This window comes from Setaria italica, chromosome VI (assembly GCF_000263155.2).
Source record: "Setaria italica strain Yugu1 chromosome VI, Setaria_italica_v2.0, whole genome shotgun sequence".
Taxonomy (NCBI): domain Eukaryota; kingdom Viridiplantae; phylum Streptophyta; class Magnoliopsida; order Poales; family Poaceae; genus Setaria; species Setaria italica.
The window spans coordinates 18050542-18122426 of record NC_028455.1 but is presented as its reverse complement, the minus strand read 5'-3'; the positions used below and the strand labels follow the sequence as shown (position 1 = coordinate 18122426).

At 46.1% G+C, this 71885-nt stretch overlaps 2 protein-coding genes across 4 annotated transcripts; both read left to right on the top strand.

The window, feature by feature from the left end:
- Positions 1–23509: 23509 nt before the first annotated feature.
- On the top strand, positions 23510–29680 carry LOC101772338. Of its 2 annotated transcripts, XR_002678193.1 has the most exons (4): positions 23510–23659; positions 24132–24682; positions 26740–27659; positions 29310–29680. XR_002678193.1 is itself a non-coding variant. In XM_022827636.1 (3 exons), the coding sequence occupies exons 2-3, from the start codon at positions 24219–24221 to the stop codon at positions 27539–27541; spliced, it is 1266 nt and encodes a 421-aa protein (XP_022683371.1). In that variant the 5' UTR covers positions 23510–23659; positions 24132–24218; the 3' UTR covers positions 27542–29680. The 2 variants fall into 2 exon arrangements, 1 of the variants encoding a protein (XP_022683371.1); XM_022827636.1 differs by having other exon boundaries at positions 26740–29680.
- A 2104-nt stretch (positions 29681–31784) lies between these two features.
- On the top strand, positions 31785–58399 carry LOC101771929 (ribonuclease E/G-like protein, chloroplastic). Of its 2 annotated transcripts, XM_004973154.4 has the most exons (14): positions 31785–32112; positions 32404–32507; positions 33505–33686; positions 39819–40128; positions 40223–41415; positions 41875–42192; positions 42282–42323; positions 48664–48788; positions 53222–53369; positions 54102–54174; positions 55000–55112; positions 56870–56989; positions 57472–57627; positions 57731–58399. In XM_004973154.4, exons 1-14 carry the CDS (start codon positions 31949–31951, stop codon positions 57899–57901), a joined length of 3219 nt encoding a protein of 1072 aa, XP_004973211.1. In that variant the 5' UTR covers positions 31785–31948; the 3' UTR covers positions 57902–58399. The 2 variants fall into 2 exon arrangements, with proteins under 2 accessions (XP_004973211.1, XP_022683447.1); XM_022827712.1 differs by lacking the exon at positions 32404–32507 and having other exon boundaries at positions 31786–32112.
- The last annotated feature ends 13486 nt before the right edge of the window (positions 58400–71885 follow it).

Sequence of the window (71885 nt, the reverse complement as noted above, 5' to 3'; positions counted from 1 at the left end):
TGGGGCCAAAACACGCACTACACGGCCGGTACAACAACACAACTGGGGTACAAGTCTAGACTTGGGACAGCTTCTGGAGTACAACTCTGGGTAGGGCACTCTACACGCAAGACGAATCTTCACCCTACACGAAGTGGCCTTCTGGCGGAATAAGGAAGGCCAGCACCTCGTCCCTTAGGATCCCACCGGCGGGAGGGAGTTCCGTGGCCTCTCCGTTGGCCACCTCCGAGTCCCTTTCCGAAGGCGGTGGTGCTGGTGGGGCATCAGGGCTCTTCCGCTTCCTGGACCCCTGGGCAACAGGGACTCCATCCAAGACTGGGGCCTCGTCGTCCTCCACGACCCGCATCTTCATTCTCGCGTGGTTCGAGTGGTGGACCTCCTTCAATGCCCGCGTGTGCCGATCCTCGGCCTCTTTGAGGGCCTCAATGGAGAGGGCCTCATTGCTTTGGGCGGCCACGGCTCGTGCCTCAGCTGCTGCCAATCTCACCTGGAGTCTCCTCACCATGACTTTTGCGTCCTCGACTCTGCGGATCTGCTGCTTCAGATGGGCGGTCTGCTCATCGTAGAGTTCATCTAGGGTGAGGAGCTAGCCAGCCATGTGGAGCATGGTGGGGTCATCCTCGCGCTGTCCACGTCCTTCCAAAGTCCTCACATGAGCCAACCAAAACGGGCGGTTCTTCTTGACGGGCGGGTAGAACCTCATTGGTGTGCGGTTGATGTGCCTCTCATAAATCTGGCACAGGTAGCGCAGGACTTTCTGAGCTACCACCTGGTAAGTGTCTTTCTGCCGGAAACCAGTGACAGACACATTCCAAGGCTAAATATCGGGGAAGCGGCTGCTCCTGCCCACGTAGATGGTCATCTCACACCAGAGAGTCCCACGGTCTTCATACTCCCGGCTAGAGTACTCCAGGCGCTCGTAAATCCCGAGGCGGTCCATGCAGGAGAACAACAACCTGGGAAAACCGGGCTCCTCTAGGCAATGGCTGTTGACCCAACCTTCTTCGGCCATCTGGAAAGAATCGGGGTGTAAATCAGTTTTTGCAATTGAGCAGAGGAAGCAAGAAATTTTGTAAATCATTTATTTTGGTCAAAAAGGCTTTTCCGGTCCTAATGGTTACGTCCTACGACCAACGACGGCTCTGATACCACTTGAAGCATCCCCACATAAATAGAGACTAAATGTGATCCAATTATCAGTCCTAGGAGGCTGATAACACATTTATTCAACAGATAGTTCCGAAACTGTACAGTTCCCGAAGGAGCGGGCGGGTGCATATGCAACCTCCTACTCAAAGTCCTCGGCGATGTAGTCCGAGTCCTCTTCTGAAGCAACAAAACAGGGGTGAGTACAAAGGTACTCAACAAGTCCAACCCCATCCACAGAGGGGGATACAACAAGAATATGCATAGGGTACAACAAGGATAAGGTTACGGTTCATTTGCAATAAAGCTAGATTTTCAACTCATGCAAGGGTTCTTTTTCAAAGAGTTTTCACAAAGTATTTTATTTAATAACCGAAACATTAAGTGGGGTTGATCCTACACAAAGGATCCAAGTTTTATCGCTACCGGACTCCCCGTCCGCCGTAGCGCACGGCACAACTGCCAGACACTTCCAATATCCAACACACACCAAAGAAACCAACCATCCCCAAAAGCTAATTATGTGACCAAGCCGTAACTCGTCCAATACCGTGGACACGGCTACCTGGATAGGTTTTAACTCTGCAGAGGTTGTACACTTTTCTCACAAGTAGGGTACCGCAACATGATCACCTTAGTGACGGTGCGGAGCCTAACAAAGCCATTACCCACCTTAGCCAAAACTGACTAGTCAACACGGAAGCACCCAAGGGGTTATCGACCCATCCACTAGGTCAAAACCGGGACCTAAGTCACCAAGAGCTTAATCCTTTTCCATGAGCTCCCGTTGCTCACCAGCACACCTGAAGCCTAGCAGCTTAGCTAGTGGGGTTTATGCTAAGCCGTTGCCCAGACAACGGTCGAGTGGTTGCACAATGGTTGAATTAGGCAAGATGACACATCAACTCGGTCCTTAACCATGACAAGATGGATATCTCCCAACCTTACTCAACCACTAAGGTACGAGCTCAACAATCCAGCATTTCACACAAGAAATGCCCATCCATCTCATCCATGCACCATTTCTCTTTACACCCGAAAACCCATCCCCTTAGTTGAACACACTCACACATTTATTTTCTGAATAAACAAATGTAGTCATGATTGAATATGAATAATGAGTTCCTAAGCATTCTAGAAGTATTTATCATCTAAACAGAGCAACTCATATTTAGAGACAAATATAGGATAACAAGGAATAATCACAACAATCAAGGGGTGGCTATCCAACCATGTCTTGCGATAAATCCATATTCATTTTATAGAATAGGCCATAGGTTGTATTTGAAAAACTAGGTAGTGAATATGCATCAAAGGATAAGGTTGGACTTGCCGTTCTCAAAGCCCTCCGGGAGCTCCTGCTCGCGGTACTGGTCCTCGGGCTCGGGCTCACGGTCGAACTCCTCCTCATGCTTCTCCTCGGGTACTCCGCGATCTACGGCACACACAAATGAGCACACAATAACTAAAATGGAAAATAGGATTTTACCCGTTGAGCTCTAAACAGGAAATAAGAACGGAAAATAGGTAGGAGGGTTATTTTCATGAAATTTGGATATGCCCCGGCGGACTTATATGAGAGGAGGCCGTGGTCGAATTTGGGGTCGATTGGAGGAAGTTTGGCGCATGAAATGACGGGTTAAAGGGGTGTTAGGGGCTTAAAACAAGGTTTAGGACTAAACCGCGAGAACTAGGGACCTATTTGTAATTATTTCTGAAATGGTGGAAGGGCTTGTTTGCGAATAAGGGAAACTAGAGGGTTAGATCGAGAGGGGAGGGATTTTATCCCTTTCTTCTTCCTTGGGTCACAATAGGAAATGGGGAGGGGGATGGCTGGCGGCGGGCTGGCCGGCCTAGCTCGCCGGCGGCGAGGCCGAGTGGTGGGGGAGGGAGAAGAGAGTGTGAGGGGCACATTTTGGCCCTCACCTTGGCCGGCTGATGGTGGGGAAGGGGGCACCGGCGTTGGACCAGGAGATGGCGGCGGCGGGTTACCGGCGGCGGCGTGCGGGCGGTGGGGAAGAGGGAGCGACCAGGGAGGTGGTGCCGAGGGTGTGGGAAGGCGGCAGGGGCTCGGCCCCCTTTTATAGGCGGCGCAAGGGCGGGCGGAGGCCAGAAGTAATGATGGTGGCCGGACCTCCGGCCGATGGCGTGCCGGAGTAGCGTTCCTCGTGAAAGGTGTGGTGGCTCAGTCGACGAGGAGGCACAGGGGGCGACGACCTCGTGGGGAGGCGCACTGGGAGGGGACGGGCGGAGACCGGACGACGGGTGGTCCGGCGCGGTCAGCGGCGCCAGCGCGACACGCGCGGCCTGGGCGTGCACGGGCGGGCGCGACGCGGGGCCGGGCGGACGCGACGCAGGGTGCGCGGCCAGGTGACGGAGCCGCGCGGGCACAAGCGCGCGTGCGGCGAGCGGCGGCCAGGCGTGGGTGGCCGGGCTCGCGCGGGCGCGTGCGGGCGGCCGGGCGCGGCGCGCGTGCGGCGAGCGGCGGCCTGGCGCGGGTCACCGCGCTCACGCGGGCTCGTGCAGGCAACTGGGCGCGGCGCTGGTCAGCGCGGCTCGCGCGTCGGTGGGGCCGGGGACGGCCGGCGCGGCTAGGGGTCGGGCGCCAGGGAAAAGAAAGGGCGGCAGGGGAAAAAGGAAGGAGAGAGAGAAAGGAGGAAGGAGGAAGAAGGAGGAAGAAGAAGGGAAAAGAGGAAAAAGAAAAGGGAAAAAGAAAAGGAAAAAGGAGGAGGAAAAGGGAGGGGCAGTTCGGCGAAAGTTGCGGGATTTGACGGCACGCGTGATGGATTTGACGGGCACACCATGAAAAATATGGGGAACGGAAAAAGAGGGTTGACAATGTCGGGGCCAGAACAGCGAGTCCGACGGGAAGGAAAAGATTTGTCGGGAGCTCAACGGTCGGAACAATTTTGGAATGCATTTTTAACGAGTGATTTAAATTGGTAATTTTTACAGGCGTTACAACCTTGAAACAATTGCTGACTTCTGCCCCAATCTTAGCTCAACCCGACTCTTCTAGGCCGTTTGACATATACTGTGACGCCCTGGCACTGGACTTGGGTGTGTTCTTATGCAAGACAACTGAGTCATTGCCTATGCCTCAAGGGCGTTACGACCTCATGAGCCGAACTACCCAACCCATGACCTTGAGTTGGCAGCAGTGATTCATGCCTTGAAGATGTGGAGATACTATCTAATGGGCACTCACTGCAACATCTACACTGACCACAAGAGCCTCAAGTACATCTTCACTCAAGCCGACCTCAACATGCGCTAAAGAAGATGGTTGGGGTTGATCAAGGATTATGATTTGGAAGTGCATTATCACCCCGGCAAAGCCAACCTTGTAGCAGATGCTCTTAGCCGCAAGACCCATTGCAATTGCTTGTCGGCAACCAACTTCACAGAAACTCTGTGTCATGAGATGGGAAAACTTAGTTTGGAAATCATTCCCCATGGAACCCTCGGTCATGTTTCTCTTGAATCTGCTTTGGAAGACCAAATTGGGTCGGCACAGTTAGAAGATGAGGAATTGAGGCTAATTAAGAGAAAGATTGCATAGAAGGATGAAGGGTACAAGCATTTTCGACAGGATGAAAATGGGAGAGTGTACTATGAGAGTCGACTTGTTGTTCCATCTGACCCAAATCTCAAGAAGCAAATCCTAGATGAGGCCCATCTCTCCAAATTCTCAATCCATCCTGGCAGCAATAAGATGTATCATGATCTCCGTCAAACTTTTTGGTGGAGTGGAATGAAACCAGAAATTGCACGCTATGTCTCGGAGTGTGACACCTGTCAACGTGTCAAGGCAAGCCATTTGTTGTAAGACGCAACCTAGCACGACTAGGACGGAAGTTTTTGGAGGGGCCAGGTTTCAGCTGAGGAACTCGAGTGCTTATCTTGAGTATGATCTCTACCCGATTCCCATGGCAATTGGAAGAAAAGGTGGTTTTATATTGGCAATCATGATCCTGTCTTGCCGGTAGTCACCGGCCATGCTCCAAAGCATGCAGATAACTAGGTGACTAAACCCAAGGATACCCCTGAGATCACTAACTTGTTGACGCAGATTGATGAGTTAAGATCTTTGGGTTTAACTGGGATCAATGTGGCCGCCAATTTCCTCAAGCGGAGAGTTCAGCCCTTGCAGCAACGTGCTCATTCGGGCTTCGAGTATTCGGTTTTTGATGACCTATCACGTATGTCCCCTGAAGACATATCCGATGTCGATGTGGAGGTGTTGTTGGGTAAGTTATTCAGGAACTATCAAGGTGTGCCAATACTCTCGAGAGTCCTTCGTTAGTTTGATGGTAGGTATGGACCAACAGAGGTATTTTCTTCTTTCCTTTGCTTACTTTGGGTAGTGTAGTAGTACTTTCCGAGTAACAATTGTTGTCTTGTGGTTTGTACTCCCGAGTGCTTTTTGGTTTCTTGCCCACGTCGTCTGAGGGTAAGGAGATAGCTGTGGTTGATACTAAAGATGCTCCTTCTCCTCCCGCCAAGAAATGCTGAGTAGTGCGGAAGAAAGCCGCTACTCAGCATGCTATGACTTCTTCGAGTTTGACCCCCGAGGGATCGCAGGGTTCCAAGGTGCGTAGTTGCGCGTTGCCTTTGAGCACTTTTTTGAGTTTCTTGTTGACTTAATCATATTATTGGCAGAATACTAACGATATTAGTCTATGTGTTGAAAAGGCTGCCGACTTGACCTTTGGCGATGATGAGGCTACTTCTAATGAAGTAGTCATGATTGCTAGAGACGCAGCTGCTAGAGTCGCGGCTGTTGAAGAGTCGCCTGTGGAGGTGCCGCCTTTGAACTCGAGATCAACAACCGCTTTGCAGGTAGCTTCTGCACCGGAAGCCCTCGAGTTGGTAGCCCCCGAGCGGGCTACTGAATCATTTGGTGAGGCCACAGCTTTTGAGCTGGCAGATGCTGTGAAGACACTGGGGGTGGCTGCTGACACCTTGTTGTCTGAGGATATTGCCAATGGTGAGTATGTGATCTATTCTGGTAGTCATGCGTTCGTAGTCTCAACCTTGGTTCTGTCAGGACTTGGTGAAGGAGTGGAGGACCTTCCTCCAGTGGCCCCTGTGGTGCTGAGTATCCAGCCGGTGGTAGCCGAGAAGAAGTGTGTTCGTTTGCCGCCGCGATCATCCCGGTAAGGGTTTGTGTAATATTTCCTTTTGATGATTTTGTACTCTGTAGTCAGATCATGATCTTGCGACTTGGTTGATCCAGGGATGTTGAAGACATTATTCCCGTGGAGGCGGGGGCGGAGGCTGATCTGTCGACTATACTCTCTGGGCCCATAGTCGACTTGACTATGGATGATGCATCTGAGATTGACGACGCGAGTCGTCTAAGTGCAACTATATCCATGCTTCAGGAGGTCATCCATTCGGTAGAGGGCCCATCAGTCCCCAAGAGTTCTTCGGGTGTGCCACCCTCAATGGCTGGAGTTGTGTCAACTGTGAGTACGACTGGTGCTGGTGCCTTGGCACTGGTTGTTGCAACTGGAAAGGGTGAAGTCGGCGCAGCAAGTGTGTTACTTTGAGTGTAGATGTTTTTTAGGAACGGTACTGTAACGACTTAGGTTTAATCAGCCGAGCTTAATCCTAAGATAAGTTCCCAAATCTGCAGTTCCAATCAGCCCCGACCCCTGAAACCCAACAACCCGCTGTTTTTCTCTAAGTCCCGAAACCAGTGTTCCTCCAAACTTTGGAGCTTTGGATCCCCAAATCCACTGCATTTTTGGACTCGATCCAATTACAAGAGTTGGACCTTGGCTTGAGTTCTACAACTTTTGTTAAGGCAGCAGAAGTGGTGCAGTTTGGAGTTTGAGAGAGCTAGAGACTGGAAGTGGACCCAGAAACAGATCCCACGGATCTATCGAGCCAAGCGCACCAGAGAGCGCGTGCGCCGTGTCTCAGAGCCCCGCCGCCGCGTGGTAGGACCTCACTGACGAGCCCCGCCTCGCCCAATCGCCGGCTGCGACAAGATGGATCAGCGCGCCTCCCTCCCAATCGCGCGTAGAAGCGCCCTGCAGCCCTTTTCCGCCTCGTCTCGTCTCGCCCGCAACCTCGCCGACCGTGCCAGGCGCCCTATCGCCGCTGCTACCAAGGATTCGCCGCTTTCGCGCCAGTCCGCCTCACCTCCCGCGCATATCTCCTCACCAGGATCCCCAGCCACGCGCCCCAACGCCTTCCGGCTTTCCCGTCGCTCCTCAGTCGCACTGCCCATGCGCGCGCCCCGCGACGATACCGCCTCTGCCAACCACTGCGCCGGCAGTGACAACTCCTTTCCCCGCCTCGCCAGTAGCGTGCCACGGCAAAGCCGCTGGTTCTGCGCTCGCTAGCGTCGTTGCTCACCCTGTCACCTCACCTGCAGCGCCCTCACCTATCGTGCCCTTCCTTCCTGCCTGCCACACGCTAGCCGAGCCGCCACACCCAATCCGACGCTTGATGCGACCAGACACGCACTCGCCCTCGCCAATCCTTCCCTCCGGCAAAACCGCGCCTGCATAAGCTCTGTCTTCAGTGCCCAATGACCGAAGAATCCTGTCCCCGAAGCTCCGCTTCGCCGGCCAATGGAGGCATCGACCAATCGCCGCATCGACAAGAGGTCGGGACTGTGGAGCATTGCATGCCAAGGGAAGTTTGGACCTAACACGTGCCTAGGAATTGATGGGGACGGCCGACACTGGAAGTGACCCTCTGTGATGCGCGTATGTTGTGAGATTAGGTTCGCCATGCATGGTTAAGAAACTCAAATCGATTCGTCTGCCACTCACAGTTTGAGACTACTTGATTGCTATGCTACAGTGAGTAAAGATAGAACATGATGATGATAGGAACCTTGATGATTGTCCTATACATTGCTTGGAAACTGTGTTTGTTTAGCATAAGTTGCCAATGTAGACTGTTTAATGAACTTAGAATTGGAGCTAAAACATTGAAAGTAAGGACCTACTATAGTCGCTTTTGGCAAAACAAACCCCTCAGCCAAAGAGCCTTGCATGTCTAGAAGTTTGTGGAGTAGTTTTCCCACGGGTCGGTTAAGTCTTGTTGAGCTTAGCAGCTCAGCCTTGCTTGTGGCACATCTTTCAGGTAAAGTTGAAGCTCCTGAGTTTGCTGCTGTTGGCACTTGGCCTCCCCAACTTCCTCCTGGGTGGACGGTCGAGTGGGATCCCTCCTCGAACGGTGAGGAGAGGGATCATTGATGTCCTGATCGGCCTCATCAGGGACATCCAACCCGGCGCTAGCTTCCGCTGTTCTGTTTTATCTTTCCGCTACTTGTGAACTCTGTACAACTTTGATTCCGAACCAGTGTTGAAAGAACTTATTGTACTTGTTTAAGTGGATGATCTGTTGTATTCTCTGGAACTACTCACCTTCGTGTGAGTTATGCTAACTCGGTCCTATATTGTGGTTTATCGGATGAAATCCGACGGATTGCCGAGTTAACTTGATTAAAGCATATGATCGCGTGTTAGGCGACTTATTTGTGCTTTAGTTAAGTTAATCCGAGCGGTTCCACCACAGGTACTCTCTTGTATCTACTAGTTGATCATGGTTTTTCTTCAGGGTCTATTGTGGGTAGAGAGCCGGAGCCTAAAGTTGCCAAGAGTACTGGTGGTCCGGTACTTGAATTGCCACCAGAGTCAGAGATTAGGAGAGCTATCCAAAGCTTTCAGGTGCATCATAACTCATTTTCTATCTTATTGTGTTTAGACAAGTCTTGATCACTTGTTTTGTGTCGTTGAAGGATCTGTATGACAAAGCTCAGAGAAACACTCGGGCTCTTCAAGAGCGCAGCGAAGCCGCACAGCGGGTAGCGCAACTAGAGAAAGAGTGTCGTCACCTTGTAGATTCCCTGAGAGTTCATGAGGAGGCTGCCAAGTATTTTGCAATTGAAAGGAATGATCATGAAGTCCTCTAGGAGCAATTGGAAAGTCACTATAAATATTTGAACCAGAGATATCAGGGTGAGTATTCATAGTTTTTGAGTATGTTTGATTGTAGTCGTAAATTCTGATCTCTGGTGTTTTCGGTGCAGAGCTTAAAAGCAAAGAGACCGCTGTAAGTAGTCAATTGCTTGATTGGAGAAATGCTCATGACTGGGTAGCTGACGAGGCTGCATATCTTAGGACAGCATTGGCTGAAACTCAAGTGGCCTATGAGCATGAGAAAGATAGGAGGAATCAGAATGGAGTGATGCTGGCGTTAGCTATGGTGTCCTGCAGAAGCCATGATAGAACTATTGAGCGGCTGGAAGGTGATCTTTAGGAATTGAGTACTGCTGCTCAGGATGTAGTCAACATTGTTGCTCCACTCGAAGATGATGCTGAGCCTCGCTCGCTAGTTGAGAGACTAAGAGCTGCCCCGGGTAGAGTTGCTGGGCTGTGTAAGACTGTCTGCAAGCAAGTCCTTGCAGTGGTCAAGTCGTATTACATGAGGGTAGACTTGTCGGGGACTGGTGATGGAGTTGCCCGGAACTGCATAGAAGATGCCTATGTGCAGTATCTTTAGGAGGCTGAGCCGATTGCATCAAAGATGTCTGAGTTTGTATCTTTGGAGGAACCCTGATCTTTTGAACTCGAGTGGTATTTATTGTCGAGTACTCATTGGTGTACTCAAACAATTTTCCTTGTAAATCTTGTTTTATTGAGAAGTCTGAGTTCTGATTGTGATCGATGATCTTCGTTTGATTGACTTTGTAGTCGAGAAAACAAATCCGAGTGATCGAGTAGTCGTAGTATCCGGTATACTCTTCAATTATTGGAGTTGTTGTTTAGGGCACCGTTACTTCTATTGCCTTGTACTTGGGGGGATGCACGGGTAAACTGTTCATTTTTGTCCTCTGTGCTCAGTGCGGTCACGATCGTGTAGTTAAAACGTCTTCCTAGCCTTTGTCAGTGTCTCAGGCTGATCGTCACGAGCAAGCGGTAACTCTGAGTAGGTGTTGGCGTTCACGGTCAAGTGTTTGAAAGTACTAATCTCATACCTAGTATGGTATAGGGAAGCCTAGTACCTGATTGAACCAGGGCGTGAGTAGATCGCCCCACTGTCTCTGGAACGGAGTTTCCCCTGCTGCAGCATGTGGGTACAAGTGCAATCACGGTACGGCGGCGTCCGGGACCGTGGGGCATTGTACGCCAAGGGAAGTGGACCTGAGACGTGCTTGGGGATTGATGGGGACAGCTGACAAGTGAAGCGAACCCGTCATGGTACGTGGATGTCATAGGGTTAGGTTCACCTTGCAAGGTTTAAAAACTCGATTCGAATCATCTGCCTCTCACGTTTGAGACTGCTTGATCACTATGCTGCACTGAGTAATAAGTGGAACAAAGGATGATGATTAATACTGATGCTTGAATTAAATTGTTTGTTCAACACGCTTGCTTAGAATAGGTGCTTACCTAGACTTGATAATCAACTAGAACCTGATGCTAAATCTTGAAAGTAAGGACCTACTTTAGCTATTTTTGGCAAAACAAACCCCTCAGCCAAAAAGCCTTACATGTCTAGGAGTCGGTGGAGTAGTTACTACCTGACGGGTAAGCCTTGTTGAGTATTAGTGTACTCAGCCTTACTTGTGGCTATCTTTTTCAGGTGTTGCTTTGACTTGGTTTCTAGTGTGACTCGGCTGTCCCAACTCACTCTGGATCTGACTGTCGAGTGGGACCTGTCCTCGGTCAGCGAGGATCGTGGTGGTTGATGTCATGGCAGGCTTCACCATGGTATTTGTATTGACGTTAGTTTCATGATTTTAAACTCCTGAGTTGTAACAACTGAAATTGGGACCTGTAATAATTTATCTAGATTGTTGTAATCTCTAGACTCATTTTCGTGTGATTATGCTTTGCCTAGATCCAAGATAAGTGGTTTTATCGGGTGAAACCCGACGGACTGCCATTTTAATTCGATTAAAGTGACCATTCGCATTTGATGTGAGGTTGAGTACACTTTAGCCAGGTTAATCTAGGCGATTCCGCCACATAGAGATCATCACGTCAAGCTCGGGTAGTTTTTCTCCAGAGAGGGAACTACTCGCCATCGTCGCTGCTCAAGACGGCGACTCTATAGTAGTCATCAACCAAGTCAATGACGAGTGGGATCATCACAAAGACAACATGGATGCATACTGCCTTGAAGTACGCAAGCTAGAGGACAAGTTCTCTGGTTTGGAGTTTCATCACGTGGCTCGTGATAACAACATAGCTGCAGACATCTTGTCCAAGCTCGGATCTCCTCGTGCCCAAGATCCAGCTGGGGTCTTCGTCCATGAGCTACACAAGCCATCCATAGTGGAGACAGCACCATCAAAAACCACCAATCAAGGCAACGATGCGCCAGATCGGGAGGTTATGATGATGATGTAGATTGGAGAACACCCTTCATCGACTACGTCAAGGAGCATAAGTTCCCACCGAACAAGACAAAAGCTGAGCAAGTCTCACGGTACAGCAAGAACTATGTTCCAGTAGGGGATAAGCTCTACAGACAAGGCACAACTTCAAGAGTACTCATGAAGTGCGTCTCACGACAAGACGGCAAGGACATACTGGAGGAGATCCACAAGGGCATCTGTGGTAACCACGCATCATCAAGAACGATCGTGGGCAAAGCTTTCAGAGTGGGGTTCTATTGGCCTACAGCTCTCGTTGACGTCAAAGAATTAGTCCACCGGTGCCAAGGTTGTCAATTCTTTTCCAAGCAACAGCACGTCCCTACCTACAAATTAATCACCATACCACCCTCCTGGCCCTCCGCATACTGGGGGCTAGACATGATTGGCCCTCTGCCTACTGCGCCCGGGGGCTTCAACCGAGTACTCGTGATGATCGACAAGTTCACAAAATGGATCCAGGTGAAGCTAGTGACGTGCCTCAAGGCAGACAGAGTACTCGACTTCCTTAACGAGGTTGTCCATCGCTACGGTTTCCCCAATCGCATCATCACTGACCTGGGCTCGAATTTCAACAATCACGAGTCCTGGGAGTATTGTGAGAATAGCAGGATCGACGCCCGATACGTCTCAATTGCTCATCCGCGAGCCAACGACTAGGTTGAGCGCGATAATGGGATGTTACTGGAAGCGTTGAAGAAACGACTACACGACATTGGAAACACTAAATGAGGCAAGTGGCTCAAGGAGCTACCCAATGCCCTTTGGGGGCTTCGCACACAGCTGTGCAAGCCTACAGGGTACTCACTCTACTTTCTAGTCTACAGATCAAAAGCCGTCCTCCCCGTCGATGTCATATGGAAATCTCTAGTAGTCGAGCAGTACTAGGAAGGTGCGGTTGAAGAAACAAGGTGCCTAGACTTGGATAGGCTCGAAGAAGCTCGCTGTGCAGGAGCATGGTTGATCATGTTAGCTTTCGTAGATTTGTTGGTGCACTTGAGCCACTATTCAAGATTGGGACAAGGAACACAATAAGGTATAAAAGCTATGACTTGTAATATTATTTTTTGTTCATCTCCTAATAATAAATGAATTTCCTAACCTTTTCCTTTTGTTTCAAATCTGATATTATGGCACAATATGAGTTGCAGAAGAAGAAAGCTATTGAATACATGGCTGCAATTCAATGAAGGGTGGCAATCACCACCGACTTGTGGACATCTGACAACCAAAAGAAGGGTTATATGGCCATCACAGCCCATTTTATTGATGAATCTTGGGCTCTTAGAAATATCATCATGAGGTTTTTAAGATGTGATTGTATACTTCAATTTACTTCTGATCTAATTGCATAGTTTAATTTATTTCAGATCTGATTATTGCTATTATCAGTTCACTTGTGTGATTTATACCTATTCTAATAATGTAGGTTCATTTATGTTTCTACTCCTCACACGGCTAATGTCATTGGTGATCACTTATATAAGCCCTTCGTTGAGTGGAATCTTGATGAGAAGTTATCTGCAATTACTCTTGACAATTGTACTACAAATGATGCGGTAATCCCTTATCTTCTTAGGAATATTGGAAGGCATAAGCTGCTGAATGATGGGAAATTGATGGACATGTGTTGTTCTGCACATATCCTTAATATGATAGTGAAGGATGGTTTGGATGAGTTGAATGATGCAATAGAGAACATTCGCGATAGTGAAGCTTATTGGATAGCCACACCAAAAAGGATTGAAAAGTTTGAGGAGATAGCTAGGTTTGTTAAAATTGATAAGGAAGCTACCAAGAGAAAGATAGGACTTGACTGTAGGATCAGGTGGAATTCAACTTTCAACATGCTTAACATTGCATTGACCTACAAGTCTGCTTACATAAGAGCAAGTCGTGTAGATAGACGATATACTTTTCTACCTACTGAAGAGGAGTAGAAATTTGCTGAGGATATTGTGGAGAGGCTTAGGTTGTTCAATGATATCACCGTGTTATTTTTTGGAAAAGATTATGTGACAACCAACATTTACTTTACTCAAATTGCTAAGGTTAGAAAGAAAATTAGGTAGTGGTCAACTTGTGGCGATCCGTTAGTGGAAGCAATGTTAGCTAATATGGTAGCCAAATTTGATAAATATTGGACTGATATTCAAGGGCTTATGGGTATTGCAACACTTCTTGATTCTCGATTCAAAACAGTAGTGTTGCTGGTTTGCTTTGAGGATTTACTTGGGACCATAGGCTAAGAATGTGAGGATAGGGTTCTTGATGTCAAAAACTTGTTGGCTGACTTGATGCATGAGTACATGAGGAAGAGAATGTGGGGAAAAATGAATTAGCAGCACCTTCGATTGGCAATTGTCAGGACTTCTTGTCTTCCTTGAGTGCAGGTGTGGCAGGTCGAAAGCCAGCAAGCATGGGTTTCAAATCTGAGCTTCACCGCTACTTGGATGAAGAGCCTTTGGACATGCATACACCCAACTTTGAAGTTTTAGATTGGTGGAAAGTGGCTGGAACTTGATTACAAGGGACATCTTTGCCATCCCTGTTACAACTGTTGCTTCAGAATCTGCTTTCAACACTAGTGGAAGGGTTCTTAGTGAGCATCGCAGCAGGCTTACTTCAAAAATGTTGGAGGCTCTAACTGCTCTCAAGATTGGCTTCAAAACAAATACAAAGGTATATATTGTTGACTTGTTTAAGTCGCAGTTCCTTTTTTTTCTGAAAACTAACTCCTTTACTTCTGTGTTGTAGTTGATGAGAAGAACAAGAAAGTTGCTACCTTCTGGTCCTACCTCCTACCTCCAGGAAATACAAGAGGGGCTGCAGGTTATTCTTTGACTTGTTCATGTCTTATTAAATCTACACTAATTCTCATGGACGCATACTACTGTTCATGTAGGAGCTTGCCCTTTGATCAGCATGCAGCAGTGCACCTACTCCGAGTACAAATGCAATGAAGAATGAACTATCTTTTGGTTGAGTCAAGAACATGTAATATGTGTTGAACTCAAGAACTTGGTACTGTCTACTGTGATGTGGTATTGGTCAGCTGTAGATGTAGTCAGCTGATTTGTGGTGGACTGGTGGCCGACTTTTTTGTATTTTGGCCCTTTTTGCGAAAAAATTTCACAAATAGGCCCCTGGCGAAACCAATTCCGGAAATGGACCCTCGGCTTGGCGCCAGGCTGGCTGGCGCCAAGGTATAACGTCTTGGCGCCAGCCGTCCTGGCGCCAAGGTCCCACGCCCTGCCTCGGGCGCCCGCTGACGTGGCGCGGAGCCTTGGCGCCAAGATCCATGGCGCCAAGCCTCGGCGCCAAGATCCGTGGCGCCAAGCCCCCTACCATATATACCGCCCCTTCCTCCTGCCTGAGAGTTCATCCTCATTATTCTCCACTCTCTCGGGTAAAAACTCTCCCTACTTCGCCCTAGACTACGAATTGACATTGTAGCTTAGGAAAGTTTCATTTCATCCGTGGATCCTGAAGAGCAAGGTATCCTCTCTCCGTCGTACCTTTTGTTCACATCGATTCGTTATATATTTCTTGCATTTTTGAACTTAGGGTTTTCATGCAAATGTAGGATGCCGAGGCGTGGAAAAGCTAAGAAACTAAGGTAATCTCAACGCCCGTAGTTATGTTATATACTCATTGTTGTGGATCAAATGAAAAAACCTTAATTGTAGGTTTATTCTTAAGTGCGTTTGATTCATAGAACCAAATAAACAAAATTGTAGTTATGGCGCAAAGAAGACCGAAAATGCGTTCGATCCATTGCCTCTGCCTAGTGGTGTTCCAGTGCCGATGTGCTTTTGCGGCGATCCTTGCAAGGTAGCCAAGTCCGAAGAACATGCCACGTATAGGCAGAGGTATTGGATGTGTTCCAACTTTGCGTTTGAACCTACACTTCGTCAGCGCCGCATTAACATGTTGGTAAGGAAATGTTGTTGTCTTATAATTATTGTCCATAATTTTTTTGTTTTATAACAATTGCATTTGTTGTAGACCCCTCCACCGCTATGTGATTTTGAGCAGTGGATCGACACTGAGATCGATCCTGAAGACAAGGAGTTTTTGGAGTATATGATGCGCTGGGATGCAGAGAGGAAGGAGGTGTACGAGAAGAGGCTCGTAGAGGAGGCTGCGGAAAAGGAGCACAAGGAAGAGGAGGAAAGGAGGCGGGTTGCTGCAAACAGGGAGGAGAGAGAGAAGAAGCTTGAGCGGGCACGCCGAGCGAAAGCAGCGGTTGAGGAGAATCCCGATGCCTTAAGGAAGGGAAAGTGGCCTCGTTGCACTCAGTAGCCATATTTAGGTTCTAGTTCTATGGTTTATTTATGAACAATATTTTCTACTGTGAGACTTTTATTATGTTGTCATGTAATAATGCACTTTAAGTAAGGACACGCAATTTGTAGATGACATATGTTCATTTTGCGATGTAATGCATTTCGAAGTCGTAGTCTACTGAAATATCCGTAGAAAATAAAAATGGTAATTGTTAGCGAAATTTCGGCAGAATTTCCCCTACTTGTTGATGCAATCCATACAAAATTACGAGATGAATAGTGAATATAAATACAAGCATAGAAACGTAGAAGCATATGACACAAGCATATGACACATTCAGAATAGAATCCACAATAGTTAAGGGAGAAAGTCCTTATACAAAGTTCAGAATGACACAATAGAATCCACAAATAGTTCAGAATGACACAATAGTCCATATGATACAAAGTTCGCAATCAGAGTCGTCACTGCCTCCTAGTCTTACCCTTACCCTTGTGACCAAGGGCGTCGGTGCCTGGAGTGTAAGGAGAACGTGGACGACGTAGTCTAGTACCCCCTACAACCTGTGTAGGCTGAGTCAAGGGAGCCTCCTGGAGCTGAGACGGGCCAATCTCCTCGGCCCTCTGCTCATCGTCGTCGTCATCGTCGTCGTCGTCGACTTCCTCGGATGCAATTGATTTCGAACCTGAGGGGCCTTGGCTGGACGTACCGATGCCTGGCACGCGAAGGGCTGGAACGTGGACATCTCGCGTCGTGGCAGTCCTGCAACCACAACGAGCAGCGGCACGACGAAGCCGATTTGACAATCGCTGCAGTAGTAAAATCAAGTTACACAAATGAAGAATGTAACGTATTAATAAAGGATTAGAAAGAATAATTTGAGACTTACCTCTAGGACGCTCCGTACCTCGGGGTCCCTAACTCGTGGACGGATATGCTCTATATCTCTAACCGAGGTTTGTAGGGTACGGCCCTGCAACAAATGACTAAGTCACTAATGCAACAAATGACTAAGTCACTGAAGCAACAAATGTCTAAGTCACTAAATGACTAAATGATTAAGTTAGATGATCACTAAGTCCTTCTCTAACTATCTAAATCTCTACGTAACGTAACATAGAACATAAAAAAGTGAAGCAATTGTCTTACCATCCTATCCAGGATTGGTCCTGCCTCCACCTGCCTTCCAGCACGAGTACTCTGATCGTACACCGTGTCTTCATCATCGGATGACTGGATTTCGGCGTAGTCATCTTGCGTCCACGCTTCCCTCAGCCTGTGCCGCGTCGCACCTTGGTACTAGCTCTGGTATTGTCTGTACGCACTGTTTGTGTGCGGCTCGTTGTTCTCGTCCACGTTCTCCTCGAACAGCTCCCATTCCTGAATGTATGCGTGGTGGAACGAGGCCCACTCGGAGACCTTCCTTTTCTTCTTTCGATCCACGCTGCACGTCACGTTACACGTTAGTGTTAGCCAAAATTTAGTTAATAGTATTGAAATATATGAAATAGGAAAAGACTTACTTGTGTAACTCTATACTAGTCGAGGTCGCCTGTGGTGGCCAAATCTGCCTCATCCCAAATTGACGTGCGACTCGATGTGGCAGGTGGTACTCGACAGCATAGAAGCAAATAAGAGGGCACACCATCCTATAAATATCATCGTCCGTCGCACACATGAAGCTAAGGGGAAAAGGAAGTGGATCGTCTCCGTCGTAAGGCTGCCAATTTACCTGCAAAATTTGAATCAAAAACGTTAGTTGTTATACTAAAAGATTACAAAGCATGTCTAAAAAAAATCACTTACACTGTGAGCAGTGAGCGCGTCTATCTCGTTGATGTAATCAAGGTACGCGCGGTCCAACCTCGTATGGCTAACCTTAACCTGATCCCAAATATATGCCCATGTCGGCTGTCGTCTCGGCGGCTCACCTGGGAACCACGGTCGACGCGGCATAATCTCGGGCCGACCAACAGGAATACGGGACCACATCCATAATTGCAACAGGTAGACACACCCACCAACTGACGGAGAGCCCGAAGTCCGACGGCACGCCTCGCACAGCTGCCGGTATAGAAAGCACAACACAGCTGATCCCCAACTGTAAAAACCAGCCTGGTGCCAGTCAGTGAGGCAGTGCATCCACATCCAAGACGCTGTGTCACCTGTAGCGTCTGGGAAAAGAACGCAGGCAAAGAGGTGTAGTATCCATGCCCTGCAGTAGTGCCCAACTGTCTCAGCATCCGCGTCCTGGGGGCAGTGGCCGAAGTGTTCCCGCAGCCATGAGATTAGCACTCCAGATGTGCGAGTCCCCTGCTCCTCAACCTCTCGCCCCAGGAAGGCTGCGACTCGTGCTCTCCAACCATCTGAGACGCACGGCCCAGTGACTGGCTGGCCCCGAATCGACAGACCCAGCATCTTCTGACAGTCCTGTAGGGTCACTGTCATCTCTCCGAACGGGAGGTGAAAGCTGTGAGTCTCGGGTCGCCACCTACATTTCGCCGGATTATTATTTGATAACATGTAAAGACATAACAAAATGAATATGACTAGTGGTAACAGTACCTGTCAACCAACGCAGTTATAGCCGCTGAATTGAACTTGGGCATCCCACGACGAACCTGATACGAGATGACATCTAGGCCAGCCATCTGTAGCAAAGGAGTGTAGCGATCGTCGTACTGCAGCGCCAAAAACCCATCATGGGCTCTAGAACGAAGGAGCGGAAGGACCTGCATGCAAATAAACCAAGTCAGAGATTAAATAGGACACAATACGTGGACGCTCGCAAACCTTTAATCATGAATTGTAAATTATTACCTGCCCTCCCGCTATGAGACGACCTCGGTGGGTCTGGTCGTACGCCTGGTCTAGAAGGTGGAAGTGCGCCATCCTACAAAAAAGCAAAAAGAAATAAGATTAGTAAACAATAAATCATGAAGTTAGAGATGTAGAAACACAACCTGTATGAATAAAACACATATCAAGTAATGAAAAGAGCTACTAGTCGCACCTCACTAATTTGCCAACGGCAAGTGCGTGAATTATGACCCAATCTGCCGCACTTGCCGCACTCGTTCTGTTCTGGATCAGCAAGAAATGGTGTTGCTCTACCACGCCTCGTTCTTCCGGATACCTAATCCATAGTCATGTTATGCCTCGTCCGCTTCCTTGTTCCACGTTTGTTCCAACGGTATGCAGGATCCGCAACATATTTTGGCCCATCATACGGAGGCCACTCTCTAGGATCTCGGAAAGGCACGAAGCGGGGGCTCCATGTCCGCACAAGGGTGTCTACGCTGAACTCATGTGGTATCATGCTCTCGATATCAAAATTGCGATGCCTAGCTGCTGCCACCAGATGAGAACATACGAAGTGGTACTGCCTTGGCCTACCACAAGTGCACTTGAAATCTCGGAGAACTACCACATGTATCCTCGACTCTCGGATCTCACCATCGGACGTTGTACCGCCCCTATGCTCCACCTGATAAGTCCCTGAGCCGAGATCAAAACATTGCACCTCATGTGTGGAAGCCCTTTCATTTGCAATGATGAGATGTCTCTTTGGTTTTTCAGCCCATCTCTCCCCAGCAACCTGCAACGCTTCTGCTTTTGCGTGTCTTTCATTGAACCACGCAACAAGCCCGTAGAAGGTGAATTCAACGATTGCGTTCACAGGCATACCACGTATCCCCAATAACAACTTATTGAATGACTCGGCCATGTTACTGCACTGAAACTCGTACCTCCAACCACCGGCGTCGTGAGCTCTAGTCCACTTATCTACATCTCTCATCAAACCAGCAAGCCAATGTCGACCTTCTGCATTTGTTGCGGTCCTTACCTGCTCCAATTTGCGCTGAAAGTACTAGTCCTCAAGCTGCCGTGCTGCAACTTGAAACAGATCAAAATTATCCTTCACACCATCCTTCCGAAGAAGGTTCTCCGCAAGGTGCCGAGTGCACCAACGATGATGCAAAGGTGCATAACCCTCTATCTGTTCTTGCACAGCATGAAGTATGCCCTGATGCCTATCGGATATGACGCCAACCTCCCTACCAGGACCAACCACATGTATCCGGACTAGTCTTAAGAACCACCCCCAACTATCATTGTTCTCCCTCTCAACCAATGCAAATGCCAAAGGAACCAACATATTGTTCGCGTCACAAGATATGGCTATAAGAAGTGTGCCTCTATATTTGCCAATCAAAAACGTACCATCAATAGAGAAAACAGGACGACAGTGCCTAAAAGCTTCCACAGACTGAGGGAAGCACCAGAACGCACGCCCGAATATCTGCCTCCCGTCCTCCTTCCAAGCATTTGGCTTTGGGATGTACTCATAATGCATGCCTGGATTCACCACTTTAATTGCATTAAAAAGAACTGGCAGCTGCTCGTACCCAGACTCCCAATCCCCATAAATCATCCTCCACGCTCGCTGCTTAGCCCTCCAAGCTTTACCATAAGTTATCACATATCCTCCATAAATCTCCTCAACAGTTCTTATAATTGTTCTCACTTTCATGTTGGGTTGTTCCTTCAATATTCCCATCAATCGCTTCGCAATGAGGGTAGATGTTAGTTGCGGATGTCTCACTGTAAGCTCATGGTCAGCACAATTGTGTGGACCGACAACTTTTGTGATCTTCCACTTCCCGGTGATATTTTGCTTTCTTGCACAAACCCTCCATGGACACCGTTCCTTGTCACACACAACTGTGTAACGGCGCTCCGCATATGAATGCAACACTTTATACGGTCTCTTCCGTATCACCGCAAAGGCTTGCAACCATCTCTTCAATGCGGGAAGGTCCTTAAATACCCTACCCTCCTCAATAACCATACTAGGACCAGCTTCAGGAGCTTCTAGGAGGTCATCATCACGTCCTTCTGCAAACGCCTGATCGGAAAGAGTCAGGTCGCTAAACTCGTGAACTATCGGATCACGACGTCCGGGGAATATACGCCTGAACATCTCAATATCACTCTCTGTCATCTCTCCAACAGGACGATCATCATCAGAATCAAGATCCACTCCCATCTCGTATGCATCTTCATCATTCAAAACTTCAACACTATTAGAGCCACGCAATCCATCTCCACATTGCACTTGCGCATCAACTAGAGGCACATCCACATTTTCTGGAATATCTCCTGCGCCATCAAGTACAAATATGAGTAAAGAATAAGTGGATGGAACGAATGGATTATCTCGTATCAATAGAAACCGGTGAGACACTTACTCGGATCATTCTGAGTAAAAAGGAACTCATTAGGAGAGTCCGCCACATCATCATCAATCCGACAACCATGTCCAACTACTTCATTAGGGGCAGATTCAGCATCGGGAATAGTAGGTGCAACATCCACGTTCATAACAGGTTCTGGGACGGGAGGATCGAAATGTGCCCGTTGACCCATTGGTCGGGAAAACCGACGAAGATTTCGATCAACTCCCACCGGATGAACAACCACTTCAACACTTGGGGAATGACCATTCATAACCGTCCTCACATATTTCTCCCACTGACCTGCACACCGAATTGGGACTATCTTCCTTTGAATGTTGAGAGGGGAACCTAGGTGAAGTATGCCCTCGACTGTGATTTCATCATTTTCATGACAATGTAACTCCTCCCGAGCCCTTGCAACCAACTCACTAAATGATGGTTTCTCATCGAATATGACAACCTCGCACTGCATGCCAACAAACTTAACACATCCATATTCATCCCTTTCCACAGTGCCTCCGTAATATATGCTCACTACGTTCTCCATCTAGTATATCAATATAACGACGCACAATTCATTTAGTCCATAATAAATTAAACATTCTAAGTCTACTAAATACAACTAACTAAATATGTCACATATACTAACTAACTATGTCACCTAATATGTACCTACATACTTACCTATACAACTACTTAACTAAATATCGTAATAACTAGTTTACTATGCTATTAGTTATCATATCTAACAATTCTAATTTAACCTAAAAATTCTACCTATTTTATCGTAATAATTAGTAATAACTAGTAATATCTATCTAAAAATATCGTAATAATTAGTAATAACTAGTAATATCTACCTATTTTATCTAAAAATTCTACCAATCTATCTAAATTTAACCTAACTATTCTAATTTATCAATATTACAATTTTATCTAAACCTATCCATCTACATTACATTACAACAGTTACCTTCGATCGGTCGGGAGCGGGCACAGGACGGGAAGCGGCCGGCCTCAGGCCACGGCGGGCGTTCCGGCCGGCCGGGCGGCGGCGGGGCGGCGCGTGGGGGCGGGCCGCCGGCCAGGCGGCGGCCGGGCGAGCCGGGCGGGGCCGGGGGCAGGCGGCGACGGCGCGTACGGCGGCGGCGGACTGGACTGGAGATAGGATAGGATGGTTTCGAGATGCAAAAACAAACTGCCAGAAGGAAGGTTACCGTTATGGTAGGGGGCTTGGCGCCACAGATCTTGGCGCCGAGGCTTGGCGCCACGGATCTTGGCGCCAAGCCTCGGGACACGTCAGCGGGCACGGCGCCACGTCGGAGTCACGGCGGAGGGGTCTTGGCGCCAGCAGGGCTGGCGCCAAGACGTTATACCTTGGCGCCAGGCTGGCTGGCGCCAAGCCAAGGGTTCATTTTCGGAATTGGTTTCGCCAGGGGCCTATTTGTGAAATTTTTTCGGAAAAAGGGCAAAAAAACAAAAAAGTCGGGACTGGTGGTCCTGGTGAGACTAATATGTGTACTCGGTTTGTGCATCTGTTATGTGAGTCAAACATGTAATATGTGAGAACTCGGTACTTTGTTGTTGGTGACTTAGTATTAGTACGGAAGTAATATGATATACTGATCTATTAGACTATATTTATTGGTGTAAATTGTACTTGTGGATGCATATTTACAAATACCCGTGCGGGTGCGGGTGTGGTTAAGTTTCTGTACCCACGAGTGGGTACGGGTGATGTAGCGGGTGGAATTTTATTTAGCGAGTGAGGGTGTGGTGGGGCAATACCTAGCGGGTGTGCACCCGTTACCATCTCTACACCGGAGCATCAACAAGGTTGGGTAGAAAACTACTACCCATCTTCTTATCTGGGTGCGTACTATATCTTTATGACTTCATCCAACACCATGTCACTCTTGCTAACCCGTCGTTCTCCGTTTATGTCGCTTGCGGTGCTCGCCCTTGTTAGGGTGTAGCCGCCGCCACCACCACCTGCAGCAGTCACCTGCTGTCACGTATGAAGCGATGGTAGGTGGAGTGATCAAACGAACAGTAAACATATGAGCAGTAATGTTATACTGTAGCAGTGAAACTGGTCCGGGAAATTATTGTTAGGATGGATGGGTCAAATCTTAGGGGTTGTTTGGGAACACCGTGCTAAACTTTAGCATCTATCACATCAGATATTTGGATACTAATTAGGAGTATTAAACATAGTCTAATTACAAAACTAACTGCACAGATGGAGTCTAATTCGCGAGACGAATCTAGTCTAAGTCCATGATTTGACAATGTGGTGCTACAGTAACCATTTGCGAATTAGACTCCATCTGTGCAATTAGTTTTGTAATTGGCTCATATTTAATCTTTGTAATTAGCATCGAATACGCGATTCTCCTAAATTGAACTGCTCACGAAATTGGATGTCAATTTTCGTCCGATACGCATGACGCAATGAGCCGTTCATCCGTACTCTTTCCGTCCAGCCACAACCGCGCCTTCTCTCCGTCCGAGCTTCTCCTCCGATTCGTGCTCGTCCAGCTTTGGTGGGCAGTAGTAGACGGCCGGCGACGAGGTAGGTCTTCGTCCTCCTTCTCGTGCTCCTCCCTCTCTCGAATTGAGGCATGGTAGTGGCTGGTTAGGGTTAGGGTTTCGGGTTCGGTGGTGTCGGGGGAGGGCTCCATGGCCAGCGGGCCTAGAGGAGCGTCTGGAGGCTGCGGTGGCGGATCGAGGGTGGCGAGGCGAGGCGAGGCGGTGGACGACAGCCAGCGGGAAGGACCGACGGCGGGGGCGATCGGCTTCCTCAGTTAGCGAATGGCGGCGGTGGAGGACGCAGGGGCAGTCCGGGTTCATTGAATCTGGACTGTGCATGCCATCGCCCCAAATATTGCATGTGCAGGCGTTAGTAAAGTCCATGGCCCTCGTCAAGCCCAACTGAAACTCCATGGCCCTCGCCAGTCCATCACTTATATTCACCATCCAGTTTGGTTGCAAATTATTTTCATCATCATTGCTATTTCTGATTAAATTAATTTGACCAATTGTAGGAGATTTGTTGACAAGTGCATCTGCCGCTTGATTTGAAGTGGTAGAGACTGGAACAGGAAGAAGTGGTAGCTGTGAAGTGAGCGGAGATGTATCGAGGTGGTCTTGACCGCTTCAAGAAGGCGCAGACCTTGGAGCCCTTCTCAGTACAGTCTGGGTTGGGTGCCAAGAGCACGCCTGCAGCTGCAAGAACAGCAAAAGCGCCTCCGGCTCTTTTGACAGTGCCGCAGAATTCTAATTTCTTTGCAGGTCAAAATCACCATAGTCCGCAAGGTAGCTCGAGGGTGGCTGGGCAAGATGGTGTTGCTCCCGGGCATGTTGGGACACACGTTGGTGGAGGACAGTCGACCTGGCAGCCTCCAGACTGGGCAATTGAGCCGTGCCCTGGGGTTTACTATCTTGATGTGTTGAAAGATGGGGAGGTCATTGATAGGATCAATCTGGACAAGAGGAGGCATATATTTGGGAGGCAGGTGCCTGCTTGTGATTTCGTGTTGGACCATCAGTCTGTTTCACGCCAGCATGCTGCTGTCATTCCACACAGGAATGGAAGGTTAGAATCCTCATGTTTGATCACTTCTGATTCATTTTATGTTTTTATGTATCTGGTTGTTAGTGAGGCACATTTCTTTAGAATGTGTTTATTCCCTGAATGCTAGATGTTCCAGCATCTCATGAATTATAACATCTTTTATGAAATGCTATGACAACAGATGTGCTTGCCCTTTTGTGTTCATGCATCTTACCAAGTATGAAGGTCAGCCATGTTATCATAGGCAAAATCATTTACCACTGATGCACATATGGAAAACGCTGAAATGCATCTTTACAGTCAGTATCTATGTTCTCTTCTTTCAGCTGTTTCATAGACCCAGGCATGCTTTCTTTAGAACCTTCTGCCAAAGAAATGCATGCCATACTGAAAGATGGTTTCTATTGTTTTAAAATTTACCATTGTGCATTAGGTATAAGGATAGGGTCAGGAACGGGTTGACCCAAAGTATGGGTGTATGGCCCATGCTACCCACTAAGCCTTCTTTGGGTTTTAGGTTGGACCGAGTGAGTCGAACAAAAACACCAACAGGCTGTTGCTTGTCCTGTCCGTCACTGCCGTCACGTTGGCCATCTGCTTCCCTGCTAGCCTCTCAGCAACTGATTGCCTCGTGGGCATCCTGCTGCCACCCTCTCCAACTTAGCCATATTTTGGAAGTTGGAAGCACGCACGATGATGCAACTCCGGTCTCCAGCATTTAACTACTGGGGCGAAATAGATGCCATTGAAGAGATAAGCGAGAGCTGCATACTATCAGCTACTACTGTGCTATCCAAGATGAATTTGCAATGCTCAGGGATCAAGAAGCGGCAGCAGCAGCCAATCAAGGACAAGAATGATGCAAATTGAAGGAAATCTAATTTGGAGAAGAAAGTTATAGTCATATATGGAATCAAGAACGCGTGAACACTGAATACAATAGGAGGCAAGAGCCGATGTGAGGTACGCGGCAGGGGTGTGCAGCGATGAATGAATCGCAGTCAAAATCACAGCTGTGGAGCCGTCAGGTGATGAGGACGGGGCGGACCCAGGATAAAATCCAAGGAGGGGCACAGTAACAAAGCCAAGTACCATGGATACACTAATAAAGATATCAGTGCATAGGAATTTGATACAATTGAATACATCTTATCAAATTGACCTTTGACTACATTTGTTAAAATAGTGCTACTGCCTGCTTGTACACTGTAGAGGGCAAAATGAAATGTCCATTCGCGTCATTTTCACAAAATAGAATAGCCTGGAAAAGTGCAGAACCAATGAAGTAGGCAAAGCGTAGGAGGGGTAGCATGGACTCGATGAAGAGCGGGGCCTAGGGGCATGACAATGAGGAGGCAGGAAGGATGGAGCGTGATAAGGATTCCGGCAGAGCAACAAGCAGAGGTCTGCGCCGTGCTTGTCGGGAGGATGCAAAACCTAGTGGGTAACCCAAATACCCATATTGTCATACCCAATATGGCACCACAATCAGTGGGTTGGCCCTATGGGGTTTTTACACTGAAATTTGTAATTTGTGATGGTTGCTGGGTCGATCCAATCCAATTTGCATCCCTACTTAGGTGTACAATTATCAGCTACTCTATGCTTCCATTTTTGTAAAACATTGTTTCCAGTTATTATTGGTTTGGATATCACTTTATCAGCTTTCTTTAACCAATACCCATTCCCATAAATCTAACTAACAAAAAGAATATGATGTTCTGGACTCTTGTCTTATCTGGTGATTTGTAATGAGCTATGGTGTTTCAATATGCTCATGATCTTTGCTGTTCTGTATCCAATGAAGTTTAAAGGCCATTTTTTATCAAGTAAAAATCATTTTCTTGGATGCACATATAGGCTGAAATTTGAAAGGAACTCTCAATAGGTAGTTTCTGTCCTCCATTTCAATGACTTCTTCCTTGATTTTGTGCATTTGTTGTCCCATAGGGAACATCTTTCTGATTTTTTGTCAGAGAAACAACCCCTTCAAATTGGAAAGTACCTTTTGGTTTGTTGTACCATTATGCTAGCCTGTTAGGTTTATAAACTACTCATATGTGGCTTTTCTATTTCAGCATCTATGTTATCGACTTAGGATCAGTTCATGGCACATTTGTTGCAAATGAGAGATTAACGAAAGACAATCCTGTTGAACTTGAAGTTGGACAGTCACTTCGCTTTGCTGCATCAACCAGAACCTATATACTTCGAAAGAACACAGCTGCTCTATTCCCAACTCCTAGCCTTCCATCAGATGTCAGTTTGCCATCTCCTCCAGACCCCAATGATGAAGATGCTGTTGTGGCATACAATACAATACTTAACCGCTATGGTATTAGTAAGTCTGACCTATCGTCCAGTTCCAAAGGTTCTTCAGGAGGTTCCTCTGGTGCAAACGACAATAACCATACAGTTGAAAGACCCTTGAAGAGAAGTAAAAAGTTGAGAGTATCATTTAGAGATCAGGTTGGAGGAGAACTTATCCAAGTGGTTGGGATTTCAGATGGTGCAGATGTTGAAACTGAACCGGGCCCTATAGGTGTAAAGGAAGGTAGCCTTGTTGGGAAGTACGAATCTCTTGTGCAGGTTACTGTCATACCAAAAGGAAAGGAGCAAATTTCACCAAAAGAAAGTGCCTCCCCAAGTGGGGTAACAGATAAGCTACAAGAGGTGCTTAAAAAAGTTAAGAGCACAACAAGAAGTGGAATTTACGATGACCTTTATGGGGATTCTATTCCAGCAAAAGTGGGCTCTTCTTGGGCCTACAAATCAGATGATCAGTCAGATAAAGACAAAGCCATTGAGGAGAAGACACATAGCTTGAATTTGAGCATGAGTTCAACTGATGACAGTGATGACTTGTTTGGTGACTCATAATTCAGCATTTTCAAGGAATACAACCAAATGGATTCTTCAGAAATTCATGTGGGAGTTGTTTTGTTTGTCAGGGGCATTTTGCTCAGTTCTACATGGTTGTATCCTGCTGCAAGTCAAGGTATGTTCTTTTGCCTAATGTTAGGAGCTTAGGACATGCTTTCTTGTGATGATGCTCATGGTGAGTTTAACCTTGTTTCTCTTTTTATTTTCTTAATCACTTTGCTGACCTTTGACCTCCCTTGTTTCTTTTACCAAACCCACTGTTATAAGACTTTTCTTGTTTATGATATTTTACTTGTTAAAATCTGATGCGCTCCCTTGTGCTGATCTCCTTGGGTTTTCACGAATTTAAAGTTGGAAATGAAAAGATGGGAATTTGTGTTTGCATCCTGGACATTTTCTGTGTTGTTTGTTTCTTCTTAATATATGACATGCAGCTCTCCTCCATTGCAAACCTTTGAGGGGAAAAAAATTCTGTATTGTTAGACCATAATTGCGTTGATCCTATCAGTTAGATACCAAATTTCATTGCAACCCAACCGGTTCTTCTATTTCATGGTGTTTTATTGCTTTGGGTGATGGCTTGTGGTCAGAAAACATGTAGATAAGTAGTATCATGTCCATGTGCAAAGTAATTCCCTTGCTGCATGTGGTTGCTTCATTATGTAAGACTAATTTTATTTTATGATCAGATCCAGGTAGTGAAAATACATAATAAGATCAAATCTTGCTTTTCCAGTTCGCTTGGACCCAAATTTTGAAGCAGGTTATCCAGGTAGTTCAGGAGGAAATTATCATAGTGATTGTTAGTGAGCCTGTGACGTCAAATGTAAAATCGAACAAATAAGAACGTAAAACTATGTTCTGCCTTACAACAGCTCACTGAAGAACTAAGGGATTATTCTGAGATTAATATGAATGTGGATATTTGATAAGTGCATTTGAACAACCAAGAATCAAGAATGCACCACTGGTGGACTAGGAAGCATTGATCTAACAACATGTGGATTAACAGTCAAATATGCCCTGGGCCCTGGATACTAAGAGGTTGCTGATTAGTGAATATAGATTGTAATCAAAGTATTGCGGTCTAACAGTCAAGGGCAGAGCATCACAATATGGCCATAGGTGGCCATGCCCCCCCACCCCCCAAACTTCCCTTAATAAAACAGTAGATTCGGCCTGAAAGTGCACTAACAAAGCATCAATTTGAATGTGTATTTGGTTTGATTTCATAGCTTGGCCCCCCCTGCTATCTTTGCCAAGCTTCATCACTGCTAACAGTAGCAGTTTTCATAATGTGATTATTAAATTTACTTTGACAGCATGCCTTTTTTCTGTATGTGGAGGCAAGTTTAACTAACCATTGTCTGTTTGTGTTTTTGGGTTATTATAGAATATAAATATCATTAGTTATCTAGATGAAACTATTAATTATAGGGGAGCATGGAAGAGCATTTCAAACTACAAATGTGTCTGGAAGTAGATTTGCAGTTTATTAAACAGCATGGATTCCCTAGGTGCACATATGCATTGACACCGTTGAGGATGAATGAAGTCATGATTCTATTTAAATATCAAGTCATAGTCAACATTATGGATATGCTCAATGGGCCATTTAGCTCTCTGAAGAACATAAATATGTAATTTAGTAATTTTTTAGTTTTAAGTATATGCCATTTCCTTTGGTGTTACTCTACCTGGGCATTTCTTAACACTTTGATGCGACCCAAACATCCATGCTAAACTACGTTCTTATCCTTTACAGGTATGTGAAATCCTCCCCCCCTGCAGTCAGAGTCTGTTTTTTTCTTGCAAGAATGCCTGCTGATCTTGTAACAAGATTGAAAACAGGACACAAAGTTCTTATGGTTGTTGAATTATGTAAAACTCCTGAAATGTGCAACTGTATTTGCAATGTGATAGTTTTAAATTTTTTTGGGTAGACTTGCTTAGGTACTGAGCATGAAGTTTTGTAGGATATAAGCTAACCCTTCTATAGTTCGCACAGCTCCAAATTACTGGAAGTTCATGCATGCTCGTCTGGGAAGAATGTAGCTAGAAATATTTTGTCATGACAAATGTGTGCAGAAGCTATATTTGTTGAATGAAGTATGTTGCTGAGAGCTCCTTTTGTCGCATGCTGATGCCAGATGCACATTTGCTAGCTGATAACAGTTATGTTACGCGTTAAATGGGAATTCTTCTTGGTTGCCTAATATGTTGATGGGTGTTTGGATGAGGGGCGCTATGCTGGAGAATTGTTGAAAGTAGTTCTTGAATCTGAAATCCCTCTTTCCAAACTGGTCCGGTTTTGATCCAGTCCAATCAATCTTGTATCAGTTTGGTCTTGGTATGTTTCAAGTTTAATGAAGCATTACTTTTAACAGTTTTTAACATTTGAGGCGCAGAGTTGGTTCATGATTCATTTGTCTCTAGTTGAGAGTGCTGCTTTAAGCATACAGACTACACTGACGATGTTTTTGATGAACTCTGAAACACTTGGCAGCCTACGTGCGATCCATGGAAAAATGTCCACTTGCCATTGAAATAGAGAAGGTACGGTTAGCGCGTTATACGCCGTCTGGTTCTTAAAATTTTAATGGACAGAAACGAATTAGCTGTCACATCCGGATCTAGCATGGTGGCGAAGAGGAGGACGAAGAGAAAGGAAGGAGGAAGAAGGGAAAAAAAATAAACCCCTCCTTCCTTCAAGGATCCGCCACTGCATCCGAGTCTTAGCACCATAAAAAAAATCCATGGGCGAAATAAGGACAACTGACGTGGTGAAAAGTCTATATGAACCTTATATACGTACATGGATTTCTAACTACGAAATAAGGACAATTTGTTACTATCTGACCCCTCTTATCAGATTTTTTGTCACTACCCCTGCTTGTGGCGTAGACATGGAGGGCAATATGGATTAGGAAGCCTACATGAGAGGTTAGTGGACGTAGCAAATGATGACGATAACTAGTGGCCAAGCTCAACAATTTAGGGCCTGAAGTGGCTTAGCAGACGCTAGCTGTGCATGGATAGGAGCAGTAAAGAAATGCAAATATGCAATAATCGACCGTCAAAAAAGTATAAGTGAATTTCACAAACCTACAAATATTTTGAGCTGTCAGTCACAGATTTCTAATATTTGTGCCCATTTCACAAACCCCACAACTATTTTGGGATACATTCTCACAAAACTACAACTTTGTGTTCAATTTCCATTCATTGTCAACAAGGTCCACATGTCAGCAATATGTTTATGACCAGCTGGGTGGGCTCAATTGTTCATGAGAGGGGAAAAAGTCATAAGTTATACTTTTGCAAGAAAGACTACCCAAAATACTAGTGAATTTTGTGAAATATGCACAAAGTGTGGCAAGTTTGTGACTATTGGTTCAAGATATTGGTAAGTTATTGAAATTTATTAAAAACCAAAATGAATATTAATTTGGAACGGTGGGAGTGGCTAGGAATAGTACAAAGCTAGTTTCTATTTTATGTGTAAGAGTGATCCTTTGCAATTAGGGATGCAGGCAGTGCAGGTTGTGGACACCCACAAACCGTCACTAACTGCCGCAACGATTTTTAGAGGGATATGCGGCTGCCACTAACCTGCAAGTGTTATTTGCAGATGGCCTGTGGATTTGGTGGCTAGGCCCACCAAGCAGCAAGTACCCGCTCACCGTTATCCAGTTGAAAACCTTGTCGGATGGCTAGTGGGTCAGCAACGGAGAAGCGATCAATCCCTGAATGCACAAGCAAATGAACTGGCCACAGTGGATGACAGTTCAGTACATCGGTGCTAGGGATTCCAATACGAGATGGCCACTATGAGGACCTTAAAAGGACGGATAAGCCATTAAACCAAGCCTAATGGAGATACCTCTTGATATGGTACGTAATTTTAATAATCTGTAATAAACATGGAGATGCCTACAGCTTTGAGAAGAACATGTGACTTCGCACCAGGGATGTAATTTGAGCCATGACGGAGGATGAGCCATGCTGGAGGGGGGATACGGCAGCGGTGACGGCTGTCCCCTAAAACGCGAGAAGCAATAGAGCAGGCGTTAGTCGATTCATTAGTTACGTCCTTACGCATTGTGGTGGGTATTTGGTGGAGCGTTTGTGTGGGTTTTGTTAACGGCCCGCCCCGCCTTATAATATTCGGATTTCGATTTGAAGGATTTTGCAGGAACATTCAGCTCATTAAAATATTACGGAAACACCCTTCTCTTATCCCCTCGCCTAAACCTCACAGCGCACCACCACTTCCCTTTCCCTCGCCCGGAACTCCTATCCAACCTTCACCCAAGCACCCAACCCGAAAGGGGGAGCGGAGCCGCAGAAGCGGCGGAGCCCCGAGCCCGCGGAGGAGGGGAGAAGGCCGACTGATGCGCTTCCATGGCCGCCCGCGCGCTGGGCCCGCTGCCTCCTCTCGGTAGCATGTGGGGACCCCCGCGCGCCGCCGCCGGCTCCCCCGCCATAGAGGCCTCCGCCGCGGCCGCTCATGCCGCACCGCGCGGCGGAGCCGCGGTCAGCTCGGCCCTGTCCGGCCTTCGCGGAAGGTACCATGCATTTCTGGCTTTGTTAGTGCTCTATCATTTGCTTTCTTTTTTCCAAGTACCAAGAATGCAATCTTTGTTTTTAATTTTGAGCTGCGGTGATCAAAAAGTGGAATTCGTGAGTTGTATATCCACTTATCTCTGCCTCTAAAGAATTCAGGTAGAATTTGTAGATACAGGCTCTTTGCCACAAGTGACCAGCATAAACAATGTCAATTTTGTTTGCTTAGAAAAATGATCCTATTGTTTTGTGTATGGTGACAACCTCTCAATCGGGATATCATCTTTTCCTAGGCCCTCCTTGTGTTCGGTGCAATTCATGGATGGTCTTAGAAGCAATATTCAAGCAGAAGTGAACTTGGCTCTTTCCCCAAAGGCTTCGATGTCTAATGGGAGTGGTAATTTCCGTTTTGTCGTTTGTGCCAAGGAACAATAGAAACTCATCAAGATTTTGTCTACCGATTGATGGCTTAGAATGCTGGAGATATTTCTTTTGGTTTTCCCTCACAGAAAATGAGATGTTCCTTTTGTTCTTTTTCAAGAATCATGAATGGTTGCATAAACATATTAAAGCACTAAGTAGAAGTTTATGTTTACAAACTAACTGTAAAATTCTAGTGAAGGCAGCTTTCATGATTTGTTGTTTGATGAGCTTTGTTGCGAATTTTATGGTGCGATGAGGCACAAAGCTAACCGTGCTTATGATTTTTTTGACCTATATATTTAGGCAAATAATATGTTCATTTTTCAAAAATACATCTTTTGATAGATTTTTTTGCACCTTGTCAGAAAATGGAGTTTCTCAGTTATGCAGGTCTACATACATTTCTTCTACGTATTTTAATGCAAAATTGTAAATTTTGTTGATGGAATGTTCATGTTGGCCAACAATAATGTTTCTCATTAGTTCACTGTCCTTTCTATCTTTGAAGGATCTAAGGAGTAAATATAGGGCAACTTACTTTTGGCTTTGGAGGGGAGAATAAACATAGTTTACAAAATAAAATTCTTATTTAATCATGTTGGACTTGAATTTGGAAAAATAAAAGAAAAACTGAAGACATCAGGTTTTATTTAGTATTTCAGCTTTAGTTTCACTATACAAGTTAGAAATTTTTGCTAAACAGTTTAGTCAGATTTATATTTTTGATTCTCAATGTAGACAACTTTTTTGCTCTCAGTGTACAAAGTCGTTCATCTCATAAATCAAATCAAGAATTTTTTTTACAAATTTAATTCAGTTTATCATACCAGTTTAATTTATTTAAGTTAAATGTATGCCTACAACTCTACAAGATTCAATGGAATTTACACCTAAAGGCTGAAATAACACTAATAGTGTAAGTTTAATTTTTTTCTGATGTTTGTAGTGTTTGGTGTTCATTTTTCAAACAGACGATTCGACCATAACCTGTAAAGGATTCTGTACAATAGCATGGAACCTGAAAGCTGATGTACAAGATGGTTACCTAATATTCATAACAGGAGACCCTGTTACCTTGGGCTGTTGGGAATCCAACATGGCTGTTCAGTTGGCTCCTGTTGAAAACGATAATATATGGACAGCTGAAATAAAGGTATTTCTTCTTTTAATAGTAAAATCATTTTTTGGAAATGCATCCCAACTTCCTTAAACTAACAGGATAAAATCCATTAATTCAGCATACTATTGTGTGGACAACAAATCATACGTCAATATTTCAAGAAGCATCCAAAGTTAATTATTTTAGCAAAGTCTTCATCTTTAGTTAATGTCACGTTTTTCTACCGATCTTTAAGACAGTTCGATATAGTTACCATGCCGTAGTTGTTCTTATGCTGTTGTCGCAATGGTAGTGTGGGAGAAATACCATCGGAGGAAGTTCATATGGCATGGCTTGAAGGAAATTAGTGTATTGGAAGTGGAAGATAGACGAGAGAATTTTGTGTTGAGAGGTGACTAAATTGTTTCTTGCTTGGAAAATGACCAAAATAGATGTTGGCTCTATTTATGTAGAGAAGTACCTAACACTGTTATAACAGAAAATAGCTGTAACACAACTTGAACTTATGGTAGGATACAAACTCAGCCAGTAAACAAACCTTTACTATCTGGACAGAACTCTTACTAATTTGTAATTCTGACTAACTTGTACTGCCCATTCTGGCACAAATATGTGTGATGCAGCGGTATGCTGCGTATACCTCTTGCATATCCTGAGGGGGGTAGATGTGCCCAGAGGGGGTAGATGTGTTGCATTTCTGTGTATTAACATGTTGCCTTAGATGAAATCTTAGTATTCTTTTATCCTGATTAAATATCCTCAGACAAGCACATATATTCGTTTCCCAAGGGAAGCTACAGTAATCCATCTTTTGGTGCATAGCTGGTATTTTATGCCAGCACCCAGCTGTTTAGTGTGACCTTAGTAAATCTTTGTATTCCAGTGTGGCCCTTTGACACACTGTATTTCAGCAGTACTTTAGTTTCTTATATATGCCACCATGTTTCTGGTGCTGGATAGCACATAAGACAAACCCTGCTACTATATTCTTCACCTTTTAATTGATAACATATTCACTAGCTATTCATGGGAACAATTCACTCAGCTACTTGCGGAAACAAGTTCATCCAATAAGGAAACATTTGATTCTCAAGACATAGATAGTAGACCAGTAAGTATATTTAGGTTTGCTTGGTGATTTTGATGAAACTGTAGAGAAGTAGATGGGGAAACACCACACACCCTAATGAGGGGGGGGGGGTGTGTGACCTCTATTATATAGCCAATATGGCTTGGAGTACAAGGAATACAATCAAGTGTACATGGAAAGAATAAATACTTCCTAATACACATATATACTTTCTAATACCCACCCGCAGTTGTAGCGGGAGGATTACGGACGCAAAGACTGGATCTAAACTCAGTGAACAAAGGAGTCGGTAGGCCCTTCATCATGATGTCCGCGAACTAGTGAGAGGACGGCACATGGAGGACCCGGACCTCACCCAATGCCACCTTCTCACGGACGAAGTGGATGTCAATCTCAATGTGCTTTGTGCGCCGATGATGCATCGGGTTGGCTGTCATGTAGACAGCACTCATGTTGTCACAGTAGACAACAGTGGCCGAAGCAAGCAGGACATGAAGCTCCTAAAGAAGTTGGCGAAGCCATCAACACTCCGCCACAGCATGGGCCACAACCCTGTACTTCGCCTCAACACTGGAACGAGACACCGTGGTCTGGCGCTTGGAGGACCAAGACACCAGATTGTCGCCGAGGTAGACGCAGAAGCCGGAGGTGGAGCGTCGAGAGTCCGACCAGCCAGCCCAGTCGGCGTCGAAGGCAGTTAGAGACTGAACATAGCCGGTGTCGATGTGAAGCCCGGAGGAGAGCGTGCCCTTCACATAGCGTAGGATGCGCTTGATCACGGCAAGGTGGGGCTCGCGCGGGTCATGCATGAAGAGGCACACCTGCTGAACCGCATACGTCAGGTTTAGGTCGAGTCAGAGTGAGGTACTGAAGAGCCCCATCAAGACTCCTATACTCAGAGCCATCCTTGAGCTTGGCGCCGTCGTGTGCTGAGAGCTTGGCATGAGTGTCAACAGGAGTCACTGTAGAGTGACACTCAGGCATGCCAGCACGCTGAAGAAGGTCTAGGGCGTATTGTTGCTGGGATAGGAACAAGCCTTAGGAGGAGCGCGTGACGGAGATGCCGAGGAAGTGGTGAAGGTCACCAAGGTTCGTCATGGCGAACTTGGAGTGGAGACGCCCCATGATGTGCTGGAGGAGAGTCAAGGACGAGGTGGTGAGGACGAGTCGTTGGCGTAGAGTAGCACGTACAAAGAGGGAGGTGTCGGAGGTGGAGGCGACGAAGCCGAGTTGTCGAAGGAAGGAGGCGAACCGCTAGTACCAAGCCCTCGGGGCCTGCTTCAGGCCATATAAGGACTTCTGCAGGAGACAGACGTGGTCTGGGGCGGCGGGGTCGACGAAGCCTGGAGGCTGCTGGCAGTAGACAGTCTCCACGAGGTGTCCGTGAAGAAAAATGTTCTTCACGTCCAGCTGATGGATCGGCCAGGCATAAGAAGTGGCGATGCTGAGGACGGTCTGTATGGTCGCCGGTTTGACAATCGGGCTGAAGGTCTCGTCGTAGTTGATGCCACGGCGCTAGGAGAAGCCACGAACCACCCAGCGTGCCTTGTGCCAGGCGAGGGACCCATTAGTGTGGAACTTATGCCGGAAGATCCACTTGCCCGACACGACATTGGCGCCGAGTGGCCTCAGGACGAGGCGCTAGGTGTTGTTGTCGAGGAGGGCTTGGAACTCATCGACCATGGTTGCGCGCTAGTTGGCATCAGCCAAAGCATTGCGGTAGCTCGCCGGGAGTGAAAAAGGCGAAGGAGTCGTGGCCGTCAAGCCCCTGTAGTGCACCCGCTGGATGGCCCCAGTCACAGACCGAGTGACTGGGCGCAGTGGAGCAGAAGGTGGCGCCAAGGCGGGTGATAGGGGCGCCAGAGGCGTAGGGGGTGCTGGGGCCGCGGGCTATGGGGGCGCTAGAGGCGCAGGGTGTCACCGGGTGTAGTGTGGGGCAAGGGCGCCACCAGCGGGCCGGCGGGCGCCAGGCCGGTGCAAGGAGAGAGAGCCGGTTGGGGGCCCCCGAGGGAGGGAGAGGGGGGTGGCGCTCGAGGGGGCCGCGCCTGCGAAGCTGCTAGTGGATCTGGCGGGCGAGGAGGAGGACGGCGTCCCGCCCCGCCCGCCGAAGGAGCCTGGTACACGGCTGGGCCATGCACCAGTATGGCAGGGTCGTCGTCAGTGATTTCCTGCAAAACAACCAGTGAGGACTGTGGCTGCTCAACGTTCGAGGACGGAGCGACCGAGGTAGGAGTAGGAGCACCTGAGGGACTCGACAAGAGGAAGTGGAGCTGTGACAGGGGCGTGGGGTGGGAGGACAAGGGAAAAACAGACTCATCGAAGACAACAGGGCGAGAAATAATGACTCGACGAGTGGACAAGTCAAGGTAGCGATACCCCTTGTGAGAGGAGGGATAACCAAGGAAGACATAGGCTGCGGAGCGAGGAGTAAGTTTGTGGCGTGCCGTGGCAGAAAGGTTAGGATAGCAAAGACAACCGAATAGACGCAAGTGAGAGTACTCAGAAAGCTAGGAATATAGGAGGCGGTAGGAAATATCATTCTGGACGGCGGAGCAGGGGTGCCTATTTAGAAGATAGGTGGCGGTGGCGAGTGCCTCAGCCTAGTATGGGGCGTCCATAGAAGAGTGAATCAGCAAGGTGTGAGTCACATTATTAAGAGTGCGGACACGTTGGGCTTTCCCATTCTGTGGAGAAGTATATGGACACGAAAGACGCAAGTGAATGCCCCGCGAAGCCAAGAAGGACGTGAGGGTCCTGATGATGAACTCGGTGCCATTATTAGTGCCATTATCAGCCTGAAGACTACGGACAGGCAGACCAAACTGTGTAGTGGTATACACACATAAATTAATAATGTGTGTGGACACGTCAGACTTGTGGACTAGGGGAAAGGTCCGGCAAAAATGAGAGTAGTCATCTAAAATGACTAGATAGTAGCGGTAACCAGAAATGCTAGCAACAGGAGACGTCTAGACATCACAATGAATAATCTGAAAAGGAGTAGTGCTGCGAGAACAGGAACTAGAAAAAGGTAACCGCACATGTTTGCCCAACTAACACGAATGACATAAAGTATGAGTCCCTTTATTACAAGCTATGGAGGAATTAAGTCTAAGAAGTGTCGATGGTGGCGGGACCCGGATGACCAAGACGAAGATGCCACAAGCTGGAGGAGGTGGTGAGGCCGGTGTGGGGAGCTGCTTGGCTGGCGGCAGGTGGGATGGTGTAAAGGTCGCCGGCACTATTGCACCGAAGAATCACGTGACTGGTCTGGATGTCCTTGACAGAAAAACCAAGAGCGTCAAATTCTAGTGCAGTTATTGTCCCTAGTAAACTGACAAATAGAAATCAGATTACGGACTAAAGAAGGAGCAATGAGGACATTATTTAGGTGGAACTGTGAAGTGGGGGTGGATAGGGTGGAGTTGCCACGGCACGTAATAGGGAGAGTCTGACCGTTGCCTACAGTGATGAAAGAATGAGAGGGAGGTAGGCGAGAGTGGAGTATACCATCAGACGATGCCATGTGGCCAGAGGCACCGAAGTCTACCACCCAGCCACCGTTCTGCAGGGCCATCTGGTTGAGGGCATCAACTAGACCGGCCTGATCCCACATCGGAGCCGCCGGGGGCACCTGGACAGGCGCCTGGAGAGGAATGTACGTAGTGTGTGCCTGGGGCGGCGGGCCTAGGAGTCCGGGGGCAGAGGCGCGCTAGCCGCCCTCGCCACCAAATCCATAGCCACCTACCTGATGCTGTGCGCCGTAGGGTCTAGTCCCTGGACTGAAGCAGAACCACGGATCGGAGGGGCGTGGCTGGCTGGCTTGCTGTCCACCATAAGCAGGCTGCTGGAACCGGCCGCCATCGCCCTTCCCGTTCCACTTCTTCTTGCCGCCGCCGCCGCCCTTCTTTTCGTTGAAGGCGCCGTCGCTGCTGCCCTGGACCGAACCAGAGGAGGAGCGGCACCCGCCCCGACAGGTAGAGGAGGAAGACGTCGAGCCAGTCGCGGCGAGTAGGGCGGTGGAGTTGGAGACCTTCTCGTTGGTGAGGCGAAGCTCCTTTAAGGCCAGCATGTCGCGGGCCTGGGCGAAGCTGGGGAAGCCAGCGGTGGAGTTGGCGATGTCGTCGGCGGTGTTGGAGTAGCGTGGGTTGAGGCTGCGGAGGAGATTCAGGACAAGCTAGGAGTCTTGAACGGGATGGCCGACGTCGCGGAGGGTGTCGGCGCGGGTCTTCATGCGCCGGTAGTACTCAGCGATGGAGGAGTCGCCCTACATCATGGAATGGAAGTCTTGGCTGAGGAAGATCGCCCTGGACTGCTCGTTGGCGCGGAAGAGTCCCTCGATGGCGGGCCAGAGATCCTAGACGGTCTGGTCGTCGTCGGTCATGGCGAGGTCTAGGACGGAGTCGTCGACGGAGCCGAAGAACTAGGAGCGGACGTAGCAATCCGCTTGACCCTAGTCGGGGTCTTGGGGATAAGGCGCCACCGTGTCGTTGATGTGTGACTTGAGGCCGAACTTGCCGCACATAGACTTGAAGAAGGACGCCCACTTGGAGTAGGCAGAGGACTTCATCGTCAACGTCATGGGGACGTGGGACTTGATGGAGACGGTGGTGTAGGGGTGGACGACAGGCGGCGGCGCCGGGTACAGGAGGAAGCGCTGCCGTTGCCAGGCGCGTCGCCGGCAGGAGGAGCGCCGGGTGCCGTGGGAGCGCCGCTGGCAGGAGGCGTTGTGGGTTGGGCCAGCGGGGCCTGCAAGGAGCTGCCGGTGTTGTCAACGCCAGATCGGCGCTGCAGGAGAAGGGGCGCCGCCAGGGGGGGTCACGAGGCGCGAGAAAAAAAGGAGAGGCCCATGATCTAATCTCGTGATACCATGTAGAGAAGTAGATGGGAAAACAGGGGGGGTGACCTCTATTATATAGCCAATATGGCTTGGAGTACAAGGAATACAATCAAGTATACATGGAAAGAATAAATACTTCCTAATTCACATATATACTTCCTAATAGAAACTATTTCTGGAGCTCTTATTCCTTTTTTTATTGTCTTTTGGAGCATCACATTCTTGATTCTTTCAGGTGCCATATGGGGTGCACTTCAAATATAATTATTTTGTTCGAGAAGAAAAAGGTTCCTGTTCTGATATTATATGGAGGCCAGGTCCAGATTACTCCTTATCAATACCTTCAGTTGGCCGGAAAAAGCAGGTCATTGTTGTGAAAGATCTATGGATGAAAACCAGTGTGGCAGGTCTTCCTGCTCCTTCGTGGGGATCATGGCTGATGGAAGCTGGTTCTCTTGAAGGTGAATTTTTCGAGGGTGGAAATCATCAAAGCATTGTGGAAGCTCACTCTGCTAGGGATACAACAGATCAAGATTTATCTGTAGGTAATGTTGCACTACCACATCTTTTCACAAATAATAATTAATTATGGCTTCTTTAGTGGTGCTGAACACTTAAATGTTTCCAGTGGATTGGCAGGTGAGCATATTATATTGAAAATGGGGAATGGCACACCTTTACATTCAAAGCTGTTGTCAGAGAGTCTATCTACCAAAATGCACAATCGTATAACCGACAAACCAAATGCCAATAATATAAGCCAACATGGAAGGTATCAAGTTGTAGAGGAGCCATGGATTCTTGAATCTATTGCGGCTTCAAAGAAACCAGTTGCAAGAGTCAAAGATAAGAAAGGCAAAAAGAAGTTTTCCAATAATAAGCATGATTTTAGCAAAGCTAGTGAAAACGTGCCTCAAGAGGATCAGCCTGTTGAAGAGCCATGGTTATTTGAATCTATGGTGGAAGCAAATGAAACTATAGTTCATGCTGATGGAAAAATAGAAGCCAAGGATATTATCAGAAAGCTAAGGAAAATAGAAAAGCCTCCAGCACCTTTGGATGAGAATAAGCCCCCTACTTGTGAACCTTCATCAAGAGTTATACTTATTAACTCCTCTGTCTGCACTATGCAGAGAATTGCAGTATTAGAAGATGGGAAGCTAGTTGAACTCCTGCTGGAACCAATCAAGAACAATGTACAGTGTGATAGTATTTACTTAGGTATAGTAACAAAGCTTGTTCCTCATATGGGAGGAGCATTTGTAGATATTGGAATTTTAAGGCCTTCACTTATGAGCATAAAGCAAAACCGAGATCCTTTTGTGTATCCTCAAGTTGTAAAGAACAGTAGAGCAGATCCTGTTGATGATTCTTACTATAATGAAGATAACCTTCCAACTTATGACGAAGATGATGATATGAGTGATGATGAGTTTGCGGATGAAGAAACTCATGATGGCTCATCATCATTTCCAGTTGAGAATATTACAGATAATGAAGAAGGCATGGCTGATGCTAAAATAGACATTGTCGATAGTACTGAATTTGAAGGCATTTCTGGTTATGATGAAGACAAAGATGATGAAAATGATCACATGGAAGATGAATATAGTGAGGAAATACTGCAAGCAGATCAGTCAGAAATTTCCAATGATCTTAAGACTTTATCTTCAATTCAACATGCTTTGAGAGAATCTGATGACGACACAAATGGAAGCAGGTGGTCTCAAGTTCGCAAGGGCACTAAAATTATGGTTCAGGTTGTCAAGGAAGGATTAGGTTCAAAAGGTCCAACACTTAGTCCATTTCCGTGCCTGCGAAGCCGATTTTGGGTAAGGTGGTGGGGATAATTGCCTCCTGTTCTTCCATAATAAATTTGCTGTGCTTTGCAATCTTTTAGAATATGTAGTTGATAATTTCTGCACATGGTACAAATAATCTTTTAGATGATTTATACAATGACTATTGTAGTTGATTCCAAAATGGGATATGTAGATAATGTTTTCTGATTGTGACCTTGAAATGACGTTATGAATTAACCTTGTGAAATTATAAGTACTGAACAGATATATGACACTTTGATTTATGGTTTATGCATCAACTGGTATACATCACTATGCATGATCGGCTGAAATAGTCTTAAAAAGTATATTGTTTTCTTGATGTAACTATCAATAGATCAAGTATCATTTGCCTTTTACATTGCATTATGTTCCTGAAATAAGAAACAGCAACATTACTCGCAGGAAATTTTAGGATTAACTTCAGTGACATACTTTTTGATTTTCCAGATATTGGTTTCCCGTGGTAACAAAGTTGGAGTATCCAAAAAGATTACTGGTATAGAGCGCACCAGGTTAAAGGGAATAACAAAATTATTGCGACCTCCTGGATTTACATTGACAGCTCGTACAGTCGCTGCTGGTCATTCTTGGGAGGAATTGCAGAGGGACCTTGATGGCTTGCTATCTGCCTGGAAAGGAATAACGGAACATGCTCAATCTGCTGCCTTGGCTGCTGAGGAGGGAGTGGATGGTGCTGTTCCTGTAATGTTGCACAGAGCAAAGGGTCAGGCTCTATCTGTTGTTCAAGATGATTTTAATGAGAAGGTGAATTAATTCAGGATACAATATACTCAAAATTGGTTTGATATTTCAACCTAACCATGATCATTTTTTTTACTCTATTCTGCATTTAGGTGAAGAGACTGGTTGTGGATTCTCCTCGAACATATCATGAGGTAAGGAACTTGATGACGAAAATGGGTAAACACTCAAGTTATCTAAACAGAAACTGAGCCTAGCCTAGTTGGTGGGAGGTGTGTATGTAAACCCCCACCACTGAGGTTTTGGTGCTCTTTGGCTCGACTTTAGGTGCCCATTTCTTGTTATTTACATTGCCACCTAGTCATCCTAGGTTTATCATTTTTTTTCAACTTATTTAAAACTCATGAAGGAATATTTATTTACTTAGTTTCTCTTTTCTTTTTTTTTGACTTGCATGCATGATTTATAATAAAAAGTATAACTCTGGAAACATGTCTATTTCTGATGTTAATATAGTTCTGCTACTTAATCATTATAACACTAACTGATTCATTTAAATTGGTTCTGATTGTTAGACATGTGTATGTGTTGTGTGCGTGTAGAGCCCTTGGCGTGTATGCCAGGGCTAAGGCCGTCTACTGCCGTGGCCCCCTGTTTAGCATTAGGCAAGGATACCCCTGAGATTGGTTTTGTTTCTATAAACCTCTCTCAGGGGCTGCCTATATATTGTTGTTCCTATTGTATGACCTAATCAATCTATTATTGCACGCAATCTCTATTGCTGGTATCACGAGTTCGGGTTTCTCCCGTTCTTGCTTACGCAAACCTAGCGCTCCGCTGCTGGCGCTACTTTCTGCACGATCTCTTCGTGCCCAACCAGCGTGCCCCCGCCGGCGCTGCTAACCCCGCGCGCGTCCTTCACGCAGCGCACATGGTCGGCTCCCTGTCGCCCGCCACCGCCGAGCCCTCCGCCGCCACCGCCAAGCGCGACGCCGCGGAGGCTGAGGCCGCCAAACGCGTCGCCGACGAGCGCGCGGCTCGCAAGGAGGCGCGCGCTGCCGCACTCGCCCGCGCCGTCAAGGTTGAGGAAGAGGCCACCGCCGCTGCGCAGGAGTGCGACGCCGCTGCTGCTCGCTTCCGCGACGCCCTGGCACGCGCCGCCGAGGAGCGCAAGGGCGCCTCGCCCGACTCTGAGGAGGACACCGTCGACGACAACTCTGCCGTCTCCGATCAGGCACCCAATGACGCCCACCAGGCCATGCTGCTGCACGAAGCTGCTGCCGTCTTGAATCTGCACGCCCAAGCTGGTGCTGTGCAGAATATCTGGAGTGTCATCCCCGTCGTTCTCGACATCACCTCCGGCAACTACACACGGTGGCGTGAGCAGTTGCTCCTCACCGTCGGCAAGTACTCCCTGCAAGACCATGTCCTTCGTGACGTGCCCACTCTAGCCTCTCCATATTGGGGGCGCATGGATTGCGTCGTCCGATCTTAGCTCTACGGCACCATCGCCAACAACCTCGTCAACGTTGTCATGTAGCGCGGCGAGCGCGGCGCCACCGCCTTTGCCACCTGGCTTGCCATTGAGACCCAGTTTCTTGGCAACCGGGAGATACGGGCCCTCTACCTCGACGCCCAGTTCTGGAACTTCGTCCAAGGCGATTCATCCATCATGGATTACTGCAGGCGCTTCAAGGGCATGGCGGACGCCCTTGGTGATCTTGGCGAGCAGGTCTCTAACCGCACCATCATCCTCAATATCATCCGCGGGCTCAACGAGACGTTTGCCGCGACATTAGGCGCATCCGCCCTCTCCGCACCTTCCTAGAGGCTCGCGATGACTTGCTCCTTGAGGAGCTCACGATGGCGAACCCTGCTTCGACTCCGTCTACGGCACTCTTCACTGGCACTAGCCCGTGCTTTCCTCCTCCTCGTGCGCCCCTGGTTCCTCCCACCAATCTGCTGGTCGGCCCAACAATAACTCCGGGGGCGACAAAGGGGGCGGCAGGGGAGGGAACTCCGGGTCCTCAGCAGCTCCTCCAAGCAGAAGTGGAGCAAGCGCTGCGGCCAGCCGCACCAGGACGGTGGTGGCAAGGCCCCTGCCAGCCACAACTCCAAAGCCCAGGCTCCTGCTCCAGGCACGGCATAGGAGGCCGGTGGTCCCTGGCCCTCCTTCTAGAACCCGTGGATAGCCCAGCGCTCCCCTCCGGCCTGCCGCGCTTCCTCAGCAGGCTCTTTTGGCGTAGTAGCAGGCCTTCCTCGCTCAGCAGCAGGCCCTGCACGCCCTGCAGCAGGCGCAACAGCACGGCCTCCAGGTGCCGCTCATGGGCCAGCATGCGCCCTACCTGGGGCAGCACCTCAGGTTCCTCCGGGTTTCTACCACCCCATGATGGGCCTGCCCTCTTCCTGGGATCAGCATTCCCTCGCCTCGACATTCAGCACCATAACGCTCAACCAGCCGCAGGCACACGATTGGTATCTTGACTCAGGTGCCACCTCCCACATGACTTCAGACGTTGATACTCTTTCATATTCATCTTACCCGCGGTATCCTTTTCCTTCATCCATTGTTGTCGGTGACGGCTCCTTGCTTCCCGTCACGGCTACTGGCACAACACACCTTCCGGGTCCTTTATGTCTTCATAACGTTCTAGTTTCACCTAAGCTTATTAAGAATCTTATTTCTTATCGCCAGTTCACCTCTGATAACAATTGTTCTGTCGAATTTGATCCCGCTAGCTATTCTGTGAAGGATCTGGAGTCTCCGAGGCTGATCGTCAGGCGCAACAGCTCTGGGCCGCTATACCCCTTGTGCCTTCCTACTGCCCACGCCCTCGCTGCTATCTCCACCTCTTCAGTGTGGCATCGCCGTCTTGGTCATCCTGGTCATCAAGTTTTGTCCAAAGTCGCTTATGTAATTCCTTTTTGTAATAAAGAAGTAAGTCCCATTTGTCATGCGTGCCAGTTAGGGCGTCACACTAGCCTCCCCTTTCAGTCATCAGCATCTCGAGCGTCTTGCAATTTTGATCTCATACACTATGATTTGTGGACGTCTCCTGTTCTTAGTGTCTCTGGATACAAATACTATTTGCTCATTCTTGATGACTGCTCTCATTACTTGTGGACGTTTCCATTACACCTAAAATCCGACACGTTTGCGACTTTGACTAACTTTTTCTCCTATGTGCGTACTCAGTTTGGCGCCACTGTGAAAGCTGTTCAATGCGACAACGGCCGCGAGTTTGACAACTCTAGTACCCACAGTTTCTTCCTCACTCACGGTGTCCACCTGCTAATGTCCTACCCATACACCTTGTCCCAAAACGGCCGGGCCGAGCGCATGATTCGGAGCGTCAACAATGTTGTTCGCTCTCTCCTATTCCAGGCTAGTATGTCTCCTTATTGGGTTGAGTCGCTGCATACTGCCACACATCTGCTTAACATCTTGCCCACCAAAACACTTGGCTCCTCCACGCCACACATGGCTTTGTTTGACGCCCAACCTTCCTATGATCACCTTCGTGTTTTCGATTGCGCAAGCTATCCTAATCTTTCCGCTACTGCAGCCCACAAACTTGCTCCTCGTTCCACCTTGTGCGTTTTCCTTGGCTATTCTGCTCATCATAAAGGTTACCGCTATCTTGATCTCTCCTCCAACCGAGTCATCATCTCTCAGCATGTGGTGTTTGACGAGACTTCGTTTCCCTTTTTCCAGCAGCCACCGCCATCTGCTACCGAGGAGTTTGAGTTCTTATTGGAGCCTACTAATGTGGTGCTAGCACCTATCGGTTCAGCACCTCTTTTGTCATCTGCAAGTTTACCCCTAGGCGCACCTGCATTGCCACGTGCGGCTGTGCCTTTGCCCGGTGCCCCCGTACATCCATGTGCAGCTTCTGCTCCTTCGGTGGCCTCCACTCCGCCGCTGGACGCTACCCTGCAGCCGCCCGGTGTCAGCACCGGCTGCCTTGATGGTGCCCTCTCTGGCACACCTCCTGGCATCTCTTCTAGGCCCGCTGTGCCTGGCCTAGCCAGCACTGCTGGCTCGTCGGTCCCTGGCACGCCACCTGCTGCTGCGGGACACGCCCTCAGCCCCGGCTGGCCCCTCCAGCGGCACTGCTGGTAGCTCCGCTGCCCCTGCCGGCACTACTGCCTAGCAGGGGCGCCCCGTTGACTCCAGTCAGCCTCTCCAGGTCTACTCCCGCCGGCCCATCCATGCTCCGACCCGGATGTCGCCCTGAGGCCCGTAGGCTCCTACTCCGGCTCCCCTTCCTCGCGGTGCTCTTCCTGTGCGTCCTGTGACAAATCAGCATGTCATGATCACGCGCAGGAAGTTGGGATTTCGTGTGCTAGCGCTGTTCCACTCCACCCCGTTGTCGCTGTTGCCTCGCACCTACCGGAGCGGCCTCGCTGATCCAAATTGGCGTCGGGCTATGCAGGAGGAATTTGATGCGCTCCTGGCCAACAATTCGTGGGATCTCATTCCCCGTCCTGCTCGGGCCAATGTTGTGATCGGCAAATGGGTCTTTAAGCACAAGTTCAAGGCAGATGGTTCTCTGGATCGCTACAAGGCGTGTTGGGTGCTGCGAGGGTTTACCCAGCACCTAGGGATTGACTATGCTGAGACTTTCAGTCCCGTTGTGAAGCCCGCCACCGTCCACACAGTGCTCTCCTTGGCTTTCTCGCAGCTGGCCGATTCATCAGTTGGATGTGAGGAATGCCTTTCTTCATGGGACATTGTCAGAGATAGTTTATTGTGCTCAGCCTGCTAGCTTTGAGGATCCTGCTCCTGCTAGCTTTGAGGATCCTGCTCGCTCTGATCATGTGTGTCGGCTTAATCAATCTCTTTATGGACTTAAGCAGGCACCCGTGCTTGGTATAGCCGTTTCGCCACCCACTTGTTGCAGCTTGGTTTTGTGGAGGCAAAGACTGACACTTCTTTGTTGTGTATCACCGCGGCGACGACACTATCTGTCTCCTCCTTTATGTGGATGACAGTTCTCACAGCGTCCTCGACACCTTTGCCCCGCCGTACTATTGATGCTTTGCAGCAGGAATTCTCCATGAAGGATCTTGGTGAGCTTCATCACTTTTTGGGTATGCATGTGCAGCGCTCTGGTGATGGCCTTCTGTTGTCCCAGCGCCAGTTTATGCTGGAGATTCTGGACTGTGCTGGTATGACCGATTGCAAGCCTTGTTCCACCCCGGTTGATACTAATCCGAAGCTGTCTGCTGCTGAAGGTGCTCCTCTTGTCAATGGCCCCAATTTTCGGAGTCTTGCTGGTGCTTTATAGTACCTCACCTTCACACGTCTAGATATTGCCTATGTTGTTCAGCAAGTATGCCTCCATATGCATGACCCGTGAGAGCTGCATCTTGCTGCTTTGAAGCGCATTCTTCGGTATATGTGTGGAACTCTTAACCTGGGCTTGCTCCTGCGACCATCTACTCAGTCTAATCTGCTTGTCTATTCCAACGCTGTTTGGGCTGGCTGCCCGGACACCCGCAAATCCACTTCTGGCTATGCCGTGTTTTTGGGTGATAATCTGATCTCCTGGCCTTCCAAGCGTCAGAATGCAGTCTCTCGCTCGAGTGCTGAGGCTAAGTATCGGGCGGTTGCCAATGCTGTTGCCGAGGTTTCTTGGTTGCGTCAACTTCTTGTTGAGCTGCATGTTCCTCTGCGCTGCACCGCCTTGGTTTATTGTGATAACATTAGCACTATCTACATGTCTTGGAACCCTGTTCAGCATCAGCACACCAAACATGTGGAGATTGATCTACACTTTGTTCATGAGCGAGTTGCCACCGGAGATGTCCGCGTCCTTCGTGTTCCGTCGAGCTCTCAGTACGCCGACATCTTCACCAAAGGCCTGCCTTCTTCGGTGTTCATGGAGTTCAAGTCCAGTCGAACGTTCAGGCTACCGACGATCAGACTGCAAGGGCGTGTTAGACATGTGTATGTGTTGTGTGCGTGTAGAGCCCTTGGTGTGTACCCAGGGCTAGGGCTGGCTACTGCCGTGGCCCCCTGATTAGTATTAGGCAAGGATACCCCTGGGATTGATTCTGTTTCTATAAACCTCTCTCAGGGGCTGCCTATATATTGTTGTACCCATTGTATGACCTAATCAATCTATTATTCCACGCAATCTCTATTGCTTTCATTGATGATCTTTCTTTTCTTCCATTTTGGTTTTGTGGATTTCCTTCCTTCTCATCTTAGTTAAGTGTGTATAAAGGTGATGTTTTGGGCAATTGCCTGTGTTGTTCAGCTCAGTCATGCTTCTTTATATTCCCTTGATTTCTCTGGTATGGGTCAGAAAATGAAAGTAATGTGGGATGCCATTCAGAAAAAAAATTTCATATTTGAAATAGTTAGTATAATGAAGTACAATGAGTTGCACTATGTTTCAAGATACCGGGATTTGCTTGCTTGTCTATGCTAAATATTTAACCTGTTGGTTGCTGTGCACCGTGCATCCTTATACAGAAATAATTTCTTAAATCTGGTGAACCATGCACTTTTCTGTGTGTGTATAGGTTACAAGCTATCTCCAAGAAGTTGCACCTGAGCTCTGCAGTCGAGTTGATCTTTATGAGAAAAGAAAGCCTATATTTGATGAATACAACATTGAGAAGGAGATAGACAATATCCTTTGCAAAAGGTGCTATTTCATTGTTTCTATATTATTTCATAACTTCTGTTGATGCAACTTTTCTTGAGTAAGCACATCTACTAATGTAGGTCGAGCATCAAAAAATATTTATGGCCTTGGAAAAATAAGTTAGCAGTGTCCAGAATCAGCGACACATGGTTCTTTTAATGGGCTTTTTGTGGGCTTAATTTTTTATATTGGTTTTAAAAAATACTGACCTGAAGCACCTTCTTAATTTGGAAAAGCATGAGTCGATTGAATTATTAAGTTGGTTTCATCACTAAGATATTTGAGTTCTGAAGTATAATCAGCTGAGGCATAATCTGCTTGGTGCAAGGAAAAGTCAAATTTAGTTAAACAGGAAAGACAAATATGACGTTGATTAATGTTAAAAAATTAGTTTGCACAGGAAACTCTAAATCGATTAATATCATGGCGGACACTTGAATACTCAACCAGAAGCTTACTTTTTATTACTATTTTTTTTCTCGAACACTCATGAGAGCTTCGTGTCATTTCATTAAAGAAGAAGAGAAATCATGTACAAACCACATAAACATATAAAATTCACACCACTGAAACAAAAGAAAAACAACCAAAGAAGGTCCTATAGGGGTTGTTTGGATCTCACGGATAAGGAGAACCAGCTTCTGTAAAACTAGATTTAAGCTAACAGCCGCTAAAACCTAGTTTGTTAACTCCAACAAACTCACGTGTAGATAAAACTAGTGTTCCACAAAACTAGGATTTCCAGTTTCACGAAAAACAAGAATACATCGTTTTTCACAAAACCACTATTCCGCATCATCGTTCTAAACTAGACATTGTATCTTTTTAATACTGTCTCACCAATGGAAAAAAAAAACCCAACCTGGAATTGGTCCTCGCCTCCTCGTTGTTCTCGGCACTGCTACAATCTTGCGTCGCCCACAGCTCCGTCACCAGCCATGGCCTTTGTAATCTCGGCCAGTCACTCGAGGCGGCGATGTTGCTCGTTGGTTCCATAGTGATATGTTGCCGCTTGGCTAGGCAAAGCAGGAACTGGTGCAGAGCGCCGCACTTGTAGATCACCGAAGTAGAGCTCGCCGGTGCTGCATGTGTGCTTGCCGGTGAATAATTGCTCCAGACGTATGACAGTGTTGCACGAGCCAAGAGAACTGGAGGGGGAGCAACAACAAGAATGTGGAAAGTATGATGGAGAGGTCCTCAGAACCTCAGCTTGTATTACATTTTTGCTCGATGTTGTTGGGTTGATGAAAATTGCGAAATGACAACCACTCTTCCAGGCTAAATCAAGACAGTGATATGAACCCGCTATTGTTCCCAATCTTTTGGTGAGTGGGGGATAACTCGATTTGGGGCGGATCCGATGTTGTGCTGCCCAACTACAACGACCAACAGGGTGCTGCGCCTTAGCGACAGTTACACCAGCTCCAATTTGTTGCTATTGATGCCGTGCAAAGAACAACCTTGAACCTGCAAGCAAATCGAAGAACAAGCAAGAACAAGTGGACAAGCAAATAATGTACAGACCTTTGGGGTTCTGAATCAAGCAAATCGGGTGGTCTAATCGACACACGCGTTTACAAGGAAGTAGCAGTAGCTAAACTTTCATCTAAACAAAAGCCAACTGTTCTTGGTGGCGGCTAAGGGGTATATCAACGTGGGAGGACGACCACCAGGGTGTTGGGGTCGTGCTCCAACCCTAGGACGCGTCCCTAATGGACCCAACTTGATACACGGCCCATCGGCCAAAATAGGGTGACACAGTACCATGGGCAGAAAACGTCTCTGTAACAAATCGACGATTGCAGCTGCCTCAGAAATGATATGGACATGAGTTCAGATCCATATGAAAGTAGACTTGATAAGGATTCCATGAAGTACTTGAACGCCCCAAGCCGAGTCAATATGCGACCGTAGTGACCGTCACAAGTTGGCGCTGTCCTGCAGTCCGAATCCAACTCCGAAACGTGTTGGATTTGATCTCTTTGTTTCCTTGGGCCAAAGTGACGTGGTGGCTTGGCGGGGAACGCTGGAATTCTTGGACTGAGTCCTCAATCAACTTCTTTGGACCTCCATGCCTTCCATGTGTGTTTAACACTCTTTTTGATCCATGTATGTATTTCTGAAAATGACAATGAACACACATTATGGTGCAGCATCAATTCATCAAATGTATCAAATACAATCATGACAAAAAATTATTTCACCTTTGAATCAAAAGTTGCTAATGTGGTTGTATCAGAGCTGGTGATGTCCTCATCACACAGCATTACCAATCTCATTTTTCAGTTTTCAAGAACCAAACAGAGCATTGTCAAAACACGCTAACCGAATAACTAACCTAAAACCAGTTTTTCTAAAAACCCTCTTAAAACTCATTTTCTCAAAGCTAGTTTTGTTTTTTGAGATCCAAACAACCACATAGTATACTATCTAGCCACTAGACCCTGGAGGTCCTTAGCGCCAGTAGTGCACCAGAACATGCCTGATCTGTCACAGCCCATACTACAGCCGCTACATTAGGATTGGTTCTATTGAAGACACAATTGTTCATGCGATTCCAAATCTCCCAGGCAACTAATATGATCAACGAATTAAACCACTTATTGAGTTGCTTGCCAACCTGTTTCAGAGCCTCTGTACCATCAGCTAGAGAAACTTGATATGTCTGACTGGGGAGGCACAGGCTGCAAACAAACTTGATGCAAGATGGTAAACCAAATTTGTATAGAAACCACACGTGGCACCAAAATAAGCTGGATGGTTTCCTTGGCTTGTTCACAAAGAGGGCAAGCTGCAGGATGTGGCAGGTTTGTTCAGTTCGACCGCGATTGTTCTAGCCACAAAAAGAACTTGAGCATAAAAGTGCCCATGAGCTCCAACTCTCTTCCAAGGAGCAAATTTCATTGAGCTCAGAAAGAATGCCTTGTAGGCTGATTTGCTTGAGTAAATCTCTGAGTTGGAGAGCACCCACTTTCCTCAACAAGTGCCTTGCCCACTGTCCTTTGATTAATAGCTCTTCTTGAGATCGGTTTGATGAAATTAGGGGCCAAGTCACTAATAGACTGGCCATGAAGCCATCGGTCTTTCCAAAATTTAGAGGGTGTTTGGTTTGAAGAATCACTCCATTCTAGATGAGGTGGTGCATCATGAGTCCATTCCTCATATTTGGTGGAATGACCCCATTCCTCATACTAGTACTAATTATTAGCCTGTGAGGAATGAAGTGGTGATGGATCAACTCATTCCATTCCACAAACCAAACAAGAAAGTGAGGAGTGAGAAGATGATGGACTACCTCATTCCTCAAACCAAACACCCTATTAGTGTTTGTGCCATCTCCCACCAGCACCACAATGGCAATTGCAAACAAAGCATGCACATTCAGGTGAACCTGAACTTATAGCCCAAGATTAAGCCATGCATATGCAAGTATGAACTATTTCGAATTGTGAAACTGTGAATGGATCATTAAATCATTTATAGTTTGTTTGATGGCACGTGCTACTCGGATAACAGTGCTGATTCTTGAGCTAATATGTGCAAAAAAACCTGACTACCGGGAGGGGTGCATTTATTAGATAAAAGGCTGATGTGGATTCTGCCCGCTGATCCGATGATTCATAAAAGCTCGATGGATTGCATGGCCCTCGTGCCCAAGGCCGTGGAGAACTTTTACTACTATAACCAATACCTTTTTAATCCTCATATTTGTGACTCTAGTTAGGTTTCATCTCTAGGCTCCCCGACTTGCTTTGGACTAAAAGGTTTGTTGTTGTTGTATAGTCTCAGATCGCTAAACTTAGGGATGTTGATTGCTTGTGGGTAATAACTGGTCCATTCAAATGTTCCCGAGTGCTTTACAAATGTTGGCTGTGTTTCAGAATCTCGAATATACTTTTGGTTAATGGGATAAGAACAGAAGTTGTGTGCGCACTAGTTGCATGTAGGTCCTATAGAACTAGTTTCAATTGAGGTTGCTGCAAATATGGTCTGCTTAAGAGTTATTTGACATTAGTGAACAAGACTATTATATTTCAAACCCAGCAGTCATTTTCTATGTTTTCTTTCTTGAACGATGACTGCATTTTCCAACTAGCAGAGTAGGTTGGAGTAGAGTGTCGATAAATTAGTTTGTGCTGCTGCCTATCTGCTAGGTGCAAACTTAGTCAAAAGTTCAAGTTTGTGTTTTCATAATTACTATGCATCATCTTGCATAAAATTAATGCTAGCTAGGTTTTGCCATTAGGGACTATGGTTTTGTTTTTGTTGCTTTAGGAAAAGAATATTAAATTGAAGACTGATATTGCAAAGCTGCTTGCAGTTCAAAATTCACTTTTAATTTAACTTTAGACTTTGAGTCTTGACCTTTACGCTATTGAAAGCTGTAAAGGAAGCAGTTTCTGTAATGTTGTGATTTTCTTTTCTCGATGCAGGGTACCGCTACAAAATGGTGGTTCTCTGGTCATAGAACAGACTGAAGCTCTTGTTTCAATTGATGTGAATGGTGGTCACAGTATGTTTGGTCAGGGAACATCCCAGGAAAAAGCTATTTTAGAAGTCAATCTTGAAGCTGCAAAACAAGTATGTGATGTATCTTGGAACTTTCTTGGGAAGTAGCCTACTTTATTGTTCCCAATTTGTTTTTTCAAGGACTCTTGTGTCATATTCACCTTAACCAATCTGGCATTTTGGTTCTGTTGCGTTTTTTTTTACATTTATCTATCTATTAAGAATTGCATATCAATATATCATAGTTCTTTGTTGTCCTGCAATTTTGCCTAACAGTTATAACACATAAAGAATGCACCTCTGTTTTCTCTAGTCTATGGGAACCTTATGTTTTTATCATGAATATAAACTTGTTTGCTCTCATGAGCCGTTGATGTACCTTTAGTGCACACCACAAATTTGTGAAAACAGACCAGTATGATTCTTTTTAAAGGAAGGAACAGTTCATCCTATTGTTACACCAGACTCCCATGGCAACCAGTTCATAAACCAGACAGCTGTCCCAATGATTTAACTTCCATTCATTAAAATTTTAGATTCATATTGGACACACTGTCATGCTTCCAGTTTTAGGGCTGATGCTGACTCCAGTTCACAAAACCATGCTTCATACCTATTGTTTACAATGTTGAAGAATGATCAGTATCATTTGTAGATTTTACCAGCCAATATAGGTATTGTGTTTGGTAGAACATATTGAATTCCTTCTGGGATGCTTGTACAGAGTTGAAGCAGGACATATATTATAGTTTTTGAAATATATTTTAAATTATGAATAACCATAAAAAAAAATCATGAATGCAGATTGCCCGTGAGTTGCGCTTGAGGGATATTGGTGGTATTATTGTTGTGGATTTTATTGACATGACAGATGATTGTGAGTATGATTTCGGATACTACTCTGATAACTGATGCCTTGCAACTGAACTATCAAAGCTACTTTTTGAGCCATTTGTTTCTCTGTGCTTGCCTTTGTTGCCAATCTTCTAATATTTAAAATATTTAAATGTAGCTTACAAATATACCCCTTCCAATTCCAAATGTGTGTTGTTTTAGGTTGAATGAACTTTTACTGCCTTTCATTTATACTAGATTGGGAAAGATGACACACATATTTGTGAGGGTAGAAACACTTATTAGGCAAGGGCAAGGAAGGACAAAAAAATGGAAAATTGCCTATTAGTTAGAGAATAGTCGAGAAGGCTTATATGATCTACATTTGGAATCGGAGCGAGTGAGCTGTTCTAGTATCTATAAGCTAAATGCTGTTTCTTTTTAATACAATATAGTTTCATACTTGCCATGTAATATTTAGCTAAGTTTGGACATATTTTTAAAATTCTGTTCAATATCTTTCCCTACGAAAATATTTGGTATGTTCGACGAATTTTCTTTGCAACAATTAAGGGACAGTTTGGCTCGAATGTTGTGCACACTGGCTTCTTTCCCACTATGGTGCTTATTTTATAAAAGCCATGAATTGCAGAAGGCAACATGTTTAATTAGCATCACTAATAGAGGTTCTTAACAGCCAGTAATTTGTCATGTAGTTATTTTTTGCTTTGATCTTGCAATGCTTGATGATATTTTCTTGATTATGATTCCAAACTTCCATTTGTTTTTATGCTTTTAGATTCCTGATAATGATGCAGATTCTTTGTTGCTTCTCTTTTCTCCCTGACATTAATGTCATATTTTCCAGCAAACAAAAGGCTAGTCTATGAAGAAATGAAGAAAGCAGTGGAAAAGGATCGGTCAACAGTTGGTGTTTCAGAATTATCAAAACTTGGTTTGATGGAGATAACCAGAAAAAGGGTATGTGCATCAGCTGCATAAGTTGCATAATGCCATGTTCCTCCTTGGAGAAACTAGTGACCGTTACCTGCATCACTTGTGTCAGCCAGCTCACACTTACCTAGTTATAGGTTTTAGAGGCTATGGATTCTATTCTTCTTTTTTTCTCGAACTATGCAGGACATTAAGAGAGAAGAAAGTACAAAGAAAAGGGAAAGCCCCTATCCTTAGCACAGAACACCCCCAGAACACACACAACACAACGCAAAACACACAACCCACTATTAAGCTAGAACAAGTGCGCCGTTTAACAACAGAGCAAAACAAGACCCAGAACACCACGCCTAGGCGGCTGGTGCAAGCGACCTAGCCAGCAGTTCCCTAAGTTTAGAAGCCCCTGCCAAGCACCAAAGGGTGCTTTCATTTGTTATTTCCTGAAGGAGCAACTGAATGTTAGGTAGAGCGCCCTAAAAAACGCAGGAATTATGATGCTTCCAGATTTCCCATGCCACCAGTATGATGAGGGAATTTATTCCTTTCCGCAAAGCTTTTGGTGCTGCTCTGATGACTCGAACCCACCAAGCTGAAAAACTAGATGAATCAGCCGGCACATCAACGACCAAATTTAGAAGCAGAAAGATCAAAGACCAGATCTGCCGGGTAACATGCAAGATAACAATAGGTGTTGGGCTGTTTCTTGTGCCTGGTCACACAATGGGCAGGCAGCCGGGTGGTGCAGCCCCCCATTGCGAGCCGGTCAGCCATCCAAAGCCTCTGCTTAATGGCTAACTAGACAAAAAATTTGCAGCGTAAAGGAGCCCAGCTTCACCATATCCTCCTCCACGGGATAAACTTGATTGAGCCAACGAAGAAAGCTTCATATGCAGACTTGCTGGTATATGAACCAGTTGGGGTCAGCTTCCATCGATATTGGTCTGGGATGTCATGTTGTAAAACCACCCCATCCAACTGGTCCCAAAGTAGCAGGTACTCCATCAGGACCTCAACTGAAAGGGCTCCTCTAATATCTGACACCCAGCGCCTATTAAAAAGAGCTTGAGCAACTGTTCTTGTTTTGACCACTCTCTTCGGAATTGTTTGGAATAGATTGGGAGCTACTTCAGACATAGTCTTCCCATCCATCCATCTTCTGACCAGAACAGAACTGACTTGCCATTCCCAACCACTGAATCTAGTGCCATATTAAACATAGCTTGAGCTTTTTGTGGTACTTGGATATGTAGACCAGCCCAAGGCTGAGAAGGGTCAGTTTTTTGTGCCCAAAGCCATCTGATCTGTAAGGCCCAACCAAAGGACTCAAGGTTGTGGATGCCCAGCCCTCCATATTCAAGAGGACGCTGCACCTTCTCCCATGAAACCAAGCAGTTTCCCCCATTTGCTTGTTCCTGTCCTTTCCAAAGAAAACCGCGCCGTTTCTTGTCAATTGCTTTGATAACTCATTTGGGCAGGTCTATAGCAATCATGGATTCTATTCTTCATCCATAACAAGACTTCAATTCGATAATAGGTTTAGATGTATATGAGTGAGGGTCAGTAGCTAGAAGAACAAAGAAGCCAGTGTGCTTGGCTACCTATAATACATGCAATTTATCCTTGGCTCAGGGTTAAGAAAGGAATAATTTAATTTATCCGGAGCTGTTAATGGAACAATTAATACTTAGCACGCACCTAAAATAACTCTGTTTCTTCAATACTCTCACCACAAAAATAGTTGTTTTTTAATTTTAGTATTGAGATGGATTTATGTTATTTTTCAGGTTCGACCAAGTGTTACATTCATGATCAGTGAGCCTTGCACATGCTGCCATGGTACTGGTCGTGTAGAAGCTCTTGACACATCCTTTTCAAAGATAGAACGTGAAATATGTCGACGCCTTGTAAGTCCTATAGGGTTATCAAAATTTTCGTTTTCTTACCTGTGTCAGCAACAGTGTCACTTTCACCTACATACTGTCACTTTTGACAACACTAAGTAATTTTTGACTATTTACTAACTTATAAAATATTTATCATGTAAGATAAACATATGAGGTAGGTTTGATATAGTAGTACTATATTAATATTGCATATTTATTAGGTTTAAATATACATGAACTAAAATAAGCTGGTCAAAGTTTGAACAGTAGAGTCAATGGTGACAAGTATTTAAAATGGAGGGACCTACCTAGTAACACTCCCATTACTATTGCATGGCCATTTACGTAAAGGTCCAGATAACTCAAGGTTCACAAAATGTATAATACTCGACATAACTCAAGGTTCACAAAAAGTATAATACTCGACATAACCGCATGCTCATTCTTAGTTATGAATTGAGTCTAGACCTCATTGTTTTTCTGTTAATCTTTTCATGAACCAGGCTGCCTCTCGGCGAAAATCAGACCCTGAGAAACCAAAGTCATGGCCAAGATTTGTGCTTAGAGTGGATCATGAGATGTGCACATATTTGACATCGGGGAAGAAGACAAAACTAGGACTTCTGAGTAGCTCCCTCAAAGTGTGGATTTTATTGAAGGTAAAATTTTCTGCTGGTCCCTCTTCATATATGAATTCTTATCACAGATCTCTTTATCTGTGGTAACAGTTGGAGGTATCTAACATTTGTAAATACGTTTCAGATCGCCAGAGGTTTCTCCCGTGGAGCTTTTGAATTGCTACCATACTCAGAGGAGAAGGAAAATGGTGAGGAGAAAGAAACATCATCAGAGTCACCACAGAAAGAGGGAAGCCCCAAACTCTCTGTGTTTCCTATCAAGAAGTGGATGAGCCGTGCAAAGCGAGCGAAGTGAACCTCTTAAAAACGTGACAATTTTATTGGCATGTGCCCTTCCGGGCTATTCACAGATTATAATAACAAGAGCAAAATCAAGAAGAGGGTGATGCATTTGATTCGCAGAGATCCCAGCATCAGATATCCAGATGACCTCCTGACCAAATTACATTTGCAGTTTTTTTTCAGATCTGTGATGCAAAATATCTAGGTTTTAGGAAGGAAGAGTAGAATGAGTATTTTGGAGGGAAACTAGACTATCAGTATGCCAGGAGCAGGAGGCTCTGGGTTTAGGGGAGATCCTAGTGGCGTAGCTTTTCCATGCTTTAGAGCAGTTAACTTGCTAGAGGCGATCCCAATGATTTTTGTAATTCATTATCAAGACCCTTATTCAAACTTTTCCAGTAGGCGTGCAGTAGAAATGGATTCATTCTGACATCGGAAGGCCTGCCGTCTGCGGTAGGTCCGACCATACGCCATTTTCATTTAAAATTATGCTGAAGCTTATGTGACTGTAGACATAAACTCGGATGCACCCGTACTTATGAAACTGCTACTGGAAAATGGCTTATCGGTTGCATGCTAGAAGTGCGAAGGGACAACCATTTGCGTTCGCACGTTTATAAATTCAAAAGATATTTCATGAGCCCGCAATACTCGCTCTCATTGAATATGAATCATGCCCGAATTTCATTACTTGATAAAGCAACTAAATTACACGGTTTAACATCCAAAAATATAGCGATTTAAAGAAACTAGCCAACTACAAGCTACCATCGAGTGCCAGACTACGACTACGGGCGAGTCTTATTAGTACATGATTTCATCACATCGTTACTAAAACTAGCATGTCAGTTTTTCAATAAAATGAAACTACAACTCTCAGTGCACCAGTTTTATAGACAATCTTCAACATTTAATTCTTGCATGATGTTTTGATCAAATGTGTTACGCGATAAAATCAAAACATCATCGGTGCAAGTTTCATTACGTTTTATAGGACTCATTAGCTTGCCAAGTAAGCAAAAGACTTAGAATTTAATGCTCATAAAACTCACCTAATACCTTCACTGAGACTGGCCTTGAAGGTCTCCACTTTACATAAGATCAAAGCAGTTACTGGTTTCTAACAGAACAGAAAGGCAAAAAGAGACTCATGGCCACGCAGAGCCGATGAACTACAGACTTCAGGAAGCGAAGTAGAAGAGTTTATCCGTCGTCGTTGTCCATCACTGAGCATCGGCTCCATCTATGGCTGTCATCATCAACTCATGTGCTTGATCAGTGGCTTATTTGTGGAAAAACAAAGCCGTTTCCTTCCGGGCTTCAGCACTCCCTTGCAGGAGGTCTCGATTCTCCGGGTTTTGTAGTACTGACCAATAAGATAAAATGAACAGGCTGAGCAAACAATCTTGGTAGGAGATTTAAAGCCAACTGCTCCCCATCCTGAAATATAAGCATCCTAATAATTCTCAGATAGATTAAGGGGGAAGATCAAATGACACATGTGCCCTTCAGTTTTACAGGTGGGAACTCTGTTCGGTTGCAAGAAATCAGGGCCGCCGCGTCGTATCCCGGCAGCTGCGGAGATTCAGCGCTAAACTAAGGCTAATCCCAGTGGAAGTTTCATAGAGGTTTCATGCACATTAAATACGGTGATACATCAGCATATGTGATGACATGGCATGGTAGTTATGAAGTGAGAGAAGGAAGGAGTTTCATCAGGATGAAACTGTGTATATACTGTTTCCAAGACTATGAAACCTATTGAAACTTGCATTGGGGCAGAGTTTCATTTCATCTAACCATATCCAATCACATGCATCACAATTAAATATCATGGGCATCCTATGAAATCATGAAATGAAACTGTGCACTGGACTCCCTGTTTCATTCATGAGAATACACCTCATGGGATGATGTGGCATCCTTGGAAACAGTGCAATGAAACCTTGCACTGGGACTGGTCTAATGACCGTCGCTTAGGGCGTCTTTTGGTTCGTGGGACCAAGTTGTGCCGCATTGAATGTTTAGATACTGATTAGAAGTATTAAATATAGATTAATTACAAAACTAATTGTATAAATGAAGTCTAATTCGCAAGACGAATCTATTAAGTCTAATTAGTCCATGATTTGATCATATGATGCTACATTAAATACGTGCTAATTATGGATTAATTAGGTTTAATAGATTCGTCTCGCGAATTAGTCCCGGCTTATACAATTAGTTTTATAATTAGTTCAGGTTTAGTCCATCCAAATATCTAATGTGACCCGAACTAAAATTTAATCCATGAATCAAACATACTCTTAAACACACTCTTAAGTCACGCCGGTTTTTCCCCCTAGAAAAGGCTCCTGCCACAAAAGTACTCCTGCCATGCCTTTACACAACCAGAAGGTTCACTTATACATACAAAAACATTATTGACCCAAAATTTCACTTTGGAGCAGCCCGATTTGCTCATCCCGGCGGAGAGCTGGCCACCACCGATTTGATGCGGGTCGACGGGATGATGAGGGGACAGCCGGGCGTAGAGAAGAGCGGCGATCTGGCGCAGTGAAAACAACGTCCTGGCGAGGGGATTAGGAAAGTCTCGTGAGGTGGAGATTTTTCTCGAGCGGATACGGCTGTCAATGGGAGAAAGAAACGGTAATTAAATACTCAAAGTTGTCCGAAATTCCTAGATGCCTCATATTTGAGTACAAAATTTGAATCGTCTTATATTTCAAGGATGGAGGGAGCATGTTACTAGCTCTCCAGAGATCCCAGCCAATAGCAGAAAGTTCCACAAAATGAAAAAAAAAATTCCATTCTTGATAAAATGGTTAGCCCACACGCAGAACTGATCGAAAGAACATGGATGGCAATTTGCTCCGAACACCTTAACTATCAGACTTGATGTGAGGATTTGGTGATTAACGACAACAAAGTCATTGAGACTAATGTGTTTGCAAGATGTACTTTTGTATGTGTTTTATAGGTCTTCAGGATAAATTACAAAACCATCAAAATAAGAAGAAAAGAAAAGACTTAGACGAATTCCATGGCATCCAAATGATAGTAAAAATCCAGAAAGACTTAGAAGAATTTTAAGGCTTACAAATGATGGTAATGAAGGCGGGACAAAGAAATGTGAAGACTTAAAGCGAATCCGGCTGAAATTGTGCACCGACACAATACTGATTCACAAAATACCGATAGAAAGACTTAGAAGAATTCTAAGGCTTAAAAATGATGGTAATAAAGTCGGGACAAAGACGCGCGAAGACTTGAAGCGAATTCGGCTGAAATTGTGCACCGACACAATACCGATTCATACGGTGATGATGGGTGAAGTCAGCGAATCAGTCGGTGACCATAGGCAGCAGCAGGATCAAGACAGCATGCACTATGACCACCTACTCATTTGGTGTCAACAGTGGATCACCATCGAATCAGTCGGTGTGATCGGCTCGGCTCGCGATCGATTCAAAATCATCTCTCGAGGTTTTGAAGTTAATTTGTGGCCTCACCGACTCATATGGTGGGAACAACAACCAGGGCAACGAAAGAGTCGGTGACTTGTGAAGGCAGTGGCTCAGAGGACTCATCAATTCATACGGTGATGGTCAAGGAGAGGCACCGAATCAATCGGTGACCATGAGCCCGGGTGGCAGTGGCTCAACGGCTACATGGAGGCAGAGCACTAACTCATCCGGTGATGCACAGCTAGGGCACCGAATAAGTTGGTGATCATAGATTCTAGGACTGTTGGAGCAACGGCTAGTTTCTCGGCTTGAGGCTATTTATACCCAATTACCCAGCCATTCCATGTGTGTTAGAGCTTGGAGAAGCTGTAGTGTGACGACCGACCCCAAATCCTTTGAGTTAATCTTAATCCGAGTCCCTAATCCTGCTGACTCAGCTTCCTCGAGTTTAAGTACTCAACATCCAGTTCCGGTCCCGACCCCTGAGAACCCGACCCCTCTCCGCCGGTTCCCAGTTCCGACCCCTGCAGACCCCCAACCCACCCCGTCGGTCCCTTCTGAGTTCCCCAAGGCAGTGCCCTTCTCAATCTTGAGCAGAGGACAAACCGAGACTGATCGGTGGACCCGCAAATCTTTTCCCCGATCTCCCGGTGCAGACGCACTCGAGTAGTATGCCCGCTTCAGAGTTTCTCCGCCGCGTGGCTCAACTCCTCTGACCCCTGCCCCTCCGCTTGTCGCCGGTCGCGACCGGATGGATTCCCGCGCCCTCTTCCCCAATCGCAGCGGAAGCCCTCTGCAACCCTTTCTGCAGCACCTCGCAGCTCGCGCCCATCATCACCTCGCCGGACCCTCGGCTGCAAGGCTCGATGCCTCCCGGCTTTTCCACCGCCTCTCCCCAGTCGCGCCGCCCCAGATGCGCTACACGACGATTCCTCCTTCGCCAACCCCGACCTCGGCCGTGACAGCTCCTTTTCCACCTTGCCAGAACTGCGCCCCGACAGATCGCTGCTTCGCGCTCGCCCGCGCAGCCGCAGCCCGCCTGTCTTCTCACCTGTGCAACCTCGCTTCTAGCACCGTTCCCCCAGTCACGCCCATCAGATCCGCCGCACGACGACACCCGCCTCCGCTAAACCGCAACCACCGGCAAAACCGCGCCTGCGCCACCCTGTCTCCAGTGCCCAATGGCCGAAGGTGTCACCCCCGAAGTCCTGCTCCGCCGCCCATCGTTGCTCAATCGCCGCCATGGTAGCACACTCCCTCATTTCTTCCCGATCTTCGTGCTGCTCCAACCCTCTCTCTTCCGTGCAGCTATATAAGGGAATGCCAGAGTCCCGCCGGAGTCCCCTTCGCCATCGCTGCCTTACCGCCGTTCCTCTATTTCGTGCTCAAGCGCTGCCGCCTGAGTTCCTGAGGAACTCTCCTCTCCGCTCAACGCCGCCTTTCCTATCCACCCAGCCGCTTGCCCCTCCGCGCTGTGCTAGAGCTTGCTTGTTGTCCACAAGAAGCACCGCCGCCGCTGGAGCACTGTCGGACATCGCCGCTGCCCAAGCCTTAGTGCTTCAGTCCTCCCACCCCCAGTTTGCTCCTTCCCGACCCCGAGCTTCACCTTTAAACCAAAGGTAGGTTACTGACCCCTTTTCCGCCTCGCCCGACCCTGTCTGCCCGCCCGACCCCTTTTCCGCCCCGCCCGACCCTGTCTGTCTGCCCAACCCCTTTCTCCGTCTCGCCCGACCCTGTCTGTTTCGCCAGCCCCTTTCCGCCTCACCCGAGGACTCGGCTGTATCTTTTTCCTTGACCCGAGGATATATGTGTAAAAATCGGGAACTTCTCTGCGTTAAGTCTGAGGACCCCCAGCACAGCTATTCCTCTAGTCTAAGGGTCAGATCATAAGTTTCTTCCCATCCGACCCTTTTACCTTGCTCTCCACCAACTCAAGTGAACTTCCCTACTTTTTCCGTAGCTTTGCTACAAGTTTCTGGGCTAAAACTTGCAAGTGTTGCTGTTGAAATAACCGTCTAAGTGCTAACTCCTGCATTTGCATTCGTGTAGAGTTGAATCTCGCTGACGGCGTCTACGAGCTGTACTCGGCGCCAGAAGACGGAGTTGTAGCTGAGCTACCGCTTCCAGAAGCCGAAGCCGCCCCAACAGAAGATCAGTTCCCTTCCTTCTCGCTTGAAGGCAAGCCCCGGAGCATGAACCCTAGTCTTCCAAACTTGCGCATGTCTTCTTATTCATGTTTGTGCATTTACGTATAGGAGTTGTTTGCAACCGTAGATGCATGGCGTAGTTCCTTGATCTGAACACTAGTTGTTGGACCGAGTAGTTGCTATGCTTAAACAGGAAGCGGTAAAAGTCGAGTGATTTCCTGTCACTCGCGAGTTATAGGAGTTGGTTGTTTCTCCTTCTGTTACAACTATAAGGACAATGGACGGGGCAGGGTTCTGGTTAACTTTTGGTCGGCTGATCGCCCCGTCTATCTATGGAATCTGTTAAGGCCCGACAGTGGTGGTGTTCGTGATCAAGTGTTTGAAAGTACTAACCTCATACTCAGTATGGGATGAGGAAGCCTAGTACCGGATTGAACCTATACATGAGCGGTCGCCCCATTGCCCTTGGAACGGAGTTCCCCTGCGGCCGCACGTGATGGCAAGTGTGGTCACAGAACGGTAAAGGCCGGGTCTGTGGAACCTTGCACCAAAGGAAATGGGCACGACACGGGTTAGGGAATTGATGGGGAAGGCCGACACAGGAAGCGACCTCGGTGGTGCGCGGATGTCGTGAGGTTAAGTTCACCATGCATGGTTAAAGAACTCGAATCGATTCGTCTGCCTCTCACAGTTTGAGACTGCTTGATCGCTATGCTACACTGAGTAATAAAGGAATCTGATGATGACATGGTCTTTATGATGTTTATATACCCTTTTGGTTGGTTCTATGTTGCTTAGAGTAAGTTGCCAACCTAGACCGGTTAAGGAACTTAGAATCTGAGCTAAAATTTTGAAAATAAGGATCTACTTAGTGCTTTTGGCAAACAAACCCCTCAGCCAAAGAGCCTTGCATGTCTAGAAGTGGTGGAGTAGTTTTACTCCCGGTCGGTTAAGTCTTGTTGAGCTTAGTAGCTCAGCCTTGTTGTGGCTTTCTTTTTCAGGTGAAGCCGCAGCTCCTGAGTCTTCTCCTATTGGCACTTGGCCACCCCAACTCCCTCCGGGTTGGACGGTCGAGTGGGATCCCTCCTCGAACGGCGAGGAAAGGGATCACTGATGTCTTGGCTGGCCTCACCAAGGACGTCCAACCCCGGCGCTAGCTTCCGCTGTTTTATCTTTCCGCTGCTTTGAACCTTGTAAAACTCTGTTTTCCGTTTTGTTGTTGAACTAAATGGTCAATTTGTTTAACTCAGTGGACCTGTTGTATTCCCTGGAACCGCTCACCTTTGTGTGAGTTTGCTAACTCGGTCCTGTTAAAGTGGTTAAATCGGATGAAATCCGACGGCACTTCGTGTTAATTTAGCTAAGACATGAGTGTCGCGTGTTAGGCGACTTAACCATATTTTAATCAAGCTAATCCGAGGTGGTTCCGCCACATGTAGGCTTGTATTCCACATATACACAAGAGCTCTATCCACCAAAGTGCTCAAGAGAAGATTAAGATAATTATTATAAGGTTTAGATCTTGATTAGTACTAGGTTAGGCCTATTAGCATATTGCTTTAGAATTTAGCCTAGAGTTAGGCAAGGTTTACATACCTCCTTGTTATTGGTGCTTGCTCGCACCAAGAGTTGTAAATCCGGGGCTTGTAAGTGTTGCGAGATATAGAAACTCTACCAAGATCTATGTGTTGCTATCTACATGTGCATTATTGGGGCACCAAGATAGATTTTTTTCCAAAATCTATCTAGATGTGCATTAGGTTTGTGGAGTGGCTGTCGGTGCTTATGAAAGGGAAGAGAGGTCCTTAGCATTTTGCCGAAACTCTACCAAGTGAAGAGCGGCAAGAAGGTCCGGGAGAGGCTAGGCAGAGACCCACTTGCGCGTGGGGAATGCCCGTCAGCTATCCTACGGAGTTACTTGATCGGAGAGCTTATGCCCTTGCACGAGCATTCCCTTGAGAGGGGCTCCAACAATAGGCATACCTCGGTAAAAATCGCTATGTCACCGTGAAAGGAGTTTGTCTTTTCTACCTCACTTACCTTCTGCATTTCTTATTGCACTTACCTTCCGTATTTACCTTTCCTAGAATTGTCATGTTTAGTTCATAGGATTGGAACCTAGGGTGCAAAACTCTTTTGTGGTAGAGATAGCAACACATAGAAAAAACTTAATGCACATCTAGATAGATTTTGAAAAAAAAAATTTATATATGCTTGGAACCTTAATTTTTAGGATACCCAATTCACCCTCTCTTAGAGTGTCACGGTCCCTCACTCGACATATATTTTGAGGTAGTGCCAGCAAATAAGAGGTGTAGGACTATCTTTCTACGTGCTGAAATTAAAGCACACATGTCACTACCCACACAATTACGTTTAATCAAGCTATTCGAATTGCATTTAGAACGGCGAGCCACTACATGAATATTTGGACCTTTAGAGGAATTTGGCACTCGAGAGCTCTTTTGTTAGCATACCCACTACTCCCCCAGAACAAGTGCTGGTACACTGATCTTAATATCTCACTGAGAAATGAATATGATGGTAAGTATATGATTGTAACGAATCACACAAGTAGTTGTACGTAAAGTTGGCTAGACATGTTGTATGAACCAGTGGCCATCGACTTACACAAAGTATTCAATGATTTGCATAGTATGTTTACATCTTACTGTGTTCACCATTGCAACAGTATTAGACTAGCATAAATTTTAAATTTTAAAAATAGATTTCCTAGTTTTAAGAGCTTTATTTCTCTACCCTTAGGTGGTTACCCATCACATTGTTTATCAAGGGATACATTATTTTCCTATGTTTGGAACTTGGAAAGTAATGTTTTCTTTGCCAAAAAGGAATTTAAAAGTAGTACAGCTACATGCAAGCCAAATCAATACTACATTTGTTTGCTTTTTAACTGATGTTTTGGGCATACGGTCTCCAATTCATATTCCTTTCCTTTATTTTCTCGGAGCAATTTTGTTGAAATTTATGGAAAATATAATTATTTAAAAGTACCAGTCAACTAATATACAAATATTAATCTTTGGTGCATATCAGTGGTCAAAGTTGCCAACTAATCTCATGTAAAACACTAGTGTACTAACTAATCCCGGTAGTAAAATACTTGACGTCTTTTATGCTTTACAATCTTCTAGTGCTATTAAAGTATATACAAAATGTAACTATAATAAACTTTTAAGATTATAAAAACACTTCTCAATACAAATATACACATGATTCGTTTCTGAATCTCTAGAGTGAGGGGGATAGAGAAAGATAGAGCGAGCTTTTGAATATATATATATATATATATATATATATATATATATATATATATATATTCAGTTTGATTTAATGAAATACGTCGGTGACAAAATCCAAACGGATGACATCAATTCTGAATAGCTGTAAGCGATTGGGGTCCCTCAGATAGAGATGAGTTGCTATTGTTGGGATACGAGGTAGGCTACGCTAGCGCCAAATAAAATTTTTCTACTGCGTAAATCAGGAAAACTGCCGTATATGGATCACGGGATTACCACTTGACGCACTGGTGCGGAAGACGTAGAATCGCGTCGGGGCAGCGAAGTTGATCATCGTAGTCGATCACGTCGACGTCAAGCAATTCCTCAGCAGCTCGTCCACGTGCAGCAAGGTCATCCTCGTGCCACGTCTCGTCGGCGGCTCGTCATGGCTCGTCGCCGGCTCATCCAAGTGCTGCAGGTGCAACACCTCCAAGGTATCCACACGTGCAGCGAGAAAGCGTCGCAAGCCGGACTGCTAGGTCCGCGAGTTGCAATAGGGCAAGGACGTGGGAGGCACGGCAGATGTGTTTTTGGCTAAGGGGATGAAACTCTAGGGCGCCCACCCCTCTATTTATAGAGGTTCCTAACGTGCCTCCGTGTCCAAGGCCCATTAGTACTTCTAAACCTGATCCAACTCGGATCATATCCGAATTGGGCTTCCAGCCCCTAAAGTGTGTGAGCCTATTGGTTCGAATACGTCTAGACATGGCCCGAGTACTCCTACTCGACCCAATAGTCAGTAGCGGCCTCTAGCAAGACGTGCCAACTCCTATACGCACACGAAGATCATATCAGACGAACTGTCACAACATCACGTACATGCTATTCCCTTTGCGTCACGATATTTGGTCTAGCTTCAAGCCGACCGCTCTTTCTCGATATTGTGATTCGGAATCCCTTTGTAGGTTAACTCTTAACCATACGTAGCATGGTCATGCATTTTTGGATTCGATCACTCGAGGGGTTCAGAGATATCACTCTCAATCAGAGAGGGGCAAATCCCATCTTGATTGACCATGTCTCACAGCAAGCTTCTTGACAAACCCAAAAGCTACCTTTTTAACTACCCTGTCACGGTGTAGCATTTGATAGCCCCTAAGTAAGTCGATCAACATCTTGAGTACATGAGACAATCTCAGGTCTAAGGACAAAGCATACATATTGTGTAAAGAGAGAACTACTTCTCATGTTGGGTCAGTCCTAGCACATGTCTCTACATGTGCCTACATTATTAGTTTGACATCTCCATATCCATGACTTGTGAAACATAGTCATCAACTAATATATGTACTAGTCTAATATTCATGTGTGTCCGCACATGAACTCCGATTTGGGATAACTTTTAGAATAACCATACAAGTAAAGAGTTCACATACAATTCACATAATTGCAGATCAATTCAAGTAGTCTTTAATGGATATTCAATGAACACAATATAAATCATGGATACAAATGGAATATCATCATCTCTATGATTGCCTCTAGGGCATAACTCCAACAGTCTCCCACTTGCACTAGAGTCAATCTAGAAGATATCTAATACCTATAGCTGTTATGTGTGCATCATGCTTAGCTTGCGGGAGAGGCTTTGTCAAAGGATCGAAAATATTCAGATCCGTGTGTATTTTGCATATCTTGATCTCACCCCAATTAGCGAAGTCTCGAATGAGATAAAATCGCCGCATTACGTGTTTGTTCTTCTCGTGATTCATTGGCTCCTTTGCTTGCGCAATTGCCCCATTGTTAGCATAGTAGAGATTCAATGGGCTGGATGCATTTGGGAACACACCAAGCTCAATAAGGAAATTCCTTATCCAAACACCCTCCTTCACGGCTTCCGAAGCCGCGATGTCCTCGGCTTTTGTCGTAGAATCGGCCACCGTCTCCTGCTTGGAACTCTTCCAACTAACAGCACCACCATTTAGCGTGAACACAAATCCTGATTGTGACTTTGAATCATCTCTGTCGGTTTGGAAACTAGCATCGGTGTAACCTGTTACAACGAGCTCCTCCTCACCTCCATAGACGAGGAACATATCTTTAGTCCTTGTTAAGTACTTAAGAATATTTTTCACCGCTGTCCAGTGACTCTCACCCGGATCAGACTGGTGTCTGCTTGTCATACTTAGCGCATATGAAACATCTAGGCGAGTACTTATCATTGCATACATGATAGATCCAATAGCCGAGGCATATGGTACTCTACTCATGCGATCCCACTCATCAGCAGTCGAAGGACACTGAGCCTTGTTGAGATGTATGCCATGTGACATAGGCAAGAACCCTTTCTTCACCTCTTCCATGCTAAACCGCTTCAACACTTTGTCAATATAAGTATCTTGGCTTAATCCTATAAGCCTTCTCGATCTATCTCTATATGCCGCTTCCCCTAAGTCCTTCATCGAAAAACTATTTTTCAGTGAAGTATTTACGGGCTCAAGCATAGGAATATTATTTCCAATCAGCAGTATGTCATCCACATATAAGATTAGAAATACTACAGAGCTCCCACTAACCTTCTTGTAAACACAAGACTCTTCTTCATTCTTGGTGAAGCCAAACCCTTTGACCACTTCATCAAAACGAATGTTCCAACTCCTAGATGCTTGCTTCAATCCATAAATGGATCTCTGAAGCTTGCATACTTTTCCAGCATTTTTCGGATCGACAAAACCCTCGGGCTGTATCATATACACGTCCTCAGTTAGGTTTCCATTTAGGAAAGCTATCTTGACATCCATCTGTCATATCTCAAAATTGAAATATGCAGCTATAGCTAGAATCATCCGAATGGACTTAAGCATCACTACGGGCGAGAAGGTCTCGTTGTAGTCAACTCTTTGAACTTATCGAAAACCTTTTGCGACAAGTCGTGCTTTATAGATGTGAACATTTCCATCCATGTCCTTTTTATTCTTATAGATCCACTTGCACTCTATGGCTTTAACACCATCAGGCGGGTCAACCAAGTTCCAAACTTGATTGTCTTCCATGGACTCTATTTCGGATTGCATGGCACTCTACCATTTTTCGGAGTCCGGGTCCATCCTTGCTTCTGCATATGTCGCAGGCTCATCATTGTCCAACAATAATATTTCCCGCATTTCACGGAGCCTTGCCGACCTTCGTGGTTGTGGCGGTGCTTCTCTTGCCATAGGTGTCTCAACTTGTTCTGCTACGTTAGCATCACTCGTTGATTCTTGCCCGATCGGCTCATCTCGAACTTCTTCAAGATGCACTAACTTTCCACTCTTTTCTCCTTTGAGAAACTCTTTCTCTAGGAAAATCCCGTTCCGAGCAACAAACACTTTTGCTGTCTGACCAATTGTAGAAATAATATCCTAAAGTTTCCTTTGGATATCCCACGAAAATGCACTTATCCGACTTGGGTGTGATCTTGTCCGACTAAAGTCGCTTGACAAACACTTCACATCCCCAAATCTTTAGAAAAGACAAACTAGGAGTCTTTCCAGTCCACATCTCATATGATGTCTTAACTACGGATTTAGACGGTACCCTATTTAGTGTGAAAGCTGCTGTTTCTAGAGCGTATCCCCAAAATAATAATGGTAGGTCCGACTGGCTCATCATTGATCAAACCATGTCTAACAAAGTTTGATTACATCGCTCGGATACACCGTTTCTCTGAGGTGTTCTAGGCGGCGTAAGTTGTGGAACAATTCCGCAACTCTTTAGATGATTGCTAAATTCGTGGCTCAAATACTCGCGTCCACGATCAGATCACAAGACCTTAATTTTCTTGCCACACTAATTTTCAACTTCATTCTGAAATTCCTTGAACTTTTCAAAGGTTTCAGACTTGTGCCTCATTAAGTAGACATATCCATATCTACTAAAATCATCAGTAAAAGTTATGAAGTATTGGTAGCCTCCTCTGGCTGTCGTGCTCATTGGTCCGCATACATCGTTATGTACAAGTTCTAACAAGTCTAATGCTCACTCAGGAAAACCTGTGAAAGGTGCCTTGGTCATCTTGCCTATTAAGCAAGCCTCACATGTCTCGTATGATTCAAAATCAAACGAAGTTCAAAGTTCATCAATATGGAGCTTCTTCATGCATTTCTCACTTATATGACCCAAACGACAATATGCCACATGTAGGTAGTACTCAAATCATTAGGACGAGGCCTTTTAGCATTTATGTTACAGAGAGGTGAACCATCAAGATTTAACACAAACAATCCATTCACAATGGGTGCAAAAACCATAAACATATCATTTTTAGAGATCACACAACCATTGTTTTCACTCACAAATGAATAACCATCCTTCATCAAACATGAAGGAGACATAATGTTTCGACTTAAACTAGGAACAAAATAACAATTATTCAACTCCATAATAAATCCTGACGGGAGGTGGAGTTGCATCGTCCCGACGGTCAACGCAGCAACTCTTGCATTATTACCGACACGGAAATCAACTTCTCCCTTTTCAACGCTTCTACTTCTTATCATTCCCTGCATCAAATTGCAAATATGAGCAACCGATCCGGTATCAAATACCCAAGAATTAATAATTGTATCAGCGAGAAATATGTTGTCTATAACATTAACAACAAGCGTACTTGGGGTGGAAATACTCTTACTTCCTACATTCTTCAACGAAGCTAGGTACTGCTTGCAATTTATCTTCCAGTGACCAAGTTCATGACAATAAAAACACTCTTTGTCTGGAGCAAGTCCAGGTCCAACTTTAACCTTGAGCGCTGGGTTTGGCTTGGTAGCCTTGCCCTTCTTCTTCCAAGAATTGCCCTTCTTCTTAAAGCTAGGCTTGTTCTGTATAGCCATCACATGGCTGCTACTAGCACTTTTCTTAATGTCAGCCTCTACTGTTTTAAGCATGCCACACAGTGCATTTAGACCCTTCTCCGTCACATGCATATGGTAGTTCGAGATGAAGTTCCCATAGCTAGATGGAAGAGACGAAAGAATGAAATCAGTGGCCAACTCTTTGCCAAGTAGGAAGCCTAGCTTCTCCAACCTTTGAGTATAACCAACCATCTTGATTACGTGTGGTCCTACTGCTGCGCCTTCTGCTAGCTTGCTCTCCATAAA

What these genes read in the sequence shown, in the direction of transcription:
- LOC101772338 (XM_022827636.1), top strand. Translation starts at nt 24,219, where the DNA reads ATGTATCGAGGTGGTCTTGACCGCTTCAAGAAGGCGCAGACCTTGGAG. An exon ending in ATTCCACACAGGAATGGAAG is followed by an intron (nt 24,683 to 26,739) that starts GTTAGAATCCTC and finishes TTTCTATTTCAG; the next exon opens with CATCTATGTTATCGACTTAG.
- LOC101771929 (XM_004973154.4), top strand. Translation starts at nt 31,949, where the DNA reads ATGGCCGCCCGCGCGCTGGGCCCGCTGCCTCCTCTCGGTAGCATGTGG. An exon ending in TATGGACAGCTGAAATAAAG is followed by an intron (nt 33,687 to 39,818) that starts GTATTTCTTCTT and finishes TGATTCTTTCAG; the next exon opens with GTGCCATATGGGGTGCACTT. An exon ending in GTGAAATATGTCGACGCCTT is followed by an intron (nt 56,990 to 57,471) that starts GTAAGTCCTATA and finishes TTCATGAACCAG; the next exon opens with GCTGCCTCTCGGCGAAAATC.